The following is a 72,089-nucleotide window of genomic DNA, read 5'->3' on the forward strand; positions in this document are numbered from 1 at the left end:
TCTCCTCTCCTGCTTTTCTCACATCTCTGCCCACATTACTATTTAAATACTTCTTTAAGGTTAAATGTCTGTCATGTGAGACAATTCTGGAATGTAGAGCGGTGAAACGCTGAGTGCATTCAGTTGCCTTGTTTTAACTGAGTGGACGATGTTAAGCATATTTCGCAAAAATTTAACTTAGGGCAGTTCTCTCTGAAAATTGTACGCAAGGTTCATGCTCCTTACTGGGCAGTTGTTTGCTTGAAAAGTGTACTTTACGAACGCCCTCAGCACAAAACCAGATAGAGAACTGCATAATGTACTGGGATGCCACCTGCATTACCTTTTCTATTCAAAGCCCTGTTCTGCTTTATCAATACATGAAAAGCGTATTTAAACATGTATGCAGAACCCCAGCAATCAAGATTCATAAAAAAATATGTTCTAGAAAAAAAAGTCCGTTTTTTATGTGTGTAGGTGGAAGAATGATGGATGTGACGGTGATATAGCGCAGTCGTGAAATATCTAATTTGGCTTTGACTGTTTACGTAATGGCACCTGTGAGGTAGGGTGAATGTTGGATAGTCATGATGATCACAAGACACATTTTGTCTATACAGCTTGATGTCTGTTCTGTGGGTCCGGGTGCTCTTCAGATGCATGCAAGGAACAGTACTTTCCAAACCTGGTAGTAAATGGGTCAGAACATGCACTCAACATGTAATGAAGATTGCTCCAACATATTTATCAGCTGTCTTGGTATATTTTAAGTTGGCACATGCTTGCATGATTTATTTATATTATGTATGTGTACTTTATGTATGGTATAAAATGATTTGCATAAACTGTAACAACACTTTATGCAATTGAAAATACTGCTGTGGTAGTTACACACAGGGATCTTTCAGGGGTTTACAATATTGCTTGTTTTGCATACAGTGGGAAAATGGTGGTGTAGACAAATTGTAATTATTGGCAGTGGTATATTCTTAAATGCTGCACTGCTTAAAGGTAGCTTGTAAAGCTATCTCAACAAGCACTAGGTTTGGTTTTTGCAATGAGTCTAGTATGAGCCACCTATTAAAAGTTAAGCAACTCTAAAAAGACTGTTAAAACCAACATTCCTACAGAGCAGAATTGAATAAACTGTTTCTTGCATCAGGGTTACATCGACTGACGTTTGCAAAAGATCACCACCTGAGATAGTCCCTTGAAAAATTGTGCATGAAAAACTGACCTTGAGTTAAACTTTTATTTACTTTGAATGCACCTCTTCTCCTCTTCTAACTTATGCATGCCTCTTCTGTGTATAAATTCAACTACTGAAAATGAGGTGGTTTAAGGAGAATTGACGCTCACCATTAATATCTTATCATATTCAATTGACGGTGCTACTACAAGGTACCTCCCACAAATAAACATTGTAAATAGGCAATTCTTAGATTGTTCCCTTAATTATTAATAACACGAAGCACCCGTCTTCAATATATTATTCAAAATCACCAATAAGTCCCAAAATAGATTCAAAATGTTCTTCTTTATTGCTTCTTCTCATTCCACTCCGGCCAAGCCAACACGTGTTTCATCTGGGTTATATCTCCCCTTGAATTCCTCAGGGCTTCTTATGGCTGTCAACAATATCCCCTACTTCATTCCAACCTCTACCCACTAAGCTGGCAGAAAAGGTGGCAAACAAGTCAACTTATTTACTATACAGAATCATCTCCCTACTGGATCCCTCTCAATCTGCGTTTTCCACGGTCCACAGCACCGAAAGAGCAGTAATTGTAGCAACCAATAATTCCAGTTTGATTCTACATCAGGGCTCTTTTGCCTTGATCCTATTTAATCTCTCTATGGCACACAACACTGTGTATCATACCATTCTCACTCAGCTCTGTAACTAGAGGATATGCCTGCAAGCCTTAAAATGGCATGGTTGTCCTCTCCAACAGATTGCAAGCTGTCTCCCTACCCCCATTCCTTTCAGTCTCTGTCCCAGCCACCTGTGGAGACCTGCAAGAGTCAGTGCTCAGCCCTACATCCTTTGACTTGTATATCTTCCCCTTGTCTGATCGTTTGATCTTACAGTTTTATTACCTATCCCAAAAATATGCAGATTATTGTGAAAATTGAATTTGACTTCAGAGAGACGGAAACCAACTCCCATTCATGCATGGTCTCAATTGCTACCTGGATGAAAACTACCTGCTTTAAGCTCAAAGGAGATAAGACAAAGGCCCTTGTGCTGGGTAAACTTTTCTACACCTGGTCACCTAGCTGGTGGCCAGAAGAGGTTGGTCCATCACCTCTGGCTGCCAAATCTGTAAGAAACCTATGCTTTCTTGTGGATCAAAACCTATTCATGGCCAACCTAGTCAATCAGTTCTCAGCATGCTGCCCTTCTATCATGAGAATGTTAGAAAAACCTCCTTCTGGCTTCCCTCTTTTATCCGCAAAGCCGTTGTCCGAACTCTTTCCACATCAGGTCTTAACAATGGGAATGCTCTCTGCTTTCGTATCTTTGGCCTTCTTTTACATCGTCTTCAACTGATGTCGAAATCTACAGTCTAATTCTTTCACAGTCTCTCCACACATTCGCACACCTCTCAGCACCTTAAGAACTAACACTGACTCCCAGTGCACAAACTTGCTTGATTTCAAAGTGTATGCTTTGCTCATAAGGCACTCCATCGCTCCAGCCCATTCTTCCTTAACAAAAAAGTTGCATTCCGATCAACCAGCCCGACGTCTACAGTCCACAGGCCTTCAACTTGCCTCCACCCCCCACAATTTGTCCATGTAAGTCTGGATGCAGGTCCTTTTCTTACCTTGCTGTGAAAAACTGAAATGTTCTACCTGGCTACATTAATCGAATTTCGAATATCTCCCTTTTCAAACAACATCTGAAAACCTGGCACTTGCTTCAGTGCTAATCTCTTCATAATTTGCTCAGATGGAATCTCTAGCACCAGGAGGACAATTTGAGGATGACAGCTGCACTCTACAAAAGTATAAATATATAAATAAATAATAAGATGTTACCGCCTATTGGATGTATGTCACCTCATCCTCATTTTAATTCTTTTATGTGGGCATGAAAGAACAACAAGTGAAACAATGCTGAAACAAACATACATCTAACACTAGGGTTTAATACATTAAATCACCCATAACTAGACACTTCATAACAACAAAACAAATCCTTCAAGTTATGTTGACATGCAAGTAATTAAGGCTCTTGCAAGGGGTGAAAATAGCCATAAAATCATGGAACAACTGGAATGTAAATCAATGTCATTTTTGGATGCCATGAACTTGTAGTGTTTACGTTTTAGAAATTAACTTTCTTTTTGGAAGAAGAGGTGTCTAAAATGCAAGTGGATTTGTATTTGTACATGTACTTTTGAAATGAGAGGTAAATACTGAAAAATTTAGAAATAGAAAAACGTTTTATATAGAAAGACTTGTATTTTCATACTCTGAATTATCATACAATTCATGTATATCGATCGCAATTGATAAACATTTAAAAATGGTCACTGAAATTTACAAAAGATGATGCAAGTGTACCCGGATATGACGTGTAGGAAATTATGAAATCTGTCGATGTGAAAGTTGTATAACGGACCACCATTTTGAAGGACACTGAGATAAGTTGTTTATGATATTGAGTATCTTAATTAGGGGTGGGTGGAAAAAAATTACTCCGCTTGCAGAGTTGGGGGAATTCTGGAACTCTGTGCTACACATACAATGTGGAGTTCCTGATACATTCCGCCATCCGGCACATTTTTATTAGCGCCTGCAAGACTTGTTTTGGCACGTGCCGGTGAGTGCTACAATATTTTCAAGCTGCTTGTGATCGCGTGTGAGAGTTTGCGCCCGCGAGCACAGCCTTCAGCTGCAATGATGCCTTTATGGTGTCGCGGGCGAGTGACAGCAGCTGCACCTTAAGCAGATTTCCTGCTGAAGAAGCAGCTAAATGTACTCGAAAAGACATTTTTAAACCGGACTGTTCAAGTTTCTTTTTAGTGAGAGAAGCCCTTTATTTTACTTATTTTTTCAACAGGAAGGAAGTGCCCCAGAGACTGCTACTTCCTAATCCTGTACAGCAGACTCCTCCCAGTGCTCTGTCCATTTCGGGGTCACTTTTCACTTGGATTTCCCGGTAGAAGAATCACTCCATTTTTCTGTTGCTTATATACCATTGCAGTTAAGGACTTTGGCTTTGTGTTATCACAAGTAAGTTCAAAAACTATTGTCTACGGGTGTTGTTTGTTTGATAGGCCGAGCACCTGTATTTCTTTGTAGTTTTAATAGTTTTTTAAATTTCATTGTGGTGGGTGGCCTGGAGTTTCAGTGGGGGCCCAGTTATTTTTTGCATTTAATTTTTCATCTTTTGTAAAGGAAAACTGCTGCTCAGTTCAGTACTTTTTTCCATGTTTGTTACATTTGTAATATTACTTTATTTTACTATGTGGCCTGGTCTGCCATTGGGCTATCCTACTGTTGTTTGACCACATGGCCGGCAGCAATTTTGTGCAGCCAGTCGGTATGTTTTTGCAATGGGCCTGAATGTGTCCTTTGTTTTCCATGCCTCCTTGCTCATTGGTTAGCCATTTGACTGGTGGCCATTTTGTGTAGCCAGCCAGTGTGCTTTAGCCATAGGCCTGCATGTGTTGTTTGATCTCCGTGCCTCCTCACTCGCTGTTTTTGTTTGACCATGTGGCCAGTGGCCATTTTTTTTTTAGCCACCCTCTATTTATTCCAGTTTTCAAAGCCATTTTCTAGGGAGATTTATAAGAGAGGCTTTTTGTTTTTGTCATTTTTTAAACTTTTCCTTGATATCAGTTCAATAATAAGCTTGAGGATCATTGTAGTATATGTATATTATTATGATGAACAGTGCCTTATATTACATGCATTTTTTTGCATTTTTCATCTGTACCTCCTTGCCTCCCAGTGGGTTTCTCATACTCACATAGTATAAAGATCAACAATAAATGTTCTTTTTTTATTATTTTTTTAATTTTAATTTTCTATTTTAATGTATTATTTTATTTGTATTTTAATGTTTTTATTATATTTTCTTTTAATTTTGTTTTATTTTAATTATCTTAATTTTTTTCTAATTCTTTCTTTCTTTATTTTTGTTTTTGCATTCTGCTTCCATCCATCCACCTTCTGACTGCCATAGGTGCACAGCCACACAACAACATTCATGTTTTTTATTATTCCATTGCCCAAGGACTCCCTACCTGCTATAGATGGACACCATCCTTCATTTATTAAGGATTATTACATTTTCCCATGCACCTGCCTGAATGCCACGGGTGTTTCCCTTAGAATAGATGCATATAAAGCAAAGAGTTACATCTGTATCTTGTTATCCTGATTGGAAAATAAGATTTATGTTATGGGATGTGGTTTGACTTTAAAATGGTTGGATATTAGGCCTGGGCAGAGTTCATGGAGTTCGACTCCATGGAAATCCTCAGAGTTGATTAAAAATTTTGGGGAATTCCGTGGAGGTGGAGTTTCGTGACCCAGAGAGTCCTGAATGCGCCAGATCTCAGAAGCGCTAAGCAGTGTTGGGCCTGGTTAGCCAGGCCTGATCTTGCTTAGTGCTTCTGAGATTGGGCGCATTCAGGAGATGGCCGTAGAAGCTGCAGTTTCAGGCCTTTTGTGCACCGGCTTGTCCTGTGTGCAGTGCACATGGGCTGGGCCAGTGCTCAAGAGGCCTGAAACAGCAGCTTTGTTTCACTGTCTACTGCCGTGGCCTGAATTCCTCCAGGCCTCTTATGCACAGGCATGTCCCGTGTGCAGTGCACATGGGACAGGCCGGTGCACAAGAGGTCTGATACAGCAGTTATCTTTTGCTGTCTACGCCCCTGGCCTACACGGGAGAGGCCGGTGCACAAGAGGCCTGAAACTTCAGCTTTCACTGCCTGAGGCCCTGGCCTGATTTCAGGCTAGGGCTGTAGGCAACGAAAGCTGCAGTTTCAGTCCTTGTTTGTGCACCAGTATGCACAACAATGAAAAAGAAGAGACAAGGACTTACCTGGGTTTTCCTTAAAGGAAAACGAGCTGCAAATAGAGAAAATACCGAAACCTTTTTGTTTCGTTTTTTTTTCAGAGTAGGCAGTGGTCCAGAGGACCACTGCCTGCTCTGAAAAAATATTTTTGTGAGCATTCACAAAAGGGAAGGGGTCCGGGGAAGGGGTCCCATGGGGACCCCTTCCCTTTTGCGAATGAGTTACCATCCACTTCAAGTGGATGGTAACTGCGAGTTGGTTTGCGACCCCTTTCGCGGTCCCAAAGCAACTCTACATCGTGATGCGATCGCAAATAGGAAGGGAACACCCCTTCCTATTTGCCAGTCGGAATCACATTTTGCGATTCGGTACCGACTCGCAAAATGTGATTCTGCATCGCGGAAGGCCTTTTGCGCCTCGTTTGCGAGTCGCAAAAGGCTTACTACATCTGGCCCTTAATCCCACTTTCCTCCCTGGCCTCACACTCAAACACAAATTATTTCAAATAAAGACATTCGCTTGGCAGTAAAGAAGGGAAACTTAACTTACTTAACTGCAGGGTACGTTAGAGGGAAAAGGCCAGGTATTTAGATGTTTTGCAATAGAACAGTGGGGTTTCACTGATCATCATGTGCCTAAGCTTTGGGTTAGTCAGACACTGTAGTTGAAAGTTGACAAATGTCAAAAGGAAAAAATTTAAACGGTGTAAATCCATTATGGATGCCATTCAATATATGAACCACTTGGCCAGAAAAATGTGGCATATCCCAAGAATGGATTTTTAATTCTTGTTTGGTAGGCTGGGACAAACTTAGGAAACAGTAAGGAGTGAAGTACTAGGAGCTGGCTGAGTGGGCACTGGGAGGGAAGGGAAACACACCTTACATTTCATTTTAGTTTGCAATGCATTGAAAGCTTTGTAAGTGCTGCAATAACTGAAGCTGATGCGCATTGCACAGCCAACACTGCAGTGCCAAATTGAACCATGTTGCAGTTAGGTCATAGGTCACAAAATGCCATGGCAGGGAGGTCATGAACAATGATGGGTGGGATCTGCCTTGTTTACCATATACAGTGAGTATACTAGTAATTGTCAATAACCAATCAATGTGAGTTCCCACCACCCATCTCTGCTGCCGCTGGGACTCCCCCTCAAACCGCCTCTGCTTCTGGCAGACTGGCGCTGGTTCCAGCACTGGTGGTCTGTGCATCTACAAAAAACATTAAACATTTTAGATGCCAGATATGCTACCCCTCTTTATTTTCTTAACAGCATACAACAGCAATACATCATTACAGCTCGGTTAGCAGTATCTTCTCTTCTATCAAAAATATCACTTTAGGCATTTTGTTAGCTTACAGTGTTAGAAAAGCCAGGTAGCCAAACCAACCAAAACCTTTTCATAACGGAGGGGCAGAGCTATGATGACTGTCAGTCATTTAAAGTGCAATGAATCAGTAGAATAATTTGGTCAATGAAGGACACAGTTTTGGTTGGCAAACGCAACAGGATCATCTTCATGTTACTTTCCTGCCACGCTGCAGTGTCATCGAAACTGCTGGTACACTGAATACAGGACAGTGCAAATGACATATGTTGTAAGATAACAACAATTATAATTCCATTTGCTGTCGGGAAAAGGGCAGGTATCACTAAACCAGTAGCACTTAAGAAATTATCGAAGGCCGATACAAAATTCTAGCGTGAGGAGGCAAATTCAAAAAGTGAATTTGCCAAAACAGAAGGGAGTGGGTGATAATTATTTACACATCCAGGAGGATCACCACAAAGAGCAAGCCCAGACATTCTCACAAGGTTCACCAGGAATGCACATATCTACGGGTGGATGCATCTTTAAATAAATAACCTTAAGTTAGGAGGTCACATAACCAGGGCCAAAACATAAAATATTGAGATATGTTCTGGGATTGGGGAGAGAGGCCATTAATAGAGTTGGCATTAAGGTGCCCAGGAAAAGTTTTGGTGACCAGATAACCAAACTCTTTTTTTTACAACAGAGGTGAGGCAGCAAGCACATTTGTTTGGTTGGTGATGCTGGAATAGTGTCCTTTGAGAATATAGATTGAGAAGGCTGACGGTACCAAGAAAGAACACACCAGTTCCTCCACACTATTAACATCAACGGGAAGGGGTTAAGTGATCTTAAAGAAATGGCCCAGTATCACTATGGTGGATCAAAATATTATTGGCTCTGATAGACACTCAAAAGGACATAAAGTCTACTGCCACTGATGAAAGGGTTCTGTGATTTTTTTTTATTACCATAATGTGCCCTGTAAATGGGTTGTTGGATTGTGCTTGTGAAAGTGGGTGTGAGAGATTAATTGTCTTTTTTGGCAGAAGTCTCATCAAGCTGGGAATGAGGGACAGGTGCTACACCAGATAACCAGACACATGGTGGACCTACCATGACTGGGATATACAAAGAGCCTTCAGAGTTGTATTACACACCAAAGGAAGATTCTCTCCACGTATGGAAGTTAACAACGTCCATCCATAAAATGGATATTAGAGCAAGATAGTGCTTTTTTTCAAGCCCTGACCCAATTTCCTATTCTTGAGTGAGTGTTCTCCTTATCACAAGCTGAGGGTCAGTTTGATGGTGAAGTTGCTGGCCACTCTTGGCTTCAGTGAGCTTGCCACCCTTGAAGATGTTGCCAGCTGAAGGTTGGTTGCCTCCCAAATATCATACAAATATTTGTTTAACCCAGGAATATGCACTTAACTTGAAAAAGAGGAAGATAAATTAAAGGAAAATACCTAATTTGTAATGATGGCTCACCATGAGCTTAAGTATGGGGAGGCTTTGCTGGAGTCCGTCGATAAGAAGACTGCACCCCTACTATGACTGACAGTGGTTGGGGTAGCATTCAACATGGTGAGTAAGGATGTTATCAGTTCCCTGGAACCACCAACTACTTTGGCCAAAAAGTAAGGCAGTAACTTTATGGTGCACAACTCACCTGGTGGCAATCCAGGCCTGGATCTGGATCTTTGAACAGATCAATTTTCCTTATAAATTCATTTCTGATAGATTAGTCATTTTCAGGTTATGTGGGAAGAGTGTTGCATTAAGTGCAGTTTTGCCGCCTACGACAACCCATAAACTAAGTGTATTTAAAGCTGCAAAGCCTCCTGACTCACAACACTGCTTAATTTTTTTTTTTTAATCAGCACGAAAGTGCATAGCTATTTCTTAAACTGAGGGGTGTCCCTGGGCAAAAAAGGGAATTGTGCCCTCCAGAAGCATCCACTCTGTGCCGTGGTTCACACTTCTTATCCTAGCTGCCAGAAAAAAATACACAAACCACAGAACACTCTAACCTTCCTAAAGTACTTGTGAACCACTATCTACCAACGCCAACTGCAATTCAAGCCTGAATTATGGGACTCCACCCTCCCAAACATAATACATGTGTTTGCACCTTCCTCTTCTGACCTGGCACCACTCTGACTGTGTTTGCTGTTCTTCTTGGTATCTACTGGTAGTTCCTGTGGCAATGGACAGCTGCTGGCCATCACTTCCATCTTTAAAGTCCATAATGTGATTCACTTGGTTTATATGCCACCCTGTGATATCATAAGGTGGAAAATGGTGCAATGTGAGGGAGGACATTTTTGCCCAATTTCTCTATCTACCACATCCTGCTCTATGATGCCCCTCAGCAGGACAATAGTCAAATGAACCAGCACATTATTTAATCAAGCTGTACACTCTCAAAGGACTCTGATAAGAAAGCCCATAGGTCCCGAGGAGGGCTGCAGAACATGTTTCACTGAACATTGCATAGTTAGAGGTGAATAGTGAAATTTCTCATGCAATCTACAAGGGAGAATTTTCTTTATTTCCTTAAACCACTACCTACCCAGACTAGCTGACTAAAGGAATGCTTGATCTTGATGCTCGCTAACATATTAGTGTGAAGACGACATCCTTCTTGTATGATTGCTTTTTTTTGCATATGGTGAAATGCCAGGTCCAGAAGTGGAGATGGTTTAGTCACTGAATTGCTCTTCAGGCACTCTGCCAAGGGCCCACTGTCTCGTAAAGGTATGGTACAAAGGAACTCTATAGTCTCTCATCAGTGATTTGGTTGAATACGCACTTGGAACAAACCTCATGCGCAAGACATTGGCAATCCACCGCTCCAGCCAGGAACTCAAAATGGAATAACGTGAAAAGAAAGTAATTTTCAGTGGTACCAAGACCACTGTCAGGAGCAAATATTGGAGTCAACCAAGCCATGTGCTTTGAAACACAGGTGAACATGGGCCTGTACTGTTGCAAAGATCAGTGTTAGAAATCATTTGAATGATATTAGAACTTCAAGAAAATCTCACAACATCTTCCACATTAGTCATCTCAAACTGTTTCACTACCACCATGATGTACACCTACTGGCTGTCAGGGTAGCACTGAATTCTAGTGTCTTATTTTACTTCTGGTCTAGACATTGTGAATTAAAAAAACACACGTACCTCCTTCACCATTTGTTTAATCACTTTCTGAAAGGATTGGATATCTTTTTTGTCATCTGTGTAGAATACACCTTCATTGCAGATGGAGACAGTATAGTTGTTACTGGCCCCATCAGAAATTATGAGTTCAATGTAAACAATGTGGGCCTGTTTTGTTTTTACTGGAGCTTTTGGCTATTCAAAACAGCGGAAAACTCTGGGTGACCCCTGCGAGGAGAAATGTAAAATTACCAGGGAAATTGGCCTGGGACTACTGATTGATCTGGTAGTTTCCCTTTTCATGGAAGAACCTCAGAATTCTACCCAGAAAGCCTAACAGTGGTGGCTGGTGAAATTTAAAAGTGGCGGGCGTAATCCTTGGCTCGAATTCCAATGAGCTTCTTTTGAAGGGTTCTCTCACACTTTCTTGCACTAAAGGCCACATTTACAAAGATTTGACATAGGACAGCACCTCGAGTCTTTCTGCTTTGCCGTCCTATGTCAAATAGAAAGGACAGGAATGCACCGTATCTGCAAGATACAGTGCATTCCTGTCCTTTCAGCCAGCGCTTGGCACCAACATTGGTGCCCTTGCATCATGGTGCAATAGTGTCTGCATTGTTAACAGGATTGTTTTTGTGCAGGAAAGGACACCTTCCTGCAAAAAAATAATCCATGGAAGCATTTTCCTCATTATATGTGTGCTGTTTTTGTTGTGCAGGAAGGGACACTCGCGCCCTAAGGTAACTATAACTTGCGCCTTTGCCATGCACAGTTTTCTTATTAATAATGTTATTGCAAACGTTGTAGTGATATCAAAGATGCCATACAAGATCTCATTAATTACATAATATGTGAAGTAATTAGCTGTGCATGGCACAGGTGTAAGTTATAGTTACCTTAGAGCACGAGTTATAGTTCATAGAAAAAACTCTAACTATAACTGCTGAATTTCTATGGTTTTCTACGAGTAAATTCAGAACCTAACTACGATGTCCCTGTAATCTTTGTTTTTTTCTGTGACTTTTTATGTTTTTTTAATGTAATTTTAATTACTATACGTTATTCCAACCCCCCACCGCGGATGGCCTTTGGGCTTGTGTGGCGAGGGTTGGTCATAAGGTCAGGCCTTGCAGCCAAGCCCTTATAAACACCCAGACCCGTGCCACGCATGGCCTTTGGCCGTGCGCAGCGCAGGTTGGCCACATGACCTGTCTCTGAGACTGGATGTGTGAGTGGGTGCGTGAGTGTCTGAGTGGGTCTGTAAGTGGGTTTATGAGTCTATGAGTGGGTCTGAGTGGGTGCAAGAGTGTCTGAACGGGTGTGTGAGTGGGTGTATGAGCCTCTGAGTGCATCTATGAGTGAATGATCTAGTGTATGAATGAGTCTGGTTTTTTTCAGATTTTCCCATAATCACAAATATTTTGCAAATAAATCATGGAAATAAATATTGCGTGCTGTGATGCAAAATTATATTAAACCTATAATTTGCCCCTAAAACACACACATATCAAACCCCTGGGTCAGGGTAGCTTCACCCTAACCACTTACCTCACTTTCAAGTTCAATTTTCACCCGGGGGGACCGTGTCCTGTGAAATAAAATGGTGGTCGCAAATTTCTTGGCAGGTTGTGGTCAGCCAATTTTCGTGAAAATTTACGAATGTCATGATTAATCGTGGCCAGAGATATACAAATGTGTTTACTCTTAAATATCTCCTAAACTATTGAATGGATTTACACCAAATAACAAAAAGCACAATATGCGTACCCACAGCTAGCTTTCTGACAAATTTAGTGTAATTCAGTCCAGTGGTTCGGGGTGTAAACATGTTGACAGGTCCTATGGAATTAACATGGGAAACATAAAATTTTTGAGCCCCTTTGTTCTCTGCCTCTGCTTGACGGAGCGCCCTGAAACTTCCTGTGCATAACAAGAATCACTGGGCCACTTTTTTCGAGAAAATATTGTGAAGATTCGTCAAACGGTGCCAAAGTTATAGGCAAGTCAAAAACACTTTTTCTATGGAACCATGGTCCTAACTATAACTACCATATCGATATATATTGGCTGCATGATTCCAAGCATGTCGTCTTTTATACCACTACAGCAACTTCTGTTGGATCCACCTCTCACCATCCCTGCATGATTAGGTAACCACTTTAATGCAGGACCACCAGCATCCTTATATTGCTTAGTCATCGCCTCTGCCACGCTAACTGAATAGATGTGACTACCCACATTTACCATTATGTGACTTCAGGGCTGGCACCTCGATGGATTCTATTCAGCTCTTGCTATAGCTGTATCTACATTTTGTCGTCAACCACTGTGTTAAAGAACTTGGAATTCCGTAACATAGCTTCATGATCACTCTAACGTGATCTCAAAATGCTGTAATTTTGCCTCCTACACTAAGAGTACAGCACGCCTTCTGTGTTACTCAAGCATTATTGCATTTTAGTTTATCATGAAGCCATCACTCTTCCACATATTTGCAGTGGAATATGTTACTCTCCAATTCGTTTATCAACATCCGTGAAAAACTGTATGGCTTTTGCAGCCCGAGTTTAACACGTGTCAGCTGAACGCCCTTCTGCTCACATCTGGACAAGAAGAAAAGCACAACTCTATAATATCCTAGTGGTTCCTAGTGGTTTAGAGAATGGAATTAATCTGCAGAGAAGTTAGGGGCGATCATTATAATGATGAAACCCATATTTCACAGGGGGTCGTTAAATATTTTCCATATTCCACAGCTTCTTCTGAACTATTTCTTTTATAGCACTACACTTTGTGCATTAAAAGCTAGAATACCTTACAAAAGAAACCAACTGGGGCCATACTCACAATGGCTGCTCATTTTGAGCTTGTTTCAGTGAACAGATTTAACTCCTTGTGTCTGGTTGTGATTAAACACATCTGAAAATAACTACTGCATATGAAAAATAGTTTGATATAATCATTCATACAGCTCCTCTTAGTACAAAATTATATATGTTACCATTGTTGAGACGGGGAGGGACGAAATAACTCACTCATGGTTTCATCTATCATAACTCAAAGCCCCTCCCCATATTAAACAATTTTAAGAAATATCATATTACACTGAATATGAATATATAATTTGTTACATTTGTGTTCGGCAAAAACTACAAATCAGGCATCTACATTGCCTTAGCTCAGCACAGTTGTATATGGTACACACAAGACTGTATCATTACGGCTTTAGAGAGTATGGGGTAAAAACTTAACACTTATTGCCAATTCAATATACTCGCCACTTCGTATTTATCTGTGTCTGACCTCCCAACAAACAACCCGTCAGAATATATGATTATGAGATGTGAGTATTGAGAATAGGCAACCCAAGTAAGCAAAGGCTTAATTTTAGGGAGCAGGGGTTAAGCTTCAAAAAGTTGCTGTGAGCCCAATGGTAATCACGAAAAATACTTCCCTTACTCATGGACAGGCAGTAAAATACACCAGTAATCAAGGTTCAGGCGACCCCCCTCAGGCCCCTGTGCCCCAGTTCTACTGTGCCTGCCATAGACATTACACTATGAGGTTTTCGGCATCTATATTTTGGCGACCAAGCATGTGGAATTTTGATTATTCGTTAAAACTGTGAAATCATGAGAATGAGAAACATACTAAGGTCATGGCGTGAGGGTGGGTGGTAGGTGAGATCAGGGATCTTTCGAGGAGCAGCATGCATGGGAAAATATTTATAGCAGAATTCCAGAGAGTGTCTTCAGAGACACATCCCCCCCCCCCAGTTCTGCGTGTCAGAAGGCTGAATGTTGTTATATACAATGTGCGTCTCTCGAGGGAACATCTGTTCGGGGACGTCTCTCTTTTATCTGGGTCAGCAGAGATGGCTCGGCAGTGTCAGCGCGGAGTGCTCCTAATGAAGGGAGCAGGGGGGAGATCCGAGGCGCTTAGGTCTCACACAGGTCCAGCCTCCAAGGCTCCAATGGGAAAGCATCCTAATTGCTGTCATCATCGCTTCTCCATTGCGAGGACTGGAAGAAGGGAACATGGCGGAGGAAGCCGCATGCTCAGCTGGCTGGTGACATCAGTGTCGGAGTCTGAATGAAGCATGGTGAGCTGCTCCTCCAGCTCAATAGTAGATTCCTTGACTGTCTACGAATCAGCCATGGTGAGTGGCTCCTCCAGCTCAGCGATAGAGTTCCTGCATGTAGGACAGGCGACCACCATTTGAAGTGTAAAACGTACAATCTCTACACGCTGACTATGCTGTCATATCTTCTTGTACGTGTTAGGCACATCAGTCATACACAGCAATACGTGCCATATGTGATGTGTGGCATCAGTTAGCTGCATTTGTAGGTTGCATAGTACCGTGATCACTCGTCGATTGCCACAATGTTAGCCATATACAACCCTTCCATTATGTGAAGGCTACTTTTGTGCAGTTCTTTGTGCGTTGACATCATCCGTAATATGTTGGTGTGGTGACATATGTGTGTTGGCCCTCCCTAGTTACCGACCCATGCTGAGACTGTGGAATGCACCGGTGTATCGGCCTCTAGTTGACCTGGCAACCATGGAGGAACGACACATCATACTGATTTACCGTCTGAACCGGATGACCATACGTGAACTGTGTGCCCAATTGGAGCCAGATCTACTGCCAGCTCTACGTAATCCCTATGTTACTCCCCCTACTGTGCAGGTGCTATCTGTGCTACATTTTTGGGCCAGTGGGTCATTTCAGGTGACAGTCACCTTGGCAGCAGATGTGTCACAGCAATTGTTCAATAACATCTTAAGGGATGTCTTCACTGCCTTGCTGAAACACCTCCACAACTACATCATATTTCCCCAAATTGGTGACCTGCCTACTGTGAAATCTGATTTCTATGCCATTGCACACATTCCATATATAATTGGGACCATATATGGAACACATATTCCCTTGATTCCTCCCAGGGTAAATGAACAAGTGTACAGGAATAGGAAAAGTTATCACTCCATTAATATACAGGAGGTGTGGCTTGTAGACTAGTACATCTCCCAAGTGATTGCCAAATTCCCTGGTTCTGTGCATGACTCTTACATTTTGAGGAACAACAGTGTCCCACACCTGATGGCACGACTACAAAGAGAGAGAGGGAGCCTGGCTTGTGGGTGAGTGAGATGTGAGAGTGCAGTAGCTAACAACCTGCCTTTCTTACTCTTTACCCTCTGCACAATGGTGACATGTGCTATATATTCCCACTCTTCCCAGATGATGCTGGCTATCCAAACCTGCCCTGGCTATTGACACCAGCGAGGTATCCCAGGTCAGGGGGTGACATTCGCTACAATGAGGCACATGACAGAACAAGAAGAGTCATCGAAAGGACCATTGGCCTACTGAAGGCAAGATTCTGGCGCCTGCATTTGTCAGGCAGATCCCTGTGCTGCTGCCCAAACAAGGTTTGCCAGATCATCTTGGCCTGCTGTACGCTGCACAACTTGGCACTAAGGAAACATGTACCCCTACTGGAATAGGAGGAACAACCTGATCCACCTGTGGCAGCTGAGGGGAGAGAAGACAGCGATGAAGAAGGGGAGGATGATATGGACTCCAGAACTCAGCTCATTCAGCTATACTTCCAATGAGTTGAAGGTAAATTTTGCCTAATGTTTACCACAACAGTGCCTACGTAGATTTGTGTACAATTGTAAGAATGTACAACCAGTGCTGGAGACACAGCAGTGTGTGTGAGATGTAATGTGTGTACTGTCACACACATCTTACTGCTTCATGTGTTTGATGACTCCTAAAGGTAGTTCACACACAGACGTTTTGTTTTCCTGGATGTGTTTCCTGTCTTCATATGTGTGGACTGTTTGGATAGAGGGTGTGGGCCGGTTATGCTGACTGTACTTGTGATACCACCAACCTAGTGTTCCTCAAAATGTGGGTGGAGGTCACCTCAGCTGAAGTCGATGGCCCTACAGTTGTACTAATCTGCAAAGCTGCATATTTGAGTCCATAACTGGTGTGTAGTGCAAGTGACAAATGGTAATACTGGTCAGTAATGAAGTGACAGTACTCTGGCAATGATGTCCAACTGTGGACACAAAGCAGGTACATGTGCCATTGAACAAACTGTACCTAAACGTATGCTACATGTCTGTTCCTCACAGGTCTTCCTATGGTGGGATACCCTTTGCCATGCCGTGTACAAGGAGGATTATGACATCCCTGCTGCAGGTGTTAGAAAAAGCATTTTACAGATTTGGAATGTTAAATGCCTGCAAACTTTCACCCTAGGCAATTTCTGGTACTGTTTCAACATTTTACATTGACAAAGTTATCATCACGTGCATGCATTAGGAATAAAGCACAAATACATTGGGTGTGAATGCACAGTGTCTATTAAGTGAAGCAAAATAAGAGATGGGGAAATACAAGGGAGTGGAGAGATGGTGGACAAACTAGTCCATTTGGTGTTCACAGCTGTTGTTAGCACAGGTCCAGAGTCCATGGGACAATTGGAAAATGGAGCATAGACAGTAGATAGTCAACAAGGTGTGTCAGTGGCACACAAGGGAGACAGTTCAGGAAAGGATCACTTCCTGGTGGTGTGGTGGGTTTAGTCATGGCTACAGTCTCTGAGGGATGTCTGGTTGGCCAGCCACGTTTGCAAGGGGGTTCTTGGGCAATAGAGGAAGGGGTGCTGGTGTCCTGTGAGTCCCCTGGCAGGGCCATCAGCCCACTACCAGTAGCAGATTTGGAGGGCTGGGGTGTCTCGTGGCTTGTGGACAGGGCCTGCATGCGGGTGGAGATCTCATGCAGGGCTGCAGTCATGTCCTGCAGCACCCCTTTGATGGAGGTCATGGTGGCATTGTGCCCCTGCCATTGCTCCATGGCCTTGTGATGGTGTTCACTCTGCAGCCTCTAAATCTCCTGCAAAGTGGGCAGAATCTGTCCCATCCTGTCCTGGGAGTGCTGGTATGCTGCCATGACATTGGAAATGGCCTCCTGGCCAGTCGCTACCCTGGTTTGGCTTCCCCCTTGGCCCACAGATGCTGTCCCACTGGCCCGAGCCCCTGTGTCTGTGACCCCGTCACACTGTGCCCACTTCCACTTGCACTAGGACCTTCGTCGTCTTGCCTGGTGATGAGTGGTGACTCCGGTCCCTGCACAGGTGGGCACTCAGTGGCTGAACCAGGGACACTGGTTTCGGGGCATCGGGCCACAGCTGTTGGTGGTAGCTGAGTAGTGGTGGTCTGTCTGGTGGGCTAGGTAGGGCTTCCGGAGGGTGACTGACCAGAGGCTCCCGATGGGCCAGGGTGGTCATCTAGATCCAGACATCCCACTGGACTGTCATCACCGGGGACTTCTTCTGCTGGGGGACTGGCACTTCCTGGCACCTCCTGGCGGCTGCCATAAGCAGTAGTACCTGTGGAGTTAAAAAACAAATGTATTGTGTGTCCTGCAGAGTGTTTGGCTGTGCGTCACCTGGGTGGCAGTAGTGTTCTACAACTTCAGGGGATATGGCATTGACAGTCAGTTGGTTGTCGATGGTGGACATTGCACATGTACACTGCTTGCACACATTAGCAGTGGCATGTGTTTCCTTCTGTTTCTGTCCTCTGTCCTGTCATTGCCATATCCCAGTCAGCATCTGCCACCAGTTTCTTGTGCTTACATCCCCATACATCTGCATGCAGGACTCCCATTGAGATGGGTCCAGTGCATAGAATTAGTGAGATGGGTGATGCAATTTGGGACTTCTTGTATTTCAAGCATTACATGCAGGGACTGGTGGTTGTGTGCACACTGGATGGGTAGGTGTTAGTGGGGTGCGTGGGCATGCAGGGGATGGGTGTGGGTGGTTGATGGGGTGGGATGGATATTGGATAGGGTGTCTTGAGTTTGGCACAGGGGGATGGTGTAACATGCATTTCAGGTGCAGGTGGTGGGAGGGGTGTGTCACTGACTTACCAGAGTCCGGTCCTCCAGTGAGTCCAGTGAGGCCCTCTGGATGCAGGATAGCCATGACTTTCTCCTCCCACAAGGTCACCTCGGGGGGAGGTGGTGGGGGACCACCACCAGTCCTCTGGATGGCAATCTGGTGTTGTGATGCCATGGACCGGACCTCCCCCCGCAGGTCATTCCACCTCTTCCTGATGTCGTCCCTTGTGCGTGGATGGTTTCCCATTGCATTCACCCTGTTGACGATCCTCTGCCACAGCTCCATCATCCTGGCAATAGATGTCTGCTGGACGTGTACACCAAACAGCTGTGGCTCCACTCTGATTATTTCGTCCACCATGGTCTGCAACTTCCTGTGTGTGAAACAGAGGTTCTAGGGGGTGCCATAGTGGGTTGTGTGGGGAGATGTGTGCTGTGATGTGGTAGTGTTGTTTGGGGTAGTGGAGTGTGTGAGTGGGTTGGTGACAGGTGTGTTGATATTTGAAGGTGCAGTTGTGGGATGCGTGGTTGTGTGTTTGTGAGTTATATGTGGCGTGTGCAAAAACGTGACTTGAGTTCATGGTGTCCCTTTTCAGTTGACCAGGAGTTGTGTGGCAGCAGGTAGGTGCAGCTAGTGATTGTGGGTGTTGTGGGTGTGTGTTTTATAGTGGTGTGTGTGGGTGGGTGAAGTATATGTATGTGTCTCACACTGCACTGATTTGTTATTCGTAATTGGGAGGGCAGTTTATTTTTGCCATGGCAGTGGCAAATTCCGTACAGCCTGTTTCCCGCCATCATTCGGCCTTGAGGGGTCAGATACTTTGCTCTCTCCTGGCGGGTTTCGCCTTTGGGGTCATATTATGGTGGTAAGTTTACAACGTCCACGCCGGTCTTTTGCCAGCAGACTGCACAGCGGTTGGCGGTAATTACCGCTAAACTTGTAATGAGGGCCATAGTGTTGACTGGAGGGGAAGGCATTATTCTACCTAGACATGCAGTGTTGTATTCCTCACACTCATGTAATGGGTTTATTTGATACACTTGGTGAGTTGGTTTGCAATTTGGTTGGTGTACCTGACGCATAACTGGTGCTAATACTATCTTTGCCCTCTACTGGGTCAACATTTTACTGTCAGAGGCAGCAAGAAGAACGACCTTATCTTCTGATTTCAACAATTAAAGATTGGTTTTGAGATTATAGTATTGTTATTGGGATATCTGCAAACTTTGAAGAATAACAGGATCAACCTCTCAGTCTGTGTGAAGTCGGACTTTCAATGGAAACATGTGTCTTGGTCTTCTGGATCAGCCTATTCCTTCAGTGCTACATCCTACAATGTGCAGGGTTGTTGACCAAACAGTAGTTTAAAGGGACTTTACCCTGTGGAAGCTTGGAGAGTTCTCCTCAAAGCATTCAAAATAAATAAATAACTTTATCCCAATTCCTACTATCTTTTTTACTGTGGCTTTTCCAAGCACCTGTATAATAACCTGGTTGCAACATCCCACTAGACAATATGCCTGAGGATAGTATACAGCAGTTTTCAACTTTCTGAACTGAAATAGTTGACAAATGTGTTTCTGTAATGAGATGATGGTCTTCTCTGGACACTCCTGAGTGACGTAGGACACTTGTATGGTAATATGTGGTCTATATGCTCTTTGCTAGGAAGTAACAAGGTCAACCATCCCAATTATTAGTAGTGAGAGGGTGTTACTTAATCCATCTCTATGGGTTTGGTGGCAAAGCATCAATAAAATGTTCCATACGCACTATGCCACTAAGGGGAATTCCATGAAGAAATTATGGGCACTTGGAATCTCTCATGGAACTCCCCATGGAATGAGGAGTAACTGTGCTGGCCTTGGTTTACTGTGTGGAATTCTGCATAGTATTTCCTGTTCAGTGGGGAATAATGTGTACATTTACCACCTGTTCTTAACAGCTGGTAAATATGAGGTTGGGGTGTGCTGTGGAGTGGGTGTGGGTGAACTAAAGAGATGGAGTTGGGAAAGATGGGGGGAAGGGCAGACTGTCACATGGCAGGGTGAAGCATTATATGCTTACATAGTGCTATTGCTAAGTATTAGGCAGAAGCACCACCACCTCAATTTTACTGACCAAGCTACGCCCCTGCCTGAAGGCTTCTGAGCAAAACTCTGGGCCCTGGCACTTATTCTATTACTAATTAAGCACTGCCCCAGACATTTTTTCTATCAGGTTTTCCGTGACAAGAAGGTTTATTTAATCCCACCTTTAACAAAAAATGCTAGACTTTTGTCAAAAATCACACAATAAGATGCAGTGCTTGTTTATTGAAAGTGCTCTTGATCTGAATTATACATTCTCTTTTAACTCAGTCTATTGGATATGTACACACGTAAAGCTGAAATTAAGACTTTCAGTGCAGTTCAGTCTTTTCAAAAGTATTTCCTGTGTTATACAGGTGGAAAGATCTGTACAATGGCCCGAAGGTCTTTCTCTCACTTTTGGTAGAGGCTGTGGGCTATCGTTCTTGAGGAGAGCAAGGATCTCAGGTCTCTTATAGAGAAGTAGGGTCCTGTCAGTACACCTCCTGTCATTCTGGCATCTTTACACTTTCCTCAACCCGTTTAGACCAGCTTTCATTTGTACAAAAGCAGGGTCCTATCAGGATGCTACTTTTTAGCCTGGCATCTTCCCACTGGCCACATGACTGACGTTGAATCTATGGAGGAATTTGCTGACACCTTCTGATCTTTCTTGAACCTTCCCTGAGACCTTACTGGAAGAAGATATTTTAATCTCTTCTTGGATTGCAACTTCCTTTCCTGATTGGTTAGTCCAAGGTTGTGGAACTGGGAAATCCTGTCCCATTTGGAGGAAGCTCAAACACCCTCATTTCTAGGAGACAAAAAAATCAAGGTATCACCATGTACAGGGAGAGTTATCAGCTGAAGACCCAACAGCAATGTGGATAGCTGATGTGGATAACTAATTATCTTTCTGTCCACCTAAAAGCAATCCCCTGGTCTTTATCATACCAGGGAGTTCTGCATGTCTCATATGGCCAGGCAATTCAAGCCATGTTCCTTGACTGTGAGCTTGAGTCAGGCCTGCTCAGCTGCTACTTCAGCTCTGGGGTAGAGTTCCTGACTGTGATATCCTAACTGTGAGTCTGAATCAAGCCTGTTGAGCTGTCCCTACAGTTACAGTAGAGTTTCTGTCTGTGACTCAGAGTCAGACATGGTGAGCTGGTTTTTCAGCTCAGCTGTAGTGTTTCTATTGTGAGTCTCAATCAGACATGAAGAGCTACTACTTCAGTTCAGTCGTAGGGTCCTAGTGTGCAAGACAGAGTCAGGCAGGCCAAGCTGCCTAGCTGCTTCTTCAGCTCAGCACACAGTTCTTGGGACCAGATTTACAAGGCCCTATCACCACCGCAGTGACTTTTTGCGATGTTCCAGTGGCGCTAACCACTTCTCCATATTTACAAGGAGGTGTAACAGCACTTTTTTGTGGCTTTACGCATCCTTGTAAATATGGTTCCCCCAATACAGTTTTCTGCGTCAGAGGGGTGTGCAATGGGTGTTGTTGTGGGTATTGCAGCACAACACCCATTGCTTTGACGCTGCCCCAGATTTACGAGAAATCGTAAATCTGTGGTGGCGCCAAAACCTAATGCCATCCCGGGGGTGGCATCAGCATGGAAAAACTAGGAGGAATGTTTTTATTCCTCCTCGTTTTTTGCTTTTCTATGTGTTCTGAATCCTGCAGCACACACTGAAGAAGCAAAATGCCATGGATTATTGTTTATGTGCAGGAAGGTATGCCTTCCTGCACATAAACAATCATTCCAAAATGGCACTTTGGTACTTCTATGTGTGCTGCATTCTGTAGCACACATACAAGTAACAAATCGCCATTATAGATTGTTTATGTGCAGGAAGAGATACCTTCTTGTACATAAACAATCTATCCCCCCAAAGCAGACATCCTTGCACTATGGTGCTAGAGCAGTCAGCTTAATTTTGTTTAATTGAGGTACTCTGGTAAATACGGAGCAGCCCTGCGCTGCACCACTTTCTTATAAATCTGGCCCTAGGTTTTGAGTCTATGACTCTAAGTGGTCCAAGTTCATCACAGAGTGCAACACAGAGACAGCATACAGTGTGGACAAGCCAGAGGGTTGTTTGGTCTTGCCAAATAGCAAATGAAAAACTCTTGTCAATAAAGTCTTCCTGGCAGACCGCAAAACACACATTGAATGGCACTATTTTGTTCAAATGCCACCTATTCTTTTCAACTTCCATCTTCCTTGAAGTGCAACTGAAGAGTGGACACTACTTTGACATTTTCTAAAAGTACAGTGAAGGTCTTGGTACGGTATAACTTCATGATTTTAGGCTCCCTGGGGCCTACTCACAAAATGCACTTTGTAGTATGTTTAGTAGTACTACAATAGTACTACTCTTGTACTATAAAATGCTATTCACAAACCTATGGGCGTAAATCTCCACTTCCACCTCTCCCATATTTCTAATGGGAAATCTTCACACATGAACTTTTACTACTTAGTAGTAAATGTTGAAAGGACCAGGAGGACCGGTGGTAAAATGGGGATTCTGGGTTAAAACTGGGAGACCATAGGGGTTCAACGGGCATAATCGGGGGTGGCCACTAAGGTGGGCTTGAGGAGCGGATAGATAAAGATGGGCTTTGGGTGCAGTCTTTGAGACCAAACTATCAACTAGGATGCACTTTTGGGCAGCTACCAACACTTGCTAAGCGGAGCTACCACTAGCCTGGAGAATGCAACTAAGGTTGTCTGGAAGGTACTACTGGAGAGAAAAGTGGGGAGCCAGTGAGATGTCAAGAGAATAGAGTTTACCTCCTGGGATCTTAGCCGTACATCAAGAATGGAATGGAGGTGGCAATTGGACACACTTGGCCATTATTTAAAGTGAAGACAGAAACACTGCGGGTTAGATAAAGGTTAGAAATAATAATTAATGAGGGGAAATGGGGTGCAGTTGAGGTGAACTGCAGATTCTACTCATCTAAACAGAGACTTCAAAGAGAGCGGGCGTGTTCTTCAACTTGGTAGAGCGTGAATTTCTCTAACACATTCTCAGGGATAATCCAGAGCAAATTATTGCCTTAGATGAGCGAGTACTGCCAATGTCTGAGCACCAATATTTGATTTTCTTAAAACCAACAGTACTGGCCTTGCACAACCGAGCAGTAGTAAGCATGCAATTTGAGGCAAGGGATGTCTTCCCTCCCACCGCTCCCCTTTCCCATTTTATGCACTGAGTGAATTGAGGGAAAGGTCTGACTTAGAACTTGGTTAGGCCAAAAGTTTAATTGGGGCACACATTGGGTTCCACAGAGTAAGAAGGGATTAAAGTGGGGTGTACTGGGGTGTATGAATTTACGACCTGAAGTTGATTTAGTGCACTTGGTAGGGTGAGCCTGATTTGAAACCACATTGTCTCTTTGGTTCAACTAGGACTGGTTTGCCCACAATTCATCCACAAAGGCCATGCCTGAGCCAGATCTTCAGGATATCTGCATGACAGTAGCATAACCAGTGCATCTTGGGCTCTAGTGCTAGATGGGAAATGGATCCCTGGCTGATGTTTGAATTATAAAATACAGCAGTAGTGTGAGTTCAGTGGGCCCCTCAAGACTATGAGTCCTGGTGCCACTGCACCTGTGAACCAATGGCAGCCACGCCCCTGCTCCATGAGAAACACTTACATACAACGAAACTAAATTAGAGTCCTTTACAAAGTGAGTGGTTATCCATGATGAATCCCGAACGGATGGGGCAGTCGAGGGACTAAAGTTGGGCGCCCAAGTACCGGGATGAGCCCACGTTCAACCGGGGTCTGTCAGGGTTTGGCTGGGATGGGATTGGCTCAGCACTGGCACGGGGACAGCATGGCGTCCAGTAGGAGGCGCCCGTGCCTCCAATGCCACTCACTCACATCACTCGCTACCATCAAGGCCAATTAACTTTCAGAGCCAGAACGGAAAGCGGCTTTTTTTCTCATCAGCAGAAAAACGTGGCGGCACCGGCGGCTTCTCGAGAAGGAATGAAACAAAGCTCTCTCCGCATCTGGGAGGCATTCAGCGGCCCCGGCTTCCGCTCCCCGCAAACCCGGGATCATCTCATTTGTTACTGTCATTCCTTGTACTGCGAGCAGTTCATCTTTTTAATAAAAATAAAAATTAATTAAGGGAAATTCTTTCTCTTCTTTTGGCGACAAAGGAGTTCCGGGAGCCGAAAAAATAAGCATCTCGTCTGCTGGTACCCGGGGAGTTCGGCTCACAGCAGCCCGTTAATTCAATCTGCCGACAGATCGCATCCGAGAGCTGCACGGCGCCCTCACCTCCGGTGCCGTGCCAGCAGACCTTCCAGCCACATAAGAGATTCGTGCCTTGGCATTAAATACATTTTACAGTGGACAAGTGGGTGGCAATCAGGGGGTTCTGTAAGGCGCGCTAAGCACACACGGCGTTCTTTGTGCTGAGAGGTCTATTAAGAGGCCCAGACGCGCTTTTATAGATGTGTGCAGGGATGCGCGCGTCGTGACTCTGAAGCGATGTACAGTCTCTGCCAGGCCGTGTATAGGAAGAGGTACAAAGTCACAGAGGTGTCGCCTGAGGCCAGTTGTACAGTCACAAACAGATCTCTCATCGGACCAAGTGTGTATCGCAGGCAGTTCTTTTATGGTTCCAGAATCAAGGTCACAGGCAGGTGTCCTCAGGGATACAGTCACAAGCAGATCTGCATTGGGACTATGGGGGTCATTCTGACCCTGGCGGTCTTTGACCGCCAGGGCGGAGGACCGCGGGAGCACCGCCGACAGGCCGGCGGTGCTCCAATGGGGATTCCGACCGCGGCGGTAAAGCCGCGGTCGGACCGGCACCACTGGCGGGGTCCCGCCAGTGTACCGCCACCCCATTGAATCCTCCACGGCGGCGCAGCTTGCTGCACCGCCGCGGGGATTCCAACCCCCCCTACCGCCATCCAGATCCCGGCGGTCGGACCGCCGGGATCCGGATGGCGGTAGGGGGGGTTGCGGGGCCCCTGGGGGCCCCTGCAGTGCCCATGCCACTGGCATGGGCATTGCAGGGGCCCCCGTAAGAGGGCCCCTACATGTATTTCACTGTCTGCTGCGCAGACAGTGAAATACGCGACGGGTGCAACTGCACCCGTCGCACAGCTTCCACTCCGCCGGCTCGATTCCGAGCCGGCTTCATCGTGGAAGCCTCTTTCCCGCTGGGCTGGCTGGCGGTCTGAAGGCGACCGCCCGCCAGCCCAGCGGGAAAGTCAGAATGACCGCCGCGGTCTTTCGACCGCGGAACGGTAATCTGACGGCGGGACTTTGGCGGGCGGCCTCCGCCGCCCGCCAAGGTCAGAATGAGGGCCTATGTGTGCAGTCACAGGCAGTTATTTTATGGTTCCAGGTACAATGTCACAAACTGGTGTCCTCAGGTGTACAGTCACATACAGATCTGCTTTGGAACCATGTGTGCAGTCACAAAGAGTTCTTCTATGGTTCCAGGTACAAGGTCACAGGCATGTGTCATCAGGTGTGCAGTTACAAGCAGGCCTGCTTCGGGACCAGATGTGCAGTCACAGGGAGTTCTTCTATGGTTCCAGGTACAAGGTCACCGTCTTCAGGTGTACAGTCACAAGTAGGCCTTCTTTGGGACCGGGTGGACAGTCACAAGTGGCTTTTCTACGAAACCAGATATAATGTCACTGACTGGTGCCCTATGAAACTAGGGGCACAATTCACAAAGGTAAACTTAAACTTAGTTCTAAACTTAGATCAAAAGTCGAAGTTTACAACTTTGGGAATTCACAAAGGGCATTTACCATTAGTATCTTTATGTCTGCAAAATGTAGGGCCAAAATAATGAGGAGCCCGTGCCTCAGCGCTCCTACTAGCAAAGTTAAGATAGATTCTCATACCCCCAGCTGACACAAGCATATTTACGCATCTCACTGTAGAGTGGAAAAATACCTGTTCTTTTACTACAGCATTTACGGTAATTCTGGGTTTAGGGGAAATAGCGCCGCCTGCAAGGGTAGTGCGGGACAGTTGTGTGGCCTCCTCGGGCTAGCAGAGACTCGAAATGCCCCAAGGAGTGTCCCCCCTGTGCGGAGAACACCTGTGCTGCTGATTTCAACGGTGAGACATCGCTGGGTTCCCCCTTGCAGAATGAGCAAAAGGCAGATGCCTGCATTCACATGGTGCAGCCACAGGAGAAGTACCTTTCATTGAACAGGTCATGCCTACGCTACTGCCATTGGAGAACTCTGGGCTGGGCTTGGAGAGCGTCCTCCTTCACTTGACCCGGCCACTTTAGGAGCCTTGCTTACAATCAAGAGCCTATGTCATGCCCACACAGCTTGCGAGCTCCGTTTGCCTTGCTGGGGGGGGGGGGTGGCGTTGAGGGCTGTGCGGTGCTAATGCAGGCACAGGAAGGGGGCTGCAGGCCTGTGTCAATCCAGGTCAGGTTGTCTTTCGGGATTCTCTTGCCGGGGGATGCACTGTAGAGTGGCACAAAGGTTCCTGGCAAATATAGTTCAGAGCGGACTGCTTAATCTGGATCGTAATGCCTGCACTTCACGGGTAGGCTAGGCAGAAGTGCTTAATCTGTGCTGATTCAAGCAAGACGTAAAACAGTATATCACATGCTCACCACGCGCTACACTTGCACAAATGAAGTTACTATATGCAACGCTCACCAGGAGCGATAGTCACAGGGCCAGGGGCAGCAACCAAAGCTCACCATGCACTGGGAGAACACTTGTTGGGGGGACACTAGGCAGGCAGACCAGCACAATCAGACCTACAGACTTAGGGGAGATCTCTCCTTGTAGCGTCATAGTCTCCTTGCAGAACAGTGTCAGAGAGCAGCTGGCAGCAGGAAAATAAGTAGAAAAGCAATCCAGTGAGTCCTTTATGCTATCCAGCAGACAACAGGGCAACAACAGAAGAGGAGTACAGATGAGTCCTTTGTGCAGCATAGCAGTCCTATTGACAGAGGTTCAGTCCCAGTTCCAAAAAGTGCTCTAAAAACACAGGGTCAGAGTCCCTGTACATATATTCAAAAATATCTTTGTTTATGGAGTGACTTCAAAGGAACCATTTAAAGTGTAACACAATCCCTTTCAACCCAGTCCTGGCTCCAGACATCAGTAGGGGGTAAATCAGCCATTTGTGTGAGGGAAGGACGCAGCCTATTCACATGTAAGGAATTAATTACCTCCCCCTCTCACAGCCCAGGATAATTATCAGTATGCAGATAGATACAGATGCCTCTCCTGTCACACCTAGCCCCTCCTGTGTTGTAGCTGCCTGAAAAGTATGTACAAACTATAGCTGTCACTCAGGCCTAGATGTGGATTGGAGTCAGGTTGCAAAGCACATAGGCCCTCATTACAACTCTGGAGGTAAATGCCGCCTACCGCTGTGCTGACGGCCGCCAACATACCGTGAGCGCGGCGGTATTCTGCCACGGGTATTATAACCCACACATAGAATTCCACCACTATACAGACACCCACACAAATCCGCCACACCAAAGGTCAGTGATACACTGGCGATAGCAAAACTCACACCATTACGCCAACAGGAATACGCCCACAGTATCACGACCTACGAATAACTGCAGCGGTCTTTCAAACGCGGTAAACCATTGGCGGTACACACCGCAGCGCTCAAAATACACACACACACTAACAAAACAACACCACATTGGACAATTCAAAATAAACAGACCTGACACACATACATACACCACACCCAAACCACCATAAAACACACACCCACAGTACCCACAACCCCTTACAGTGAAAAAAAGAGACGAAGTACAGAGAGACAGGCAAGGAGCACCCACTCAATCAGAGGCACAGACCACCATCACCCATACACCATTCTGGCACATCACAGCACACATCACAATACATCACCCCACACATCACCCCATACATCCTCACACATATCACTCACGCCACATCCATGGCACCCCAAAGACACCCCAGGTTTTCAGAGGAGGAGCAAAGAGTAATGGTGGAGGAAATCATCCGGGAAGAGCCACAGCTTTTCGGATCACAGGTGCAGCAGACGTCCATTGCAAGGAAGATGGAACTATGGCAGAGGATCGTAGACAGGGTCAATGCCATGGGGCAGCACCCAAGAACAAGGGATGACATCAGGAAGAGGTGGAACGACTTACCGGGGAATGTGCGTTCTGTGGTTTCAAGACTCTAGATTGCTGTACAGAGGACTGGCGGTGGACCCCCACCTCCTCCCCCACAACGAATAACATGGGAGGAGCAAGTCTTGCCGATCATGCATCCTGAGGGCCTCGCAGGAGTAGCAGGAGGACAGGACTCTAGTAAGTCAAATATTTACTACTATATCCCCCACCCTACATGCATGCCATCACAAACTCCTACCCCTACCCTCACCCCATCACGCCACATACTCACATATACCCCACTATCACAACCCACCCATCCCAATACCAAGCCCTGCATGCAACACCAATGCATGCACACCCATCACAGACCTGCATGGACACCCATCACCACAGCATGCCCAGTAGTGAGACTCACCCATCCCACAAAATCAGAACTCACACAAGGGCAAGCTGAAAGGGAAATCACAATCGGAGATGGAAACAAACCCATTCACAATATGGCCCACGCAGATACATTAACAATGCATTTGCATCCCAACAGGACCCCTACTCAACATCACCGGAGAGGAGGTACCAGCTATATCCAGCCCCCCCCCCGAAGAGGCCCACAGTGACAACAGCAGCTCTGCACGCCTGGATCACGATGACCAACCTGGCCCATCAGGGGCCTCTGAACAGTCAGTTCCCCTGCCACAGTCCCAACCCACCACAGAGCCTCCCCCATCAGGAAACACCAGCACCCACCCAGCGGGCCCATGCCACTGTCCCCAGGACACGTCAATCAGCAGTGTCTCCACCACTACAGGGACCCCAGACAACCCCACTAACACAGGACGATCAGGGACCTGGGGTCAGTGGCAGTGGGCACACGGTTCAGGGGACAGAGGCACCAGACAACAGGGAAGCTGGGAGGACTGCTGTGCGACAGGCGGAGGACAGGCCCAGGGAGCCCACTCTCCACGAGGCACTCTCAAACATCCTGGGAGCGTACCATCATTCCCAGGAGACGATGGGCCAGATACTGGCCAAGTTGCAGGAGACCAAGCGGCTGCAGGAGGGACAGTACTTGGGGATCAGGGATGACCTAACAAAAATCTACAACATCCTGGTCACCACTGCAGGGGTGCTGGCTGAGATGGGCAAGACCATGAGGGAGGCAGTGGCACAACAAAGGGCTCCTGACACTGGCCAAACTGAGGAACAGCCTTCCACCTCCGCCGGCGCTAGTGGACAGGAGGCCCTGCCACAGGACCAACAGGCCACCAGCACCCCACCCACTGCAGAAGGAGAACCACCCCGCAAACGGTCCCTGCGATCAAGGCAGAAGACAGAGAACATTGCCAAGACCCCCGCCAGGAAATAGGACTCTCCTGGTTTTCACCCTTCTGTCCTACTCGGTTACCATGTCCACCTTTAATTGCCATTGCTCCCCTTCCCATGCCCCCTTGAACAATGCACATGTGATACCAAAAGACTGGACTCTACCATGGACTTTCCTCCACCATCATCCCAGCCCCTTGCACATACCCCTATACATATTAGCACCTAAAAAAACACCCTTGAAACAAATAGTCTAATGATTCACAAATGTATTAGTACAACATTATCAAAGCATTGCAACATATATGTACAGTGAAATATACTACAGGACGACCTTTGGTGGGCAGCAGTACATATAGCAGGAGCCAGAATGGGATACAGTGATCTGAAAATAGAGATTCCAAAGGGAACAGTCAGTGGCCATAGACATAGGGAAACAGGTTGCCATGTACAATGTCCAACAGAAAACTGAAATGTAAAGTGAACTTACAGTGTCTTATCTGTGTGTCACTGGAAGTACTGCTGTATTATGTTTGTTCTGTTGTCCACATCTTCTTCCTCTGCCTCCTCTTCGTCACTGTCCACAGGCTTCACCGCTGCCACAAGACCATCCTCAGGCACATCCTCCTGCAGAAAAGGCACCTGACGTCGCAAGGCCAGGTTGTGCAACGTACAGCATGCCACGAGGATCTGGCACCCCTTCTTGGGTGAGTAGTACAGGGATCCACCTGTCAGATGGAGGCACCGGAACCTGGCCTTCAGGAGGTCGAAGGTCATTTCTATAATCCTCCATGTATGCCCATGTGCCTCATTGTAACATTCCTCTGCCCTTGTCCTGGCATTCCTCACTGGGATCAGTAGCCATGAGAGGTTGGGGTAACCAGAGTCACCTGCAGATTTCGAGGGACAACTGTTAGACACACACTAACCCTTAGGGGGAATCCCATACCCAGACATCAACCCATACTTGGATGGGGACCATTGGCTCACCTATTAGCCACACACGGTGCCTCTGGAGTTGGCCCATCACATATGGGAAGCTGCTATTCCTCAATATATAGGAATCATGCACAGAACCAGGGCATTTGGCATTCACATGGGAGATGTACTGGTCCGCCAAACACACCATCTGCACATTGATCGAGTGATAGCTTTTTCTATTCCGGTAAACCTGTTCATTTCTCCGGGGGGGACACAGAAATGCTACATGTGTACCATTAATGGCACCAATGATGTTGGGGATATGTTCCAGGGTATAAAACTCAGCTTTCGCTGTGGCAAGATCCTCCACCTGGGGGAATACAATGTAGCTGTGCATGTGTTTCAGCAGGGCTGACAACACTCTGGTCAACACGTTGGAGAACATTGGCTGAGACATCCCTAATGCCATGGCCACTGTTGTTTGGAACGAACCACTTGCCAGGAAATGGAGCAGTGACAGGACCTGCACTAGAGGGGGGATACCTGAGGGGTGGCGGATAGCTGACATCAGGTCTGGCTCCAATTTGGCACACAGATCTAGGATTGTGGCACGATCAAGTCTGTATGTGATGATAATGTGTCAGTCTTCCATTGTCGGAAGGTCCACCAGGGGTCTGTACACAGGAGGATGCCGCCATCTCATTTGCTGCCTCAGCAGTTGAAGCCTATGGAAGAGAACGGTGAGTAGAGGGTCATATTTCCACATCTATTGCACTAATGTTGATTTTTTTTTACTTTACAGAAGCAGTCTGTGAACTTGAGAGTCAGTTGATGTGCCATTGTCTGCTGTGACGCACTAAGGTGCCATGCCCTGTGCCCCCCTGAAATGGCATAATAGGGCTGACGTTGTGCACTGTCGCGGTAGGCGGTCGATGACCACAGCGCAACTTCGTATTGGTTATTATTGGGCCCTATGGGTTCCAGGAGCCAATGGCGATGTACGCCAGTGGTTCTGGTACGCACCGCCGTGGACGTGACTGCCGTTTTCTAACTAATCACTCACTTGCTACCTGGCCTTCCACAAGAGAGGACCTACACTACAAGTGCTGCTGTGACCTGTGTCTGCAAGCGACAATGGTTCATGTGTCTGGGGAAAGGGCCCCTGCCTTCTCTGTGGAGGAGTTGGCAAAACTTGTGGATGGGGTCCTACCCCAGTGCACATTACTCTACGGTCCTCCAGACAAACAGGTAAGTACACTGTGAGCATGAACATGGCTTCAATTCAACCGTCATCCCACTGTTTCTCTTGGCTGAGCGAGGGTCTCCTCCAATGCAGTGGGAGCTATATGTAGGCTTATTTGAGGCCTATGTGGAAGTTCTTAAGGAAGAAAAATTTTCTCCGGAAAGATACTTATCTTTATTAACACACAGATTGGGAGCAATTGGCCTCAGAAAATTCAAAGAATTTATCACCTGTAGATGATCCGGGTGATGAAGATGTATACCAAACTGTAAAGAAACAATTGCAAGAGCAGTATGGGAGGAAGATAAGTGTCATATTAGAGAGATTTAATTTTTATTCTAGAGCTGAACAGGAAGAAGCATCTATTGACCAATTTATGGCAGCACTTAGAGGGTTAGATGCTACTTTTAAGTCAGAGCCCATGTGATACCAAGTCTTGACAGACCAATTATTGATGAAGACGAAGTCAAGGAGATACAAGAAAAACTGTGGTCATGTGATGAAGTAAGCCTAAAAGCTGCAGTGGATGCGGCCTGGCGCACTGAAGCATCTGAGAAATATAGTCAGACAGTAGGGAAAGGTTCTAGTGGTAGTAATATAGAATATGTTAATGCTATTGCAACGTTGAAGGAGAGTAAAGGAAAAGGAAAAAAAGTGAACCACAAACATTGATGTTAAGTTATGTTACAGATGCAGTTTAAGTGGTCATTTAGCATATTCTAAAATGTGTCCTGCTGTGGTAAAAAATTGTAGTACATGTTAAAAGATAGGTAATTTCAGCAGAGTATGCAAAGGCATTAAGAAAAATGTGAACTATGTATTGGGGTCTGAGGGTGGGGAAGAGGACGGTATACACAGAATAATGTTAAACATTCTGGATGGTGTTGGGTGTACCAAGGCATACATGTAAAATTACCTATGGGAAAACTGAAAATGGATGAGTATGTAGTAAATGCCATGGTGGATTCTTGTGCCTGGCATACAATCATGAGTAAAACTATGTGTGATAAACTAGGGCCAGAAAGCGAATAACACCCATTGGACGTGAATCAAGGAAGTTACATACCTCACAAAATTCCCATGGTGGGTTTCGAACAAGTACAAATTGAATCTAGTCATAAAAAATCCAATGTTGCTTATAAAGGTGAATTGATATTGGAACAGTCTCACATTAAGAAACTGGGGATCAAATTGGATCCTAATAGAGATCCACCAGTTTATGTGGTACAGGTATTGTGTGATGAATAGACGGATGTGACACTGGAACACATAATATTGATTCTCTAGAATAAAGGGTTGACAATGAAAAGTGAAAAAGGTAATTTTGAGAAGAACTCTGTGGAAGAATTGGGCCATGTCATTTCAAAGATGGTATTTGTCCTAAAGTGAGTCATGTGGAGGCAATAGTGGATGCTCCTGAACCAACTTGTAAGGAGCAATTAATGTCATTTTTGGGACTGACAGAGTTTATTTAAGATTTATTGAAAACTATGCAATGAAAGTTGAAAACTTAAGGAAATTACTTAAGCAAAATATTAAGTTTGAGTGGAATAAGAACAATTGGACTATTTTGCATCTAATAAAAAATAAATATTACAAGCTGCTTGTTTGAAACCATTTGAATTGATTTTGGTGGATGCAAGTAGTTATGCATTGGGGCAGGGTTATCCCAATAGAGAGGGTATGATAAATGGTTGGTAGCATATGTGTCACATACATTAACTCAGACTATTAGGAGTTATTTAGTTATTGAGAAGGAACTTTCAGTGGCATCTTGGTCTGTTCAAAAGATTAGATTGTCACATTTGGGGTAGGAGATTCTAGATTTCTGTATGTAGATTTCATAAACCCTTAGTGAATACATTGAAGCGGGGGGAGAGATTTGTCTTCTAGGTTGGCAAGGTTGGCCTCCAAGTTACAAATGTACCATTTTGAAATGAAATTGAATTTGTTCCTGGCAGGAACAAAAATATTGCTGATGGATTGTCACATCTTCCTGTTGGTGATATAACAGGTCATAAAGAAAGTAAGGACTTGGAATGTGAAGTGGCATTTACATATGAGGATTTGTAGTGGGGGCATGGGTGAAAAGTTGGAGCAGGAAGTGTTGAGATGTGAATGGTAAAAGAATACATCACCAAAGGTTGGCCTAGTGAGCCACATGATCAGAGGTGATGAATTTGCGTTTTGGAAATTAAAAGAGGAATTGTCTTTGTGTAATGGAGTGGTGTTAAAAGGGGATAAGTTTATTCCTCTGAAGGGTGTGCGAAAGATGTTAGTAAAAAAGAGTCACGAAGGTCATGGAGGAATGTCCAGTACCATGAGGAAAATCAGGGAACATTTCTGGTAGCCTGGTGTTGATGGAATGGTTCATCGATGGCTTAGGAACTGCAATGTATGCGCATAAATTGACATATCTGCCAAACCATGTAAGATACCATTGGTTATGTTGTAATTACCAGACAGGTCATGGTGTAAATTGACTATTGATTTTATGGGTCAATTTTCTACTTTGTCGGCTAAGGAATGTTACGCTATTGTGTTGTTTGATTATTTTTCTAAACATCCAGAGGTTCATATGGTAAGAAAGATTTCTACCAATGTTGTGGTGGAATCTTTAAAGGATGTGTTCTCAAGGCAAGTAGTTCCTGAGGCTTTGATTTTCCGACAACAGTGTGCAACTGACGTCTGATGAGTTGATATTTTTCTTGAAGAAACATTGTAGTAAATTATTCTAATGTCACTTTGTACAACCTCTCTGCAAATGGTCAGGTGTAGAGATTTAATAGAGTAATAAAGGCAGCAATGCAACTAGTGTTGACATTGGGGCTTCCCTGAAGGAAATCATTACAGAGCATGCTTTTGTTATATTGAATGACACCTTACTCGGAAATAGGGAAAATGCTGTTGGAACTTTTGAGAGGAAGAAAACCTGCTACTAGTCTAATACCATTTTGGTTGATGGAGAAGAATTTTAAGAAATGTGGTTTTGAACAGGAGTTTGAAATGAGACAGAGTGGAGCAGTATCAGATGTGCACCAAAAGGTATCATAATGAGGGAGTAAAGATGCCTAAGGTTGTGGTAGGGCAGTTTGTCTGTGCTAAGAAACCTAGAGTTTATTGATAAAGGGAAACCTTGTTGGTGAGAACCATTGAGAATTAACAAGGTAATGGGTAGTTCAGTTGGAGGATGGCAAGGCATGGAATTTATGCTGTGTAACTGTGTGTAAGAATGGAAGGAAAGAATCTGTTATGGAGGAACAGGATGATGAAGCTGATGGTTACATGACGGGGTGCGATGTAAATCAAGAAGACCATGTTGAATGTAGAGAAATGGATGTGCTTGGATTGCAACCTAGTATGTAAAGTGGGAGAAATGAAATGGGTCATCTGAGTAATGGGCTGCAGCGAAGTGAAAGGGGGAAGAAGGTGCCAGCTTATCTGAAAAGTTATGTAAACACTTAGTTATGATATTCTGTATATTTCATTCATGTATATTATGTAGGTATTGGGGAAAATGTATTCATAAAAGTACTAGCTTATCTGAAAAGTTATGTGGTTGGTTAAATATTTAGAAGGCCTGGGCAGAGTTCACAGAGTTCCACTCCTGGAAATCCCATTGAGTTGATTAAAAACTCTGTGGAATTCCGCGGAGGCGGAGTTCTGTGAGCCACAGAGTCCTGAATGCGCCTGATCTCAGAAGCGCTAAGCAGGGTCCGGCCTGGTTAGCCAGGCCCAACCCTGCTTAGTGCTTCCGAGATCGGGCACATTCAGGAAATGGCTGTAGCCAGTGAAAGCTGCTTTTTTTAAGCCTGTTGTGCACTGACCTGTCCCGTGTGCAGTGCATATGGGGCAGGACGGTGCACAAGTGGCCTGAATCAGCAGCTTTCTTTTGCTGCCTAAGGCCGTGGCCTGAATTCAGGCCAGGGCCATAGGCAACAAAAGCTGCCAGGCCTCTTGTGCACATGCTTGTCCCATATGCGCTGCATAAGGGACAGGCCGGTTCACAAGTGGCCTGAAACAACAGCTTTCACTGCCTACCCTGGCCTGAATTTAGGAAAGGGCCGTAGGCAGCAAAAGCTGCCATTTCAGGCCTCTTGTGCACCAGTGTGCACAAAAGGAAAAAAAAGAAATGAGTACGTACCTGGATCCTCCAGGGGGTCCTTGTCATCCTCTTCTCCACCTTCCCAGCGGCCTGGTTCTCTGCCTCTCTCTGCCCCCTTATCCCAGGCTGCTGGCTGAGGGAGGCCTGGATCTGTCACCAGTGTGCACTGCAGCCCCGTTATAGACTACACAGCACAAGCACAGACTGTCTGCACTTGCACCGTGTACTGCATAACTGGGCTGCAGTGGGCGACGGGTGAGCTCCGCTCCACTGGCGGGGCTCGCAAAGTTTTTGGGCTGAACTCCACGCTCCAAGTGTAGCACATAGTGCCAAAAACTCCTTTAGCTCCATCAGCGGAGCAGAGCTCGCCACCCAACCCTAATATTTAGTTATGATATGCTGTTTATTTAATTCTGTAGGTAGTGGGGAAAATGTATTCATAAAATGTATAGAAATTGCATTCATGTGAAAATGTTGTAGTGGTGTATCCTGTTTTATTATGTTTTTTGCAGTGTGTTGATAGAACAAATTTTGGTGGGTTGGTATTGCTGTTGTAATGGGAAAAATAAGAGGGGGAAGATGTGGGATGCTACTGGGGAATGTAGAATATTAGGGGTAGAGGGTGCCAATGTGGAATGTGGGGAATTGAAGTTCAGTGAAAGGAAGTTGGGGACTGGTATCTTGTGAGAAGCGCTACTCTTTCTGTCCTAATACATGACAGTACGTTCTAAGTTGAAACTGTTATACATGCGTGGAGACCTTGCCTTTCAACAGTCCCCCTACTTTTTAGGTTGAGCGTGCAAGCGCTCTGACGTGTTGTAATCAATCAGTGGGCTTTTAACCACTCCCTATGCACGCCCATCACTATCACTTGTTCATGGGCTTGCTTTTAAAAAATCCTTTGTTATCATTGGTAAATGCTTTACGTTTATCCCTCCTTGGGGCAGTTTTGTTACCGCCTTGCAGACTACCCCTGTTACATGGATAATTGCACGTTTGCCGATAGGTTTGACTGCGAGTGAACTTCTTTTTCCTTTTGTGTCTCTGCTTTGTGCTCATGCCAGCCGTGGCGCTTTGAATTGGCTTGCTTATGTCAATTGTTTTACTTTTCATTTTCAATTTATTTGGCAATAAAAGTCCAGTTAGGAATTTACAACGCTAATAGCTCTAACTCGAGCAAACGCGAGACCCATTGAATTGCAAATGCTCGTTTTTTAATGCACTTTGACAACTGGTCTTAACTCCCTCTCTGCGCCTTGTTGCACACTCACAGGTCTTCGTGTAACTGGCTCTAAGCCCAGCTGTGGCTCGAGACACCCTATACAACGATAATGCCCTTGCCCAGGTCTTCCTTTTTCTGGGTGTTTGTACATGGAAGCCACGAGCCCGCTGGTTATGACAGCTGCTTCTCATCCCTAGGGGGGAGGCTGGCGTCACTGCCCCCTACACAGGCTTGCACATATTCGCCTCGCTCTTGCACGTGTCAGCTCCATCCGAGGCACGCGCCAGTCTTTCTCTACCTCAAGAGTCACGACATATTTACTGTTCACACGGGGCCAGGGCCAGATTGCATTTCTTGAAGGAAGAAGACGCTGTGTCAGGGATAAAACAGTGTATCTGCCAAGGACCACGCATCTCTCCCGGCCTCCCGAGCCCCGGAGAAGGGGAGAATCGTAAATTACGCAGACTTAGGCACGATGTCACCCGTGGCGGAGTTCATCTGGGAGATCGAGATTTATCTCCCTGCGTTCAATCAGCTTCAACCGGGAAGGCCCTTGATTTTAATTGAAAAGAGTTCAGAGGGCAAATCCGATCCAATTAATGAAAGTGCCCCGTTCACCCAGCTGCCCTTCCCTGCACATCACTTAAGAGACTCCCGTGTCTGCGCCAGTCAGTTCAGAAGGCACTGGAAGGCTGCATGTTTTTTTTTTTACATTCCTGCGTTGCCCCCGGCACCTTTTATTTACTCTGGAATGAGACAACAAGGGATGATAGAGCGCGAATTGCCCTGCAGTTGTGGTAGTGCAACCCCTGGTTGTGAAATGGGTTGATTTAGCGGAAGTTGGCCATATGTGTGTTTCAATATTGGAGCAAAAAATTAAGCATGTCGAGAAATAAATGAACGGGTTGCAAAATTAAACGAAAATAAAGTGGACACAGGCTCATATATCAATTAGGATGCTTAAAGCTTTAGCAGAGGACACGCTTCAGTGATTGGATGGGTAGACGTGATGTTGTCTATGCTTTTTTGACATAGCACAGTTGGGCGCCGTTTTCGCAGCCTCTTGGTACCCGTGCGTCTCTTAGGGTGCACGGATGAGGAAAGCTATGCGAACGAGCGCTCACCCTCCAAATAGTTCAGTACTGATGCGTTCCAGCAAGTGTGTCCCCTCCCTTTGTTGCAAAGGATGCCTTTTTGATTGTGATTTGTGATTTCCACGTTCCTGTGACTGATATTTACAATCTGAGCCGAGGGCCATCCCAGAGATTGTCTTGTGGGGGGGAAGAGTGCTGAGGGCTATGTCGGTGGCACCATGGGGAGTGAATGGAAAATGGTGACAACATTCTCCTAAATAACAGGGCCATAGGGCAAGTTAAGGAGACATTTAGGGATGGACATGCTAATACAAAACACATCCACGAAGAGTCCACAGCATCCATCTTTCAAGGTAACCCTGCCACATCAGAAAATCTCAGCTAAATCAGCGGAATCTAAATATAGGCTGTTTTTGTTATCCGATTTCACCAGTTCTGACCAAGGGTGCTCAAAGCTCCAGACTCCTCAGAAAAGTTTGACCACATGGGTACATTCCAAAATAGGGATTGTTTCCTTTGTCCCATACACCTAATCGTAACCAGGAGCCAGTTTAGCATCTCGAGCTCTGAGTTCATCACAAACTAGCCTGGAGTTGCATTTCAGAAATCTAATAGGAACTGATTCACCTACCAGAAGACCGTTCATTCTGATGATTGTATTAGCATGAATATATGAGGTCCGCAGACACACAGCAGACGTCTTATTTACCATGGAGTTTTCAGCTGTTAAACATAGCCAACATTTCAGGGGAATGATATACAAGGAGATATGGAGAGTTACTAGGTGAACTGGATGCAGAATTACTGATTCACCTAGGCAGACCAATTCTCATTGGAACCTCTCGGTTCCACTCCAATATCCATTGTCAGCACCCGACATGTAGGAGTGCTCTGGATCTCCTAGGACTGGACCCATATCAGGGGCTCTTATTGGCCAAATTACTGTGCGCTGACTTCCCAAACCCATAGATTGGTGTCTTGATGCAGGCCGCCTTGTACAGCTAGAGCCGCAGTATAGTTAGGATGCGGTGGGCCCCACTGTACTCATCCGACATTACCGCATAGGAAACCCGTCCGTTGTTTTACAGCTGCCCAACCTCATGCCTGGATGATGGCAGGGGTGGTAAGGGTGTGAGACTACTATGCGTTGGGTACCCTTACACCATTACAAGGTCTACCATTACGCTGCCTGGTGGTCAATTCTTGACATATGAAGCGCTGGTGAGATCATACGCGGAGTTGCGAGGCTTGGAAAAGGATGAGCCCCCACAGCACTCTGTACTTCAGCTGTTACTCTCCCTGGGTTCAGCGCAACATCAAGTGACAAGGCTGAATGACGAGTCAGAGATCACTGGAGATCTTCAGGGTCAAATGGGAGGATGTTGTGGGCCTTGCGTTCAGTGACAGGGAATGGGATAAGATGCTTGCATCCCTGAAGAAAGTATCTCATAACATGAGGCTCAAGTAAACACAATTCAACGTCCTACCTCATCCACATTGCTTGCAGGTGATATATGGCAGCGAGGCTTTCGGGTGTCCAAGGTGTCAGGCACTAGATGCTGATTTCAGTCATATGACTTGGGGATGCCCAGTGCTTCAGACAGATTGGAATGGTCAGCTGGATCACTTCCTTGAGACACTTGGATGCACATTGCCTCACACACTGGAGGTGTGCCTCCTGGGGATCTTTCCCCCGAGCCAAGACACAAAGGGGGTCATTTTGACCCTGGCGGTACGAGACCGCCAGGGCTAAAATGCCTGAAGCACCGCCAACAGGCTGGCGGTGCTTCCTGGCCTATTAAGACCGCGGCGGAAGCACCGCGGTCGCACCGCCGGGGCCGGTGGTATTCCGCCAGATTTGCCCCGGCGGTGATAATCCGCCTGGGCAGCGCTGCCCAGGGGATTACGAGTCCCCGACCGCCAGCCTTTTTCTGGCGCTATGAACCGCCAGGAAAAGGTCGGCGGTACGGGGAGTCGTGGGCGCCTGGGGGCCCCTGCACTGCCCATGCTGCTGGCATGGGCAGTGCAGGGGCCCCCTGACAGGGCCCCATGCGGCTTTTCACTGTCTGCTGCGCAGACAATGAAAAGCGCGGCGGGTGCAACTGCACCCGTCGCAAGGCCGCAACACCGCCGGCTCCATTTGGAGCCGGCTCCCATGTTGCGGCCCACATCCCAGCTGGGCCGGCGGGCGGAAACTTAGTTTCCGCCCGCCGGCCCAGTGGGGATGTCCAAATGGGCACTGCGGGAGTGTGGCCGTATTGGCGGCCGCCCGGCCGCCACCCGCCAAAGTTGTACTGACCCCCATAATTGGGTACAATATTTTTGGATTTGGCCCTTGCATTAGCTAGGCGCCGAATTGCTCTGGCATGGAAATCCAAGATGGGACTAGTGGGGAAGGCATTGGCACAGGATGTAACCACTTGGGCGACAGCAGAGGACATTGTGCTTCACAGAGAAGGCACTTGAGGAATACGGAGACAGCCTATAGCCGGACTATGGCAGGAGATACTGGAAAACTGCAAAAATACAGACAGTGCCCAGTGTTCATCCACCTAAGGGTTTTGCTCCCAGAGACCTTTTGTTTCTCAGTTTACTTTTTTTGATTATTATTATAAAGTTACATCGTGTATTAGACATTGTTCCTTTCACACCACAGGACACTTTTATCCTTAGTATTTCACCAGTATCCTTGGACCTATGGGTTTGCACTCAAGTAGGCGGGAACCCCTTTAACACCCCAGGAGGGCTGAGAATGAATTAGATTACGAAGAAATTCACACCACAAATTAGCAATCAATCCAAGTTAAAATGGGTGAGGATTAGATAAGTGATTAGCTCAGACATGCGAAATGTGAGAGATAATCGGACATTAAATGCGTGGGATGAGGTTTCCTTTTATCGTTTATTTTCCCTTTATGGTTAATTATGGCACTAGTGTGCACAACCCAATACAAGATACAAAAACAATGTAAAATATTGTGGTATGTAACTATTGAAATGTTGTAAATGCTAATAAAAAAAATATATATTTTTAAATCAGCTCCCTCATAACAACTAGGATGGCCAGTAACCTTACCTTTGGGTGTGAAGACGGATCAGGTGTGGCTTTGGGGACCCTTGTGTTACAGTTAAAAAAATGTTTCATATAGTGCTACAGTTAAATGATAACTGTTTCATTTTGTACTACGTTTCATTTTGTACTTCATTTAAAGTAACTCTGTAGAAGCTACTGTATTACTGAAAGTCAAATGGCCTGTTCATTCTGCAAACACTAAAAGATAGGGTTTCAGATAGACTATGACTACTGACCACAGTCTCTCACTAGCTTTGTAAAGAAGGCCACACGTTTACATTGCTAAATTAATTTTGGGATATTTGGACTCTCGGCTTTTGAACCATACAAGCGTAATTTTCACTACATCCAATAGTGGTTCAGTGTTCTTATAGGAAGGGAGAGAAGGAGATGGGGTAAACCATGGTTCCCATATTCTTCTATAGCATCTATGCCACCTTTCAATATAATCCCCAGATTTGAGCTGAATCAGTGGACAACGACGATTTCTAGACTATTTTTCTAAAGTAGATAATGACAGTTAAAGTGGCATCACTCAGCATTGAGATTCTAATTTAAGAACTCTAATGGTTGATCCTGGTTATGTTTTTGAACCTGTTTACTTGGAGGGATTAGTTGTAGGGTGGCAGGTCTGATTAGAGAATGCATGAACTCCAGTGTCAGGGGCATGGATGGAATAAATAATGATATTGTAATGTAGCATCTCTTATGCTGCATTGCCATCTTTGCTCCTTTGTCTACATCCATTCCGAAACAGCATCAAAACTAGAGATTTGGAAGGGTATACACTTGGTCCCTATTTTTAACAAGCACTAACAAGGCCAACATGTCTTACATTTCCAAGCTAGTGCAATGATTACCCAGCTTAAAATTATTTTTTATTGCAACATATGCTACAAAAAGTAAAAATAACATATTTAAAAAACATGCTGCAGCCTAAACATGGTGGCCATATACTTGAAATAAAAAACCTTTTTAAGAGTTTTCTTTATTAAACATTTTCAGTGCAGTAACGTATGATGCACTAGTATTGCGTAGTGTCAAGCAATCAAGACAAATAACAGGAGTAACAATTTCCTGCATGCAATTCCATGATACTGTATCTATCTTGTACTCTGGCTAGTCCAAACCTGCCTCCCCAGCCCACCGCCCAACACGGATATCATATATACATGCCTTCCCACGAGGTATTAGCCTTGGAAGGACCACAGTGCATCCTTTGCGGCTCAGCATTCACATCACCACGACTGGCCTGACTACAGCATAAGGTTAATGCCCTGGACAGAAGGGTGAACCCAGCAGATCGGGGCTCACTACATGTAAGTACTTATACAGCATCAGGGGATCAGTCATTAACTGCTTTAGCATTTGGAGGGTGACTAAGCAAGTAAGCCTCCAATGGCCCCCAGATGTCCCTGGAACTTGGTGGCAGTAGTTTGGTATATACTGTGAGCTGATCCTTGCAATATATCAAGTCGTGCAACCATTCTTTAAATTTAGGTGTGCGGCCTCTGCCCCATTTACAGGCAACTCCCCTCTTAGCAACTAAAAGGCTGAGCAAGAAATATCTACGATACCCTGGCTCAAAGTCCCTAGTTTGTCCCAATAGTGCCATCAGGGGGGTGAGGGTAAGTGGTAAAAAGATTATATGTGACAATACAGTATAAGCTCCCCCCAATGGCTCGAGACCCGAGGGCACACCCAGGCCAAATAGAGGAGATCCAGCCCCACAGTGTGTGCATCTGTCATCAGAGCGCAGACAGAATTTATATAGACTCACCGGCGTGTAATATAGTCTGTGAAGACTTTTATAATGGATAGTGTGTAGACTACTGCTCGAGGAAATGCACCCCATTTGCTGACAGAAGTAGAGCCACTGTGCGTCGGTGAGAGGGGCAACCAATTCTCTGTCCCAACCCGCCCGGGCCTTAGCTCCTTTACCTATTTGTTCCTATTGTGCCGCTTGATACAGATTGACACTAAGCGGCTTAGCCCTTCTGAGGTGAGCAATGTGTGTAGTGTGTTAAATGTGAGGGGGGCTCTCTGGGGAAGTCAGGTGTAACAGTCTTTACAGCATGCTGTAATCGGATGTAGAGAAATGCATCTAATGGTGTCTGTGGCTTCGCGGCTAAAAGTTTGTTGCGGTCTGCAAACTGGGCGTCTCTGTAGAGGTTGCCCACGTAAGAACCCCTGCCCCGTCTTCATATTGCGACACACCCTTTCACATGTGACCGGGATGACGGATTGGTGATGGAGAGGCATAGTGGGCAAGTATAATAGTTGTTTGTCCACTCGTTTGACCAGTCTGCACCACGCCGCTTGTGTGCAAGCAACAGTGGAGTCAGGGGTGCTGTGCGGTGTGTCCCAGGTCCTAGGTAAGCAGAGGATAGTGTCGGGCCATGTATCCCTGTTCAATAGCTAAATGTGGCATGTAAGGGGGAACCAGTACCAATATATAGCATAATGGGCTTGAGCACATGCATGATATAATTCCATGTCAGGGGCTTCGAAGCCTCCCTGTTCAAAAGGTTGGGTAAGCATTTCCTATTTCAGCCTCAGTTGCTTGCCCTCCTAGGCTAGTCAAGTCAGTTGTATCTTAGACATATTAAAGAAATTGTGCCCTGGCGAGTGCGGGATGTTAACGAACAGAAATAGCAGTTTCGGCAATATATCCATCTTCATGAGGGAAATGCGGCCAGCCAGCGACAGAAGTAGTGATATCCAGTGAGAATTGCTGTCTGTAATGTTTTCCAATGCAATACCTTAATTAGTCCGTAACAGTTATTCCCTATCTCGCGACACCTCTATATCCAAGTATGTGAGGCCATTTCAAGGGAAAATTCAGTTCAAATCTCTGCATATTTGTGGTTAATGGGAAAATGTTAGATTTCTCCCAGTTGATCTGAATACCCGAGAGATCTCTGAACCTGACAAATTCATGCAGCACTGCATTGAGACTGTCTTTAAGGGCCTCTGAGATATAATATGGTGTCAACCGCATAGAGTGATATTAAGATGTGCCTGTTAGGTGTTGTGATTGTGTATTGCTTATGATGCTAACGCAGCTTAGCAACCAAGGATTCCATCGCTAGAGCGAACAACAGGGGCGACAAAGAGAACCCCTGGCGTGTTCCCCAAGTGATTTGGAAAGGCACCAAGCGTGTGCCATTCATTTGCACCCAAGACATAGGGTTGGAATAGAGCAGTGCAATCTATAACATAAATGCTGGTGGGAATCCCATCCGTCGGAGCATAACCATCAGAAAGTCTCACTCCAGCGAATCAAAAGCCTTTGTGGCATCAAGGAAAAACGCTGCAGCTGAGAGGTCCAAGTCAATACTTTGCAGTAGTGTAAATAGCAAATTATGAGAAGCGGCTCTCCCAAGGATGAATCATGATTGGTCCAGCCGCAACCAAGAAGGTCATTAAGAGGCTAAGGTGGTTAGCCAAAACTTTCCCTAGTATTTTGACATCGCAGTTAATGAGGGACAGTGGCCTATATGAATCACAGCTATTAGCTTGTTTATTGGGTTTAAGTAAGGTGATGATCATGGATTCTCTCATAGAGGGCGGGAGGATACCATCTCATTTGGCCACAGCATAGACTGCCCCCAACATGGACACAATATTACCCATATATGTTTTATAAAATTCTGCCACTAGGCGGGCTGGGCGCAGGGCTTATCCAGATTGCAGCTGCACTATGGCCTCCCTTGTCTTATTTCCCTAAATATCTGCCGCTAAGAACTCCTGGTGCGCATGCTCAACCACCCTAATGCAACATCCTCCAAATAAGCATTTACATCTACTGATGCTGTCTGGTCGAGGTGTAGAGTTGTACATAAAAAGTTTCAAAACACCTGAGCTATATCTGCAGTTTCCTGTTGCCATAGGCATCCTTCATCTCAAGAATGGTATTCGCAGAATGGGGTGCACTTATCATGGCGGCCAGGGCGTGTGTGGGTTGTCCTCCTTCCCCACAGGACCTATCTTGTGTATACTTGCCGTGGTAAAGAACTTCCATTTCAGCAGTTTCTAAGTTGCTGGGATACTCCTGCATTATGAGATATCGCAATGGCAGCCTCTAAAGATTGTATATTATCCTCCATCTTTCTGAGCATGCCTCTTAGGGCTATGAGCACACCTCCACTCTTAGCCAGGCAGAGGCCTTGTATGGTAACCTAAAAAAGCCTCCCATATTGTACACATCTTGGGCACTCTGTCTCCATTTCTATCTAAGAATTCTGTGATGTACTGATGTAGCTTGTCCCGAAAGGAAGAGTTGGGGAGAGCCTCCATCCAACAAGGGGCGAAGTGGGGGCCGGTGGGCTCAGCAGCAACAGAACCGTGGGATGATCCAAGTAGGTGTATGTCAAATATGTGATATCACGCACCTATGGGATAACAGAGTGGGAGAGGAGACAATTGTCCAATCTGGACCAACTAGCATGGGCCCCTGAGTAAAATGTCCCCTCTGTTCTCTGAGGGTATTGCTGGAGGAGGTGGTCTTCTTACTTGGAGTGGAATTAAGAGTTAAGTTGAAGTCACCCCTGAGTATGTTCATGGATCTAATATCTGCCATATGACCCCATAACCTATCAAAGAAGGAAGAACTCTGCAAACTCCGCCCAAGCCTAGTTAAGACAGACCTAATAGACTGAGGCTAGGACAAGTTTGGTGTAACTGCTAGCCACCAATTGACGTTGGGGCCATCTGTTCTTCATCCTTGCTCTGACATGGGCGATGGGAGCAGAGAGTGTGATGAAGCCCCCCCTCCCGTTGGCGATGCCTGCATGGCATTAGGCTTTAGGAAATCCCAAGCTTGCTGCGGTGAGGTGAAGATGTGTTCTCTACCCCGGTGGGAAATCCACAGAAGCACCGGGTATAGCATTGCACATGGGATGTTGGCCTGTCGCAGTCTCTGTTTGATGACAGTGAATTTCTTGCAGGCCTCCTGTACCGCGATTGTGAAATCTAGGTATATAGAGTTACCCTCAAATTGCAGTGTCCACCTTTTGTGGGCTAAGCTCAAGGTGGCATCTCTGTCCCGATAGTTCAGGAGCCTCACAATTATCTGACAGGGGGAGCGCCTGGTGGTTGTCTAGTGGTCAGCGATCTATGAGCTCTTTCGACTATCAATAATTTGGAGAATGAGTCCATACCAAATAATGTGGTCAGGAGGCGTTCTAGGAACAACTCCATGTGACCGGTATTAGTGGATTCAGGTATACCCAATATGCATAAATTATTTCTATGGGAACTAGCCTCAAGGTCTTCATTCTTGTCCGATATTAGCTTCAGAACTTTCTACATACTTGAGAGCTGCTCACTTCTAGTGTTCACTGTGTCCTCTACAGTTGAGAGTCTGTGCTCGGTTTCCGTTCGACTCCCGGCCTGTTTTTCCAGCTTGTTAGTGAGAGTGTCCATCTTGGCACACATGTTGCCTATCTTAATGTCAATGGAAGTCAAGCTATGTTGCATGACCACAAGGAGGGATTTCATGTCTCCAATGTTTGAGGCCTCCTCAGATGCAGGACATTCCCTGCACTCAGATGGACCGGTGAGCATCAAATTGAAGTTTTGATTGGCAGCCATCTGTTTTTCCTATTTTATCATATAGCTATGATGGATATCTGAAGGACTTCTGGCAGGCCACGTGTGCTGCTGGTACCTCAAGGGTAGCGCCACTGATAGGCTCCATGCTGCCCACTAATAGTAATGGACAAAAGGTAAAGCTCTTCAACCATCCTGGGTCCCACCACACCTCAACCTGAGGGGCACAAGCAGACCCAAATGATGCCAGTCAGTGGTCAGGGGACAGCTCTATATGCAGGATGCAGCGCATCGTGGTTTAGGAAAAATCAATGGTATATGTTCCGCCAGCCCTCCGGTGGGATCAGCAGGGACTGTCTTGATTTAGATGCATTGCCTGCTATTAGTCCTTGTCAGAGCAGTGTCCACACAAGGAATGTGTTGCACAAACATTGATGACTCAGCCAATAAGGCGCCACATCAGTAGTCTCAGTGTAAGTGTTGTTGGATGCATTTATGGTAGGGCAATGGATCCTAGTGCAATATTAGACAAGGGATTACAGATTAAGAAATCACAGGCACCCTGGACATGCTACTGTAAAATAGTCATAGTCCCTTCCGGTACAGCCACACAACTCACTTGTAGTGAGGGACAGCTCCCTGCCGTGGCCCAACAGAGTACAGCCAGAGTTCCAGGCGCCCGTTGCTGCCCTATCCACAACCAAGGCCCCCAGCGAGCAGTGCTCCCTTAGCTGGTCCAAGGGAGCGCACTAAGTCAGGAGATCTCAGTGGCCCACACCAGGCCACCCGGTTGTGTCGCGCCCCCAGCCATACACCCAGATGTACACAGGCAGGGCATGCACACAAAGCTTCCCGATCCAGCCCACCAGGTGGCGCTGCTGCAGAAGCTGTCCCCACCACAGGGCCCCAGCACAGCAGTGATTTTGCAAGCCTCACTCCGGTCCCTGTCAGCTGCAGCCTGCTCAACCTCTTCTCCACGCACTTCGGGCACTTGGTCACTTTTTTTCCCCAGGGCGGCTCCTCTGGACAGGGCTTAACAGGATGGTTGGTAGGGTAGGGCACAGGATGCAAGCTGCCGACCATTGTATTGAGGAGTCAGTTGTCTGGCCCGTCCTCTTGTCCGGCTGCCATTTTGGGCCATGTGCGCCGTGAGTAGCAACAGGGCTCACGCTCCAGCTCTTATTGGCGATCCATGAGGATAATCTTCCTTTTGCAGTTTCTGTGTTTTGTGAAGACCAGGGCGGGGATATATATCTGGCTACTGGGAAAGGATTATTCTGGATTCATGCCTCGGACCTCAGAAGCCTCACAGCAGTGCAGCCATCTTGCTTCCTGGCTCTCTGGAGCCCCCTTGAAATAAAAACCTTTCATTGAAGAAATCAAATATAGCATTTAATTTTAATCAAATGGTTCAGGCGCTTCTTAAGATGTAAGTGTACTTAAACAGGTATGGAAACCTTTTTTAGTTTTAATGCACATCAGATGATTATTATTTGATCAAAGAAAAGGTACTATTGACTTTGCAACCTGAAAGAAGAATAGCTTATAAAAATAGGCAAAGGAAAGAAAAAAAGCACTGCCACAGTAAAGTATTGGCTTGCCAGCCTTGGTACTTAAGTGTGCTTCTTTTTAAGCGAGTGTGCACATGTGATCACTAAAAAATGCACTTACAGTGCAAGAGAGACAATGGCTGAAGTGGCTGTCTTACTGCTGCATGGTATATGACAATTGACCTAAACAATGGGTGAAGAGGGTTGGCCTAAAATTTTAACTACATGATGTAAGTGAGAAATTGTCTTCTTCCCCTGCAGTGCTTAGGAGTGGGTAAGAGCATAGAGTGTTAAGGGTGTTTTTAGGGTTTAAGGGTGGGTAGGGGTATAGGGCGATAAAAGTTTTTAGGGTTTTAGGGTTTAGAGGTGGAAGGGGAATAGGGTAATAAAGGTATATTTATGGTTTAGTAGTGGGTAGGTATATAAGTGGTAAGGGTGTGTTAGGATTTTGGGGTGGGTAGAGGTATATGGTGAGAAGGGTACTTTTAGAGTGTAGAGGTTAATAAGGGTATAGGGTGGTAAGGATGTTTTAGGGTTTGGGGTGGGTAAGGGAATAGGGTGGTAGGTATTTTTTAGGGCTTCGGGTGGGGAGGGGTATAGGGTAGTAAGGTTTTTAGGGTTTAGGGGTGGGTAGTGGTATGGGTTACTAAGGTTGAAAAAGGGGTTAGCAATAATTTTGAAAAAGGGGGCATAGAGGGGTCTCACCAATAAATAAAAAATGTAAATTTATATTAATGTGATAAAAAAGGAGGTTGTGGGGGAGTGAACTGCCCTCAACAAAAATTATTTGCAATCACTAATATATCTAATCTATATCTATATATATGTATATATATATATATATATCTATATATATAGATATATATATATATATATCTATATATATAGATATATATATATATATATATATACATATATATAGAGGTAAGGCAAGGGTATGACTTATCTTCAATAAACTCACCTAGTGTCGTAAAGGCATGTGTGGTAAAGGTATATCCATGGTAAAAGCATGTGTGGTAAAGGCACGTGTTGTATCATCATAAATTCTACTTTGCGTAGTATAAAATGCAGTTTATGAATAGGCCCTCTCAAGTTTATGCAAGGACATGGATACCTGCATGCCATAAATGAGTAATGCAGCATCCGACATGAAGGATCACCAAAGGTGCCACCGCATGAACCACATTAGAATTTTAATACAGATCTGAATCTGTAATGAAACGTCTGTGTTAATACTTATTAAAAAAGGCAAGCCACCTGTCAGAGAATTTGAAAACACTGTCAGGTACCTTTGACCAACCACATTATTTATTTTCGACCAGTCATTTTATGATGTTCCCTAGACCTCAGTAACACAAACCATAAACACACTGCAGTAAATACCAGCATTTATACAGTGCCTATGCCTCTCAGAAAACAACTTTTAAGCACTCCCGACATGACAATGAGGAACTTCAAAGTATAACTTGTTTAATAAATATACTTTGGCCCAAATTTAAGTTGGCCTTGCGCCATCTAAAGCCACATTAGCGTCATTTTTCTGATGCTAATGTGGCGTTACAGTGCCAAAAACGTAGTGCTATATCTACAAAGTAGCGGAATGCATGCATTACGCCACTTTGCGACCTTTTGTGCCACATTATGCATGCGCCATGCATAATATATGCAAAGGGGACGTCCCGGCACAAGTAGACCAGCAAAAAATGGTGAAATGAAATTCACAAGATTTCATTGTGCCATTTTTGGTGTCATTTTTAATGCCTGCTGAAAGTAGGCGTTAAAAGGACACACCCATTGGAATCAATTGGAATCAATGGGCCTCCCTGCACTTTGCTGCACTAGCATCAGAATGTTTGATGCTAGTAGAGCAAAGCACCACAATAGCGTAAAAAATGTTGATGCTTTTGTTCTTAATACCGCCAAGGTACGCCATATCTTAATTACAGCGCACACATGGTGGCATTAGGGGGGGTGCAAGAAAAGTGGCGGTTCATGATGTGAAGCGCCACTTATCTTGAGTATGGACCTATTTGCCTGACAGGTATCCAAAATCCAGATTAAGATGTTCACCAGGGCTTTGGCACAGAGCTCTTGGATTTAACATAGAATTTGCAGTTGCAAAGTGACTATGCTTCAGACGTTATCAGCATGCTATTCATGTTTTAGCATCCAGGGGTCATTCATGGGGGTACACTCAGCGCAGTGTTTCGTGTTTTTACATGTAAGGTTCCCAGAGGACCCCATGTGATCAAGGACACCATGACTAACTGTGGACATTCAATTACAAACCAAAGGTATTCTGGGAAGTGCAGTCCTGGACAACCTCAAGTGAGCCAATTGGAATACAGTTTTAGATCAGTGGTTCCCAACCTGAGGTTCGGAGAACCCTGGGGGTCCGCAAAGCCTCTTCAAGGGGTCTGAGACTGCTTGGAAAATTAACTAATATTAACAGATTAATGAAGTGCATATAAATAATGTGGCTAAATGTACAAATGAACATTTTAAAACGTACTGTAAATGTCAAGGAGTTTGAAATGTGAAGCTAAAAATTAAATTAGTATCCTCAGATTGAATTTTGAGAGCAGTGCAGGTGCATCAAACAGACTATAGTATGCACAATGTGTGGCTTCAATTGAATTTAGAGAAGCTCCTACATTTTTATTTAAAAAAAAAACATTTTCTTTTACTTAGAGTTGTTTGCGAATTATATAAAATATGTTTTGATTTGTGTATATGTTTGATGAATGCCTGTTTCTGTGTATTTTTTGGCGTTTCAGATCATCAACAGTGTTTAGGTGGGGTCCCCGGCTTCCAGTAATGACTCAGTGGGGGTCCCCTGATTCCAATAATATTCAGTGAGGGTCCTCAGGTTCACAGAATGATAAAGTGGGGGTCCACAGGAGTCAAAAGGTTGGGAACCACTGTTCTAGATTACAATGAAATACAGCGTCCCCAATGACATAGAGTGATCAGAATAATCTTTACAAATTAGTCAACAGCTTGTTTTAATTATGTAGATGGTGTGGGTATTAAAAATTAATCCATACATGTACAGGAGATGTGAGGTGTCATACCAAGCTTTAAGTCCATTCTGCTCAGGGGTAATAATCCAGTACTGTTCCTCTGTTCGAGAATCTATTGTCTGTGCTTTTTGTACTTTGTCTATTTGAATGTCTCAGTGGTTAATTTGTACTGGTGTTTGCCGGTGCTCAGCACCTGCACTTATTCTAAAAATCAGAACCTACTGATGAGAGTACACCATATGATGCTATCTGTATATTTTTTAGAAGACCACATCAGTACAGCTTAAAATGTGATACAATTACCACTTCCAGCTTATCCCAAAAGCTTGGTGTGACCTGGAATATTTTGGAATGTTATGCATTTGGCAGCAAAGACGGGAGATGGCGACTGGTGCAAGTTGCAGTGGAATACTCTGAGCACCCATTTTGTTTGCAAATTATGCACTGGTACTGTTTAGTGTGTGTTGCCATGAATGAATGCACAAAAGGAAAAAGTAAGTGTTCTGTACAGGTAGCTTGACCTACTGGTCAACACTCATATCTCCCTCAAAATCGAGCTTTGTTGCTCAAATGTGCTGGCTGGCGTACTTTGGAAATGTGTGGCATAAATACCCACATTGAAATGTCCTAAGCGACAAGTAAATAAATCAAGGCACTCATGCCCCAAGACAAGTTTTTAACAAAAATAGGTCAAATGGTGCATTTCACAGCTCAAGTTTACATAGATTGAAAACCTCTGCAGGTTTTGAAGGAAGGGGCTTTAATGAAATAGTCCAGCGCTTTCATTCCCTGGTGTGTTGGTATTTCACTCATGCCAAAGAAAAAGTTGTGTCAATGGGTCCCAGTTCAGCACATTTTTCTGAAAAACAGCTAATTAACTACAGGTGGTGCATGCAGTAGTTATGGCCTACCTGTTTCAAAAATATCTGTGTCGTCTTCCTTCATTTCTACCTTCCTTTTCCTTTCATTTTCTATCCTGTACCTTCCAAGTGGATTCTCCCCCAAATGTTGTGTCTAGGAATGTAATTGAAGGGGGTAGGGTGGGAAATTACACAATCCTCAACATGTGAGGTGATCAACAAAGTAAGCAGGGCTTACAGGTGTATGCCAAGTTATACAGCAATATCGCTGCTCAAACTACAGAGACCTTACAGGCTCATTCAGGGTACAGCAATTCTACAGGCTCAGGCCTAGTCCAGTAAAATTGATCATTTTATAAGCTTTATTTATGTAGATGATGAAATTCCCTTGTTGTGTAGCCATTTTAAGTATAGCTCCATGCACGTTAGTTTAATACACTAGGCCGCTGTGCACCATGACCTAGATATATTTTATTCAGCTTTGCATTGTTATTTTAGCAATAACCAGTTTTAACAGTTTTGTTTTAATTTCTTCTATCAAACTGTTTTGCTTAGTTCAGCACTGTGTTCTCAAACAACGCATTCTTGATCACCCTGTGCTTCAGTCAAGGATACAGTCTGGTACATTGCCGGTAAACGTGGTAGAAGTTTAGTCTCCAACATTCGTAGAAAATACACATCCTTCCGCCCTTTCTGCATTTTCTTAGAACATATGCTGTGTTAGTTATAAAAACACTCTTTAGTCCCATTACACGTCAAGAGGGAGATTCCAGCCAGGGAACCACAACTGTATGCGGAATGCCCCTTTGCAGATGCTGACGCAGATTACAGGCCTTTGCTCAGGTATGAGGGTTGATGTCCTCCCGGGGGAACCTGAAAGGCAGGATTGAAGCTTAACATGCTGTGCTCGAAATATAATGTAACAAGGGAATAATCCATCGATTCTAGTGGCACTATGATAGCATTATTATGCTTCACTCTCATTGCCACTATCTTAATACTATTGTGTTGTGTAGTTCTGGTTATCGCAGCTCATGCTTTGCGATCCAAAATGCAGTCATTTTATTAAACCAATCTTTAAAACTTATACTGCTTTTTTTGTCATCTATATATGAGACCGCACTGTGTATGAAAGAACCAGTTGTGACCTGAGTGACCACGACTTCCCTGAGAAGTACTAATATGTCATGCGCTGGGCTGCCCAATCGTCTCTACCTCTTGGGAGAGATGAGGCACTGCTAGTTAGCAAGAGCAAAACCCGGATTTGGGGCGACAAGTGTCATCCATTGTGGGTCAGACTTACTCTCCCACACTGTGGACGACCTTGCTGCTCAAAATCCAGCAGTCTCATTAGAATAATGAGAGCCTATGCGACACCCTAAATGTGTCATGAAACAACCGCCATATCAGTAAGTGTCCTCTAATACAAAGGAAACAGCAGCAGTAGGTTTCCCAGAATCAACACGAATTGCCACTCAAATATAGTCACATTTTAGACATACAATATGTTAACAAACACCAGCTTGTCAATTTCTGAAAATGCACACTTTTTTCTTTCAAATGAAAACTATTGCTTAGTTTGTATACATGTTATATTCGCCACGAAGCAGCACACATTTTACTAATCATCGTTCTGTTTCAGAAAATACGCTCCCATTTGTTTGAGGAGACTGCTAAAATGTAGCTGTCATCAGTGCTGCATTAAGGTTAAATAAGCATTAAGGTCAAGCAAGTGTTAAGGATATGTAAATCAGGTATAAAAAGGGTTATAGAAACACTTATATACTCAGCAAAATACCCACTCAAACAATCCAGTAATGTCTAACAGCATCTTAGTAATGATTGTTTTCATTAGATATTCTTGTTCACATGTTTATTTTGGTCTCCTCATTTGCTCTTTGTTTGTCTTGCAGATTGGACATTACAATTGAAATGTGTTACTATCTTTCTATAACTTATTAGAAATGTATTAGTCGACTGTCACTCATTTTTATGTGCCATAATACAAATATTAAAACCATCTTAACTAATGCATTTCTAAAGAAATCTGTCTGACTGTGGGTCCTCTGTTTCCTTCATCATCAGGATTTATTTCAAATAATTAATCTTCATTAATGTCTATGGGATTGATGGGTGCATCAATGAGCACGGCTATGTTGTGATTCTAGGCCACATTGTGTGACAAGCAGCACATGGCAAACTTTGTGCAGACTGAGTTGAATAAGGATATTTACCAATGATGTTTAAAATCTAAAATCTGCGTTTTTGTAATTAAAAAAATACTCAATTGAGTTTGGTGCGTAATGGCAGGATCCAACCCCATCCTTATTAAATGAGGTTTATCAAAATATTAGAAAATAGGAAAAAAGCCAAAAGAGAGATCTACAGAATTCACATATTCAGGGGACATTTCAAATCCAGACAACTGATTTCAATACATTTGTTTTTATCCATATTCTCTTTGGAATGTGCTTATTCTCAACTCAAATTTACTATACTATGAAGACACTCAGGCGTGGCAATTGCCTTTTTACATCTGGGGTTCATTATCAAAGTTAAAGTAGTACATGCAATAAGTTTTCTTGATGAAAGTTAGTTAAAATCTAACACCCCCTCTTGACAATGTAAACATAAGACCATTTTTACACCTGCAAAGTGCCATAAACTAGAATGTAACTAGTCTTACAAAATAGTTTCTTGTCAACACAAAAAAATCACAAATAGAAATATTAATATATTGTTGAAATACAGATTTGTTACTGTCACAACTCTTTTCAGAGGACCATGGGCAAGCAGAGGCTACTGGGCCCCACCATAGTGGTTGAGGCCTTTTGCTCCTTATTTCCCAGGGCTTGACTTACTATGGACTCTGATCAACTGGGCAAAGTACCCCTTCTGTACTTAACTCTCAGAATAGCGTGGTCCAAGAAGTCCAAGGCTTCCTTGTGTGGGGGAAAGGGGTATCAGTGATAAAGGAGAATGGACATAGGCTCAAAAAACAACATGCACAGAACAGCAACAATAAGTAATTGTCCAGCCAAATACTCACTTTTATAAAAAAAAATATATATATTTTATTTCTTCCTCTATTCCATACAAAGGAAGAATAGGACATTTTAAAACAATTACACACTCCTGTTTTTGGCAGTTCCCTGTCTCAATCGCTACTCATGTTAGCAATCGTGGTTATTCCCCATTAACTACTGCCAATATCAAGTAGTCTGAGTCTAAAGAGTTCACTATGACTCTGACTTAATCAAAAGTGTCCTAGCACGAATGCGATCTAATTAGCTTCAAGTTCCCCCAGAGCCATCAGTCCCGAATCAAGTCATACTTGCACCGAAAGGTGTGGTGTCCCCCGAATTCAGGTGCTCCTGAAGCGACAGGTGGCGTCCTGCTGCTTCTCCTGTGGAGTAAGTGTTCCTTCTGCTTCTAAGGGGTGGGGGAAGGAGTTGGGGGAGGGTGACTATGACAATCCTCTTGAGTCCCTCACCCAGGTGAATAATGTGCAAGAGTTCTCCTACAGTGTCCTCACTTCTCTGGCGGGGGGGGAAGAACAAGTCTCTGTTCTTGGTGCTTCCAGTGACCCCCTTCGATAAATGGGGTGACCACAACTCCATGTCCACTGGCTACATTCGAATCAACACAGTGAAGTTATCCATGGCAGCCACTCCTGGATCCAGGGTGGCCTCACCGCTAATCCACAAGACTTCCGCCCTTTCTGCATGGCAGTGTTTTTCCTCTGTGGCCACTCCAGGCATACGGGGTTGCTGCACTGCTACCACACATAGCTTCCTCCTTACTGCACAGCAGTCTTTCATATGACTATCTTCAAGGGGTCCACCTCCTGGCACAAGGGGGTCGCCAACTCGATCTTGCACAAGGACAATGATCCAATCAGTGCAGTAGCTGTTAAGTCACATCTCACACCAGGAGTCAGCTTGACAAGGCTCCTCACTGGGCCTTGCTTCCTTCAACTGTCTGTTTCTCGCAGGTCACACTCGTCTTGACAAGCATACAGCTGCTGGTGCTCCAGTGCAGGTTGTCTTAGATTCCCATGGTGAAATCCCCTCGCCCAGCAGGGAGGCTATCAGGCCTTAGGCTCCAGTCATGGTCACAGGCAGAACTCTTGCGGAGCTTCCCCTCCTCACGCAGATGTAGCCAGATGGCTACTTGGCAGATGACAACTTTTTGGGTCTCAAACTTCCCTTCTTATAGTCCATTTCCAGACACCAAATGTGATTTAGGGTCTGAGTCTTTCAAGTTTTGTATTACGGTTCTGCTCCTTTTAAAGTACATACTCATTTGCCCCCTCTTTCTTTAGAACAGAAAGCAGTATGTCACAGCAGGAGTGTCTCCCACACTGATAATCTCACAACACAGGCCAAGGGAGTGACTGGAGTTCACACCTGGATGTTAGCCACACCAATATGTGCATCAACCAAAGGATAGCCAAGAACTCCCAGCCCCACTTTTTATGATTCTCTTATCAGCTCCATTTCTCTCCTGAGATGTTCCCAGGCCCCTCCCTTGTGACCTCCCACTGAATCAAAGTGCATCCTTTGAAGTGTACGGGGAGATGTGGTCCTCCCCTCCCCAATGTATGCCCCACTCAGCACACAGGAATGCAGCAATCCACAAATCTGTCTTTGGAGAGCTCTCTACCTCCTCTCCATGTTTCACCATGCGGGCCTGGGTCTCCCAAAATTGAACCCAGGGTCCTCCATGTATTGTACAGTTCACAGGTTGCGTACACCTAGTGCATGTATACAGCATACACTCACCACACAATAAAGTATCCTCCATGTACTATAGAACTTACAGGCACACATACGTCCAGCACTTGCATTTAACACGCATCCACTGCCCACCACTGGATCCTTCGTCTACTATGTCACTCATAGGCACACATACAAACAGCACATGCTCTTATTATGCATGCACCGCATCCTTCATGTTTTGTAACATTCACAGGTACACACAAACCCAGCACACGCACGCATCATGCACATATACATATACTGTACCATTCACCACATGTTTTTTCCTACACACACTGGACAGCAATACATCATTCAGGTACTGTGCCACACACAGGCACATGTACCTTTAGCACACGCATATACCATGCACGCAATACTCAGTAGTGCATGATCCCTGTATGGCACCCTTTCCAGGCACACATACACCCAAGCGCAAAGTTACCACTTCTGCCCTGCGTAGCAATTCACATCAACCTGATTTAGGATAAGGGTGAGTTAAGCACAATGCAGCAGAACTTTAAAACATGAGCTTGTGGGCCTCACTCCAGTGACATAGGTTCAAAATGATCTGTCCACTCCTTCTGATCACTACATGCAGCGGTGGCCGCTGCAAATGTCAAGGAGGGGGTAGGGCAGGTGAGACAATGGGGAGGGAGGAAACAATTAATACATTTTAAAAACAGACTTACCTTCCGTCATTCCTGCCGTCTCACTCCTCTGCTCCTGATGGTGTCCCAGCATTCATTGGGACACCAGTACAGGCTCCCCAGAAATCCTGCTGCTGCTCTCATGCTAAACCTAGCATAAATGCAGTGTCAGGATTAGTCTACCCAGCTTGGACTGCCGCTCAGACAGTGCACTGGGGTCTGTGCAGTTTCTCGAGCCCGGCTGTTCAATGCAGCCAGGTGGGAGAAACCTACGTGTGCATGTGTGTTTGGCCGGCAAACATGCATGCGCCCTTAGTGTACTTCACTCCAGCTCCCCTCCCTCCTGTGGCCCAGCCCACCCCTCCCTGCACTACTGACTAAGCCACGAGGGGGCGACGCTCCTCCGTCATTGCAGACCACTGCATTTGTGCTGCTTAACTTCTTGCTAAGGCAACAGCCTTCCACCACTATGAGAGTAGCGCTTTGGGAACCCCTCCCAGTCCAACAAGACCACAATCCGTGAGCTTGGCCTATGTCATTACATGTGCATTAGCTGTGTTTGCCTATGAGAACAAAAATCAGCATTAAGTATTCCGACATCAGTGCAGAAGGGCGCTCAGGGGAGGGGTGCACATCTATTATCATGCAAAGTACGTTTCTGTCCCAACTGTTAATGTTTCAGAAAATATGTTGTAGGAAAACCAAATAGTTACTAAATTCATTCAAAGTTACAAGAGGTATGAATTTGCCAAAAAACACAAAAAATTTGAATTGCCTGCTGTTTTTCAACACAGGGCAAATTAATGTCCCACCAAAAAATCTGTTGCAGAACAACAGCTGTACAGACACCTTTTGCCATGCAGCAAAAGAATATATTTCACAAGAATACTGCTCTATAGAGCGTGGCATGGGTGCCTTTAATTCTGACAAGCTTGTATAATTTGGATAAGAATTCTTGAACACCCCCATATTTCTGGACCGGTGCCAGACGAGTAGGAGCGTGTTTGAAAACCTTCCTGCTATCCTTGCAGTGAAGGAAACACGGAGAGAGCCGTATGCCTCAGATACCACCACGCATAACAAGATATGAACTGAGAGGCACCCTAGAGTCCTAATTCATTTGGTAACTATCTTCCTAATCCTGAAGGTCGACATGGCTTGCAGTTTTGGCCCTCCTAAAGTACTGCCGGACTCCCTGAGGTATCATCCCTCGCCTTCAGCGCTGATCTCAGCACTGGACATGAGAAATTACTCCCAGCATCGCCAGTCAAGACAGAGCATTTTATACCTTTTTGACTCTGCAACAGAAAACCCAGAACAGGGAGGAGAGTTAATGAGCCACAAAATGCAGCGATAATTAAAATGGCCGCTCTGTGCTGGAGCAGCCAGCCTGCTTAGCAGTCAGAGCTGACCAGGCCTTTCTTCAGTTTTTTTTGCTGCTATTTCATCTTCCGAAATTCCATCATTTAAAGAAGAATAAAGATTAACTAAGCAGAAAGATTACTCCGTTGGTTTAGATATTGACACATCGCCAAATATATGAAACTGTGGCCCTTATTTAAGAGAAAGTGGGGCATCAGAGCTGATGCGCTACTTTTTTTGCCTCCCCCCCCCACCGGCACCTACTGACACCTAAAGACACCATGGTTGTGCTCTATTTATAATACGGCGTACCATGGCAGTCGTTAGCACAATAGCGTCAACATATTTGATGCTATTCTGGCACATTGCTACACCAGCATCAAAAAGTTTGACGCTAGTATAGCAAAGAGCAAGGAGGGCCATAGGTTTCTATGGGAGCGTCATTTAAACACCTGCTCTGAGCAAGCATTAAAAATAATGCCAAAAATGGCACAGTAAAATCTGTTAAATTTCACGGAGCCATTTTTGCAGGCCTCCTAGCCCTGGAACGCCCCCTTGCATACATTATGCCTGCCGCAGGCATAATTTGGCGCAAGGGTTCACAAAGTGGCACAAGGCGTGGGGAAAAAGCAACATTAGTGCCGCCTTAGCGTAAAATAAAATGATGCTATGGAGGCGCTAAGGTGGTGTTAGGTGCTCTTAAATATGCCCCTGTGTGTTGTAGGACTTCTTATATATAATTGATAACAGAAGTACAAAGATAGAGCAGACTGCTTCATAGGTCAGAAGTCCCAAGGTCAGATGTAACAGCTTGGAAATAAGAGAAATTGCTCTCATGTATAGGAGATGCTGCTGCTGGGTCCTCTCTGGTCTAAGGAACTAAAGCACTACAGAACACTTGTATTTGAAGTCGAATAATAGACGTCACTATCTACATCATACAGAATGACAACTTGGAAATAAATAGCAAGAAACAACTAGCTCGCTTAAATGTATGATCTGGCACTGCGAACCCTGAGCAGTACCCCCACCGCTCAACTTGCCTGACATGGGCTGTTTACCTCATTGCTGGCAATGCCAAGCCCAAGCAATATCCAATGGTAGCCCAGAATGGTATACCCAATGCTAACAATGCCAGCCCAGAGCACCATACCCACTACCAGCAAGCCAGGCCTAAGCAGGATACCCACTGCTAACAACGTCAGCCCGAAACAGAATACCCACTGCAAATTATTCCAGCTCATACAGTGCCAGTCCAGAGCAATATATCCTTTGCTGACAGTACTAGTGGTGTAAACCAAGAGCAGCGTACCCACTTCTAATGATACCAGCCTAGGCAGAACTGTGACTAGGGGTGGGTGAAAAATTCAGTTCCGCCAGAGGAGTTCGCAGAGTTTTGCCCACCCCGCACTCTGCTTGTAGGGCAGAGTTCCAGCAAAACTCTCCCAGCCACCACATGGCAGAGTTTTTTTCTTGTGAGCGGATCGTCAACTTCGAGTTTGCGAGTGCAAGCAAGAATTTGCATCCCCAGTGTGATTTTCAGGCGCTAGAACACCTCCCAGCGATATTTCCCAATGCACACAGCAGCGGCAGGTCGTGACCGTTCATGCTCAGAAAGCTGTCGCTGAACTAGGAAACCTGCTCATGCGGCAGAAAGAAGCAGCATCCTCTGGGGCGCCCCATGGTGCTGTTCGTGCTGATTTTACAGCGCAGGAGAAGCTCTTGGCGCTAAACATAAGTGTGAGCAGAGCAACATGTCCAATTCCGCCTGCTTGTGGAATGCCACAGAATCTCACAGAGTTTTCCAGTAACTTCACGGAATTCCACAGGGTGAAACTCCATGAGTTCCATCCAGATGGCCGATCTCACCAATGTATTCATTCTCCAGCTCTAGTTAGTGCTGAGCAACAAATTTCTCCTAACACTTCACCAACTATGAGAATACTCGCTGCTTACACCGCCAGTTCTTAGCAGTGCATTCACTGTTACATTTATTTATGTTTCTAAGCAATATTCACTTTTAACCCCTTCGCTGCCAGGCCTTTTCCCCCTCCTGTGCCAGGCCTTTTTTTGCTATTTGGGGCAGTTCGCGCTTAGGCCCTCATAACTTTTTGTCCACATAAGCTAACCAAGCCAAATTTGCGTCCTTTTTTCCCAACATCCTAGGGATTCTAGAGGTACCCAGACTTTGTGGGTTCCCTTGAAGGAGGCCAAGAAATTGGCCAAAATACAGTGAAAATTTCGTTTTTTTCAAAAAAATTGGAAAAAGTGGCTGCAGAAGAAGGCTTGTGGATTTCCCCCTGAAAATGGCATCAACAAAGGGTTTGCAGTGCTAAACTCAGCAGCTTCCTGGCTTTCAGGAACAGGCAGACTTGAATCAGAAAACCCAATTTTTCAACACAATTTTGGCATTTTACTGGGGCATACCCCATTTTTGCATTTTTTTTGTGCTTTCAGCCTCCTTCCAGTCAGTGACAGGAATGGGCATGAAACCAATGCTGGATCCCAGAAACCTAACCATTTCTGAAAAGTAGACAAAATTCTGAATTCAGCAAGGGGTCATTTGTGTAGATCCTACAAGGGTTTCCTACAGAAAATAACAGCTGAAAAAGAAAAATATTGAAATTGAGGTGAAAAAACCATCAATTTTTCTCTACGTTTTACTCTGTAATTTTTCCCTGCAATGTCAGATTATGGAAAGCAGTATACCGTTATGTCTGCTGGACTCCTCTGGTTGCGGGGATATATAGGGCTTGTAGGTTCATCAAGAACCCGAGGAACCCAGAGCCAATAAATGAGCTGCACCCTGCAGTGCGTTTTCATTCTATACCGGGTATACAGCAATTCATTTGCTGAAATATAAAGAGTAAAAAATTGCTATCAAGAAAACCATTGCATTTCCAAAAAGGGCACAAGATAAGGTGCTGAGGAGCAGTGGTTATTTGCACATCTCTGAATTCCGGGGTGACCATACTAGCATGTGAATTATAGGGAATTTCTCAAATAGATGTCTTTTTTACACACTCTCCTATATTTGGAAGGAAAAAATGTAGAGAAAGACAAGGGGCAATAGCACTTGTTTTGCTAATCTATGTTCCCCCAAGTCTCCCGATAAAAATGATACCTCACTTGTGTGGGTAGGCCTAGCGCCCGCGACAGGAAACGCCCCAAAAAGCAACGTGGACACATTCCATTTTTTTTAAAGAAAACAGAGGTGTTTTTTGCGAAGTGCCTACCTGTAGATTTTGGCCTCTAGCTCAGCCGGCACCTAGGGAAACCTACCAAACCTGTGCATTTCTGAAAACTAGAGACCTAGGGGAATCCAAGGAGGGGTGACTTGCGGGGCTCGGACCAGGTTCTGTTACCCAGAATCCTTTGCAAACCTCAAAATTTGGCTAAAAAAACACATGTTCCTCACATTTCTGTGGCAGAAAGTTCTGGAATCTGAGAGGAGCCACAAATTTCCTTCCACCCAGCGTTCCCCCAAGTCTCCCGATAAAAATGATACCTCACTTGCGTGGGTAGGCCTAGCGCCCGCGACAGGAAACACCCCAAAGTGCAACGTGGACACATCCAAAATTTTGGAAGAAAACAGAGGTGTTTTTTGCGAAGTGCCTACCTGTAGATTTTGGCCTCTAGCTCAGCCGGCACCTAGGGAAACCTACCAAACCTGTGCATTTCTGAAAACTAGAGACCTAGGGGAATCCAAGATGGGGTGACTTGCGGGGCTCGGACCAGGTTCTGTTACCCAGAATCCTTTGCAAACCTCAAAATTTGGCTAAAAAAACACATGTTCCTCACATTTCTGTGGCAGAAAGTTCTGGAATCTGAGAGGAGCCACAAATTTCCTTCCACCCAGCGTTCCCCCAACTCTCCCGATAAAAATGATACCTCACTTGCGTGGGTAGGCCTAGCGCCCGCGACAGGAAACACCCCAAAGCGCAACGTGGACACATCCAAAATTTTGGAAGAAAACAGAGGTGTTTTTTGCGGAGTGCCTACCTGTAGATTTTGGCCTCTAGCTCAGCCGGCACCTAGGGAAACCTACCAAACCTGTGCATTTCTGAAAACTAGAGACCTAGGGGAGTCCAAGGAGGGGTGACTTGCGGGGCTCGGACCAGGTTCTGTTACCCAGAATCCTTTGCAAACCTCAAAATTTGGCTAAAAAAACACATGTTCCTCACATTTCTGTGGCAGAAAGTTCTGGAATCTGAGAGGAGCCACAAATTTCCTTCCACCCAGCGTTCCCCCAAGTCTCCCGATAAAAATGATACCTCACTTGCGTGGGTAGGCCTAGCGCCCGCGACAGGAAACACCCCAAAGCGCAACGTGGACACATCCAAAATTTTGGAAGAAAACAGAGGTGTTTTTTGCGAAGTGCCTACCTGTAGATTTTGGCCTCTAGGTCAGCCGGCACCTAGGGAAACCTACCAAACCTGTGCATTTCTGAAAACTAGAGACCTAGGGGAATCCAAGATGGGGTGACTTGCGGGGCTCGGACCAGGTTCTGTTTCCCAGAATCCTTTGCAAACCTCAAAATTTGGCTAAAAAAACACATGTTCCTCACATTTCTGTGGCAGAAAGTTCTGGAATCTGAGAGGAGCCACAAATTTCCTTCCACCCAGCGTTCCCCCAAGTCTCCCGATAAAAATGATACCTCACTTGCGTGGGTAGGCCTAGCGCCGGCGACAGGAAACACCCCAAAGCGCAACGTGGACACGTCCTAAATTTTGGAAGAAAACAGAGGTGTTTTTTGCGAAGTGCCTACCTGTAGATTTTGGGCTCTAGCTCAGCCGGCACCTAGGGAAACCTACCAAACCTGTGCATTTCTGAAAACTAGAGACCTAGGGGAATTCAAGATGGGGTGACTTGCGGGGCTCGGACCAGGTTCTGTTACCCAGAATCCTTTGCAAACCTCAAAATTTGGCTAAAAAAACACATGTTCATCACATTTCTGTGGCAGAAAGTTCTGGAATCTGAGAGGAGCCACAAATTTCCTTCCACCCAGCGTTCCCCCAAGTCTCCCGATAAAAATGATACCTCACTTGCGTGGGTAGGCCTAGCGCCGGCGACAGGAAACACCCCAAAGCGCAACATAGACACGTCCTAAATTTTGGAAGAAAACAGAGGTGTTTTTTGCGAAGTGCCTACCTGTAGATTTTGGCCTCTAGCTCAGCCGGCACCTAGGGAAACCTACCAAACCTGTGCATTTCTGAAAACTAGAGACCTAGGGGAATCCAAGGAGGGGTGACTTGCGGGGCTCGGACCAGGTTCTGTTACCCAGAATCCTTTGCAAACCTCAACATTTGGCTAAAGAAACACATGTTCCTCACATTTCTGTGGCAGAAAGTTCTGGAATCTGAGAGGAGCCACAAATTTCCTTCCACCCAGCGTTCCCCCAAGTCTCCCGATAAAAATGATACCTCACTTGCGTGGGTAGGCCTAGCGCCCGCGACAGGAAACACCCCAAAGCGCAACATAGACACGTCCTAAATTTTGGAAGAAAACAGAGGTGTTTTTTGCGAAGTGCCTACCTGTAGATTTTGGCCTCTAGCTCAGCCGGCACCTAGGGAAACCTACCAAACCTGTGCATTTCTGAAAACTAGAGACCTAGGGGAATCCAAGGAGGGGTGACTTGCGGGGCTCGGACCAGGTTCTGTTACCCAGAATCCTTTGCAAACCTCAACATTTGGCTAAAAAAACACATGTTCCTCACATTTCTGTGGCAGAAAGTTCTGGAATCTGAGAGGAGCCACAAATTTCCTTCCATCCAGCGTTCCCCCAAGTCTCCCGATAAAAATGATACCTCACTTGCGTGGGTAGGCCTTGCGCCCGCGACAGGAAACACCCCAAAGCGCAACGTGGACACATCCTAAATTTTGGAAGAAAACAGAGGTGTTTTTTGCGAAGTGCCTACCTGTAGATTTTGGCCTCTAGCTCAACCGGCACCTAGGGAAACCTACCAAACCTGTGCATTTCTGAAAACTAGAGACCTAGGGGAATCCAAGGAGGGGTGACTTGCGGGGCTCGGACCAGGTTCTGTTACCCAGAATCCTTTGCAAACCTCAACATTTGGCTAAAAAAACACATGTTCCTCACATTTCTGTGGCAGAAAGTTCTGGAATCTGAGAGGAGCCACAAATTTCCTTCCACCCAGCGTTCCCCCAAGTCTCCCGATAAAAATGATACCTCACTTGCGTGGGTAGGTCTAGCGCCGGTGACAGGAAACACCCCAAAGCGCAACGTGGACACGTCCTAAATTTTGGAAGAAAACAGAGGTGTTTTTTGCGAAGTGCCTACCTGTAGATTTTGGCCTCTAGCTCAGCCGGCACCTAGGGAAACCTACCAAACCTGTGCATTTCTGAAAACTAGAGACCTAGGGGAATTCAAAATGGGGTGACTTGCGGGGCTCGGACTAGGTTCTGTTAACCAGAATCCTTTGCAAACCTCAAAAAATCTAAAAAATCACATGTTCCTCACATTTCTGTGGCAGAAAGTTCTGGAATCCGAGAGGAGCCACAAATTTCCTTCCACCCAGCGTTCCCCCAAGTCTCCCGATAAAAATGATACCTCACTTGTGTGGGTGGGCCAGGTGCCTGCAACAGAATAAGGCCCAAAACCTGAAGGGATAGAAGGGATAGCACAGCAAGTTTATAAGGGCATATTCTTTTATACATCTTTAGACGGACTCTGCTTTGGGGACCCACATAAGAGAGGTGTCATTTTACTTGGGAGACTGAGGGGAAAACTGGGGAGTAGGAATTTTGTGCTGGAGCGGTGATCCTACAAAGAAAAATCAGGAAAATATGCTTTTTTATGCAAATTTTGAGGTTTACAGAGGAGTCTGGGTAAGAAAATGTTGGGGGAGCCACGCAAGCCACACCTCCCTAGACTCCTTGGGGTGCCTAGTTTTAAAAAGTTTCTGGGTTTTTTAGGTTTCCCTACATGACGGCCACACCCAGGACCAAAAACATAGGTGGGCCCTGCCCCCCCAAACACAGGTATTTTTGGAATATATCACTTTGATGTGTGCACATACGTCCGTGATGTGCCAAACACTAAAATTGTGAAACGAAACACACTTAGGTTATGTGAAGAAGACCCCTCACCCACCAACCAAGTTGGTGGCATGCTTCATCATCAAGTGTGCTGCGACGCCTGATTACAGCGGAGCAGGTTTTGTCATTTGTACCACACATACTGGTTGGATTTGGCACGAGGGTGAGTGATGGTTCAGTAGATCAAATTTTATTAACAAGAGATTTCACAAAAGTGAAATGCACTGGTAATAACTGAAAGGCCAAAAAACTGAACCAATGACTCACAGCTCGTGAGCTGTAAAGCCACGAAAAGGCACAAACCGCTTTACAGTCCATTCACACACCTTTCATACATGACATGCACTAGACCATTCACGCCGCCAGCCACGGGCCCAGCACATTACAAGACTCGCATCCACAGACAGCGCCAGTCAAGGGCCCATCACTTTCATACACCCACATGCCTGATACAGCAATCACACCAGCTGATGAGTGTGTGGACTGGCGTTTGGCCGGCACCGCCAGCCAAGCGCCACCCCACCCACACCGCCAGCCAAGCGCCACCACACCCACACCGCCACACCGCCAGCCAAGCGCCACCCCACACACACCGCCAGCCAAGCGCCACCCCACACACACCGCCAGCCAAGCGCCACCCCACCGCCACACCGCCAGCCAAGCGCCACCCCACACACACCGCCAGCCAAGCGCCACCCCACACACACCGCCAGCCAAGCGCCACCCCACCCACGCCGCCAGCCAAGCGCCACCCTACACATGCCATCCCCCTTTTTTTGTTTTTAAACAACAAAGAAACCACTAATCATAAATTAGTACAAAACTACAAACACAAAAGCTCTAACTGAATACATGACTAATGCCAACCGTGAAACCGAACATATAAAAATATAAAACACCAGTTTACGCTCACGGAATTTCCCAATAATTCTTCTGTGTGTGGTAGCTCCTGAAACAGCCACCCACACACAGCCCAGGCTTTGAAGGACAATCAGGGCAGTACATCCTAGTCTCCTTCCTGATACCTCTTCGAGCACAGACTCTACATCTCTTAGCAGGAAAGTTTTTTTTGGCCGTGGGAGGAATGTGCTCAGCAAAGTGACGATCTTTCAATCTAGCCACATCCTCCACCACTGCTTCTCTAGGAACTCTTGCCTGTTCCAGCACAACAAGGCTAGCTATGATAGACTCCTGAAATTTCACAAATGTCATCCTTGACTCTGGAGAACTATCCTTAAACACAACAAAAGCATTAAAAGTTGCCAAGTGGAACAAGTGAAGCGCTAATTTCTTATACCACACATAAGACTTACGAGCAGCAGTGTAAGGTTCTAACCTCTGATCTACTCTATCAACACCACCCATGTGCTTATTATAGTCTAAGATGCACACAGGTTTGCGCACTTCGGCAACCTGACCCCAAACAGCCACAGGTGAAGTACTCTCATCATGGATGGTGCTTAGCATGTATACATCCCTCTTGTCTACAAATTTCAGAGCTAGCAGCTCATCATTCCGCAAGGCACTGCACTGTCCCTTCTCAAGTTTTTTACAGACAAGCTCTTTTGGATAGCCTTTCCGATTAGAGCGGATTGTGCCACAAGCAACAGTGTCCACTCTGAACAACTCCTTGAACAACCGAACTCCAGTGTAGAAGTTATCTACATATAAATGGTGACCTTTGTTAAACAGTCGTCTACCAAGTTCCCACACAATTTTCTCACTAACTCCAAAAGTGGGAGGACAACCAGGGGGGTCAATATTGGAATCCCTACCAGTGTAGACCCGGAAATTATAAACATATCCTGTACTACTTTCTGACAGCATATACAATTTAATTCCATACCGTGCCCTCTTGCTAGGAATGTACTGCCTAAAAACCAAACGACCCTTGAACAGGACCAAAGACTCATCTACAGATATTTCTTTCCCTGGAACATAGATCTCTGAAAACCGATCTACCAAATGATCAAGGACAGGTCTAATCTTAAAAAGACGGTCAGAATCGGGATGATCTTGTGGCAAGGCTAAAGCATTATCTACAAAATGCAACATCCGAAGAAGAAGCTCATACCGGTTACGACTCATGATGGCAGGAAATATAGCAGTTGCCATCAAGGGACTAGTAGACCAATATGAAGACAGCGATGGCTTCCTTATCAGCCCCATCAAAAAAGTTAAACCCAAGAACTTTTTCAACTCTTCCAGATTTGTGGGAATCCACCGGCTAGCTCTAGAGTGTGGCCTAAGTCTGGCAGCGTTGTCCCTCAAAAACTGCTCTGCATACAAATTAGTCTGCTCAACAATCTCTTCCAAAAATATATCGTCCATAAACAACTCAAAAAAGTTGACGGGCAAAAAGTTTTCTGTATTAACTCGACACCCTGGAAAACCAGTAAACGCAGGCAACTGTGGCTGCTCCATGTTTGGTGCAACCCATGCGTCAGGTCTTCCAGTGGGAAGCCTTTCAGCCGCTGGCTCCTGCACCATTGGCACATCACTGTCCTCCTCTAAAACAGGCCCTTCATCAGCACTGAGAGTGGCTTCATCATCAGATGATTCATCTCTGACAGAAAATTCACTTCCAGAATCCTGCACTTCCTCCTCTGCCTCAGATGCAGAGTCAGTCTCATATTCATGGTCAGAAGATGACTCAAAAAGCACACTAACAACCTGCTGAGCGGTCATCCTACGGCTAGCCATGATCCTTCCTACAAAAATTAACTGGACAAATACACCACCAACAACCAGCACTGTGTAAGATAAGTAACAAAGTATAGGTTTATCACTAAGAATTATAAACTCAAAAACTATACTGCTCACTTGCCTGAAAAAGCTTGACTCACCAGCAACTACTCTGCACAGCCACAGCAATCACCAACGATATCCCACTAAAAAGAGAAAAAAAAAAGCAAATTAGACATAAGACAACACAATAATCATTGTGCATAACTCTAAGGACAATTTCACACACAATCCTGCATTCAGTACACCACCTACAAACATGTCATTCATGCATTGCAACAATACTCACTTGGAGTAAATTTATTTACTTACCTAAAACATGCAACTACGCAAACCGCAGGACAACTACTGCCAAAACTGCAACAAGCCACAGCAAAGTCAGCAAAAGCTTTGAACTAGAATAAAAAAGAAAAACTGTTATTATCATAAAAGCAAATACTTCGCCAGTTGACAAACACTCCGCCACTAACCATTTTTTCATTTTCCCTTGTGTCTAGTCTTCTCTGCTTGGGGGAAGATGGGCCTAAAAAAAAATAGGCCAATCTACCCCCAAGGGGAGGGGGCAGAAATCGCCCAGATTACATTGCACCCTTTGGGGGGGGCGACCCTTGCCCAAGGGGCCACACCCCCACACAAAGCACACACACACATATAGTATCCCTGGCGCTATGGGGATTCTGCCCCCCTTGGGGACAGAAAGGCCTAAACAATAGGCGAACTGCCCAGTAATACATATGGGCCCCTGGGGCTGACCCTTGCCCAAGGGGCCGCCCCCCAACACAAATAAAAAAAAAACCAACAATAAAATCCCTGGTGTCTAGTGGCTTTCTGCCCCCCTTGGGGACAGATTGGCCTAAAAATAAGGCCAATCTGCCCCCAAGGGGGGCAGAAACGACGATAAATACATTGCCCCCCCAGGGGGAGCGACCCTTGCCCAAGGGGCCAACCCCCAACACAAAGCACACATACAAAACATAATATTTCTGGCGCTATTGGGATTCTGCCCCAGGCCTAAAAAAAATAGGCCTATCTGTCCCCAAGGAGGGCAGAACTGCCCAAAAATACATGTGGGCGCCTGGGGGCGACCCTTGCTCAAGGGGCCGCCCCCCAATACAAAAAATAAAAACCAACAATAAAATCCCTGGTGTCTAGTGGCTTTCTGCCCCCCTTGGGGACAGATTGGCCTAAAAATAAGGCCAATCTGCCCCCAAGGGGGGCAGAAACGACGATAAATACATTGCCCCCCCCAGGGGAGCGACCCTTGCCCAAGGAGCCAACCCCCAACACAAAGCACACATACAAAACATAATATTTCTGGCGCTATTGGGATTCTGCCCCCCTTGGGGGCAGAAAGGCCTAAAAAAAATAGGCCTATCTGTCCCCAAGGGGGGCAGAACTGCCGAAAAATACATGTGGGCCCCTGGGGGCGACCCTTGCCCAAGGGGGCGCCCCCCAACACAAAAAATAAAAACCAACAATAAAATCCCTGGTGTCTAGTGGCTTCCTGCCCCCCCATGGGGGCAGATCGGCATAAAAATAGGGCCAATCTGCCCCCAAGGGAGGCAGAAACAACGATAAATACATTGCGCCCCCGGGGGGAGCGACCCTTGCCCAAGGGGCCACCCCCCAACACAAAGCACACATACAAACATATCTTTCTGGCGCTATTCTAAAAAAAATAGGCCTCTCTGCCCCCAAGGGGGGCAGAACTGCCCAAAAATACATGTGGGCCCCTGGGGGCGACCCTTGCCCAAGGGGCCGCCCCCCAACACAAAAAATGAAAACCAACAATAAAATCCCTGGTGTCTAGTGGCTTTCTGCCCCCCTTGGGGGCAGATCGGCCTAAAAATAGGGCCAATCTGCCCCCAAGGGGGGCAGAAACGACGATAAATACATTGCGCCCCCGGGGGGAGCGACCCTTGCCCAAGGGGCCACCCCCCAACACAAAGTACACATACATACATACTATTTCTGGCGCTATTGGGATTCTGCCCCCCTTGGGGGCAGAAAGGCCTAAAAAAAATAGGCCTCTCTGCCCCTAAGGGGGGCAGAACTGCCCAAAAATACATGAGGGCCCCTGGGGGTGACCCTTGCCCAAGGGGCCGCCCCCCAACACAAAAAATAAAAATCAACAATAAAATCCCTGGTGTCTAGTGGCTTTCTGCCCCCCTTGGGGGCAGATCGGCCTAAAAATAGGGCCAATCTGCCCCCAGGGGGGGCAGAAACGACGCAAAATACATTTGCCCCCAAAGGGGAGCGACCCTTGCCCAAGGGGTCGCTCCCCCACACTAATAAACACACACACACATAGCGAAATCCCTGGTGTCTAGTGGGCATTCCTGCTGCCCGATCGCATCGCGATCGGGCAGCAGGAATGCTCAAAGAGACATCGAGGGAAAGGAAAACCCTTTCCTTTCCCTCGATTCCTCTCTCAGAGCACCCCCATCCCGCACGAAGGTGAAATACTCACCTTCTCCCTTAGATGCGCTGGAAGCAAATGGCTTCCAGCGCGTCTTTCCCCCTTTCCATGAAATCAGCACGGGATTCCCCTTTCAGCCCTGGCCTGGGGGTGTTGGGGGGCGGCCCTCGGGGGAAGCGCTAGAGCTTCCCCCGACTGCCAGTCCCAGGACGTAATGGTTACGTCCATGGCGCCACACGGGCGCTGCCATGGACGTAACCATTACGTCCCTGGCGGGGAAGGGGTTAATGACACCACTCTGTCTTTTATCTGATGCTAAACCAGTCAACAATATACACTTTTTCTAGACTGCTAGTTCTGAGCACTACATCCCTTTTGAACACTACTATTGGTGAATAGTATGCCGATGGGTCACAGTCAGCCAACAGCAATATAGGCATTGCTAACAAAGACAGCCCTTAGTAATCTGTCCAGCAATGATAAATACAAGG

This window comes from Pleurodeles waltl, chromosome 3_1, assembly GCF_031143425.1.
Source record: "Pleurodeles waltl isolate 20211129_DDA chromosome 3_1, aPleWal1.hap1.20221129, whole genome shotgun sequence".
In the NCBI taxonomy this organism is placed as follows: Eukaryota; Metazoa; Chordata; class Amphibia; order Caudata; family Salamandridae; genus Pleurodeles; species Pleurodeles waltl.